Source organism: Aulostomus chinensis, chromosome 17, assembly GCF_037954235.1.
Source record: "Aulostomus chinensis isolate RoL2024-O1b breed Wild chromosome 17, RoL_Achi_v1.0, whole genome shotgun sequence".
Taxonomy (NCBI): domain Eukaryota; kingdom Metazoa; phylum Chordata; class Actinopteri; order Syngnathiformes; family Aulostomidae; genus Aulostomus; species Aulostomus chinensis.
The window spans coordinates 24,482,348-24,553,438 of record NC_141336.1 but is presented as its reverse complement, the minus strand read 5'-3'; the positions used below and the strand labels follow the sequence as shown (position 1 = coordinate 24,553,438).

Below are 71,091 nucleotides of genomic sequence, written 5' to 3'. Positions count from 1 at the left end.
TAAATATCTGACGGGGATGGAACAAAGTCTCCTTGACATTGTTCCGTTTATTTTGCTACGGATTGTGCCTTTTCAGAGAGTGAGAGTGGGTACAGGAATACCCTGCCCTGGGTCAGCTGCCCTGAGATGAGTGTCTGGTATATGATGGAATCAAATGATTCGTTTCCATGATGCAATCAACAATGTGAGGCGATATTTGAGGGAGGAGAGGCCATAGGTGTGGCCTTCCTGGGGTTGTTGCTATGCCCAGGAGGACTTTGAGTGACAGGCTAATGCAACAGGCAGCTATAATCCATCACAAAATGTCAACGTCAAGCTTGAACCAGGAGAAAAGCCAGCAAAGTCACCCATTCATCATGGAGGAGACATTAACGTCTGGACAAATACACGTGTACATACCGTGAACTCCTGCAGCTAACACAAAAGTCAGAACGACTCAACTCTCCAATGAATGTACAAAAGATGGTGACACTCATGGCGGTGCTGAGATCTCCCATCATGCTAGTGCTAAAGGGAACTCAAGACGCATCCTGTAGCCATAATTTCATGGTAACTCATCAAATACGTTGAGGCATTTCACACAGACAAACTGCACCATAGTCACAACCATGAAAGTGCTGATTTTTAGCCCCGCTAGGCTAAAATCCATACAATTCAGTGCCATGCTGCCCAAAAATTACAGATACTTGGAACTACAAATCACATTATTTATGAGGATTGCATCCGGTTATGTGTTAGCAGTAGGAATCCCCCATGCAGGCGTGATGGTTAGTACCTCGGACAGCTCCCTCATCCCCGGTGGTCCCACATCAGTTTCTTGGCCTGTGCTCGTGACACCCCGGTGCCTGGTGTTGCTCTTGATTTACGTGTTCAGTTCTGCATGTATGTAGTGACGCAGAAGCCTTCTGCCTCCCGCCGCGCTTCCGGAAAATAAAATGCTAGTTAGACGGTGGAAAATTTGCTCCGAGAGGCAGGAATATTTAGAGGTTCCATGATCTACAGATGTCAGTGTCGTACAATCCTCTACGTGTCACACAGTCACCCTGAAGACACTTTTTCAGAGAGTTAGATGAGGAGATAGACACGGCTCCAGGTTTATCTGTGCATTGAACTTCAAGCCACTTCTGGGAGCTGGTTAGCTTCGCAGGAGGACTGGAACCAGCTGCCCTTCACGGAGGAGAAAGAGCAACAGTCAAATCCATTTAAGGTAGCATGTAGAAAAGTAAAGCTTTGGATCTACACCACTGAATATTGTAGGTGGTTGATTTTAAGACTTTTAGAATGTTGCATTATGGTTTTACACCCACATCTTTCCTTCGTTGCAGTGCTGCACCAAAAGATGTTCTCACTTAACCACGAAACCACCGGGTACCGCCAGCGTGTCCTCACATTCAGTCTAATTCATTATCAGTGAAGCTGTTCCAGAAAATCCACACTGGTCCTCGTCTCTCTCTGGGGCCTTTGAAGCAACATGTATATGTCTGTATAACTTAATCCAGCTGTCCAACATCGTTGAGGAAAACGTGGGAATTCTCTCCCAGGGTGGATTTTTGCTGTCGGCGTGACCCAGATTTGACTGTTCATGTTCAGTTTTGCAGTGAGATCTAATCTCTTGTTTACATGCTGCTACAAATCTCATTTTTGTTTTGTTCATGTGTAAATCCAGCAAACAGCATTTGCATCTGAACGTGCGGTACAGCATCCTGGGTGCCATTTATAAGATATGCATTTATAATCATCATTTGACCAGGATCTTATGCAACGCTCATTAAAAGTGAGAGGAAGGAGCTGGATGGAGCTGAGGAAGTAATAGCAGAATGGGTCTGAATTGTCTTTCCACTTGCGTAAATGCAAATAATTGTGTCAGTTATGATGTCATGCACTGATGTGCATCATGTCGCTATGGTTACACCACTCTTCTAGTACAGACACCCTCACTAGAAGTCCTCAACTGGTCTGTGAGCTCACAATCTGAAAATCAAAAGCTGTACACTTGAAAATAAAAAAGCACAGATATGATTGTGGTGTGTTTGTCACACTGGGGTTTATCATTTTTCTTAAAAGTTCCTATGAGCATTGTGACATTTTTGCTGCGTCTTTTCATCATTCATGAACCTTTCAAGCGGGTGACAAAATTTCCTCCTCACACCAAAAGTGTCAGTTCCTGCTTGTCTATATTCAGCTCCGGCCTATATTTAGGCTCGCTTGATGAGTCCACAATAGCCTGCTACTTTACTTAGTCGCACTGATGACCACAGCTTTGTGAGGAGTAGTGTTATAAAACAGGCAGCCAGTGTGTCCTCCTCCCATCTGTTCCCTCTCCTCTGTCTCTATTTCTCTGTGTTCCATGACGCAAAGCCTGAGTGGGAGTGGACAAACCTTCTGCTCCCTGAGAGGACTGAGTGGGCCGCAGCCATCCGCTGTGTACGCACCAGAGATGGAGGTTTATGGAGAAGAGAGAAGAGAGGGAGGAGGGCTTGGATGGAGCTGTGGGGAGACATTTGAACAAGAGTAGGGACGAAGCCCCACAGAGAGCGTGAAGACAGTAATTAATGGGGATGAACTGGAGAGGTTGGAGAGCGTGACACAAATTGTAGGACAGGTTTATTGAAGGGAGGGAAATGAAAGAGAGGGGAAAAATGCAGGGAGAAAAAAGAAGGGACGAGGAGGAAGACATGGGGTGGAGAAAGACTCCGAATGGGGAGATAACAATAGAAGAGCCGAGGAAAGAGGAAGGTGCAGACAAAAAGGAAAAAGAAAACTGTCAAAAATTTTAAAAAAAAATTAGCAGGAATTTGAATGGAATGTTGTGAGGCAACTGTGAAAAATACTTGTATCAGCCGATGGGTTCCAGTACTGAGATCAACAGTTGATCAGTTGTTTAACATTAGCAATAAAAATTAAGCTCAAACTCTTGAATATTTCAAACCAACATTGTTGGTTCTCAATGCAGAGAGCCAGCCACGTATGCTTAGCTTGAGGCTAATGGACTGTGACAGCTAACAACAGCAAAACTGTCCAAAATCGCCGGCTGTCAAACTCCGGGATGCATCTTTGGTTATAACCTGTATCTTTCTTCTTCTGTTGTAATGCTCAGTAATCCACAAACACTTTGATCTGAACGAAAAGCAAACACTCCTCATTAGACTCTCTCTCACAGGAGCACCTAGCGTGTCCGGCTGGCGCATTCAGTTGAGCATGTACCCACCAGGCTCTGCTGCCTGTCTGTGAGTCGAAGGCTAAACAAGGATTTCATCGTAAATTGTAAATGGACTCAATTGATACAGCGCTTTTCTACCTTAGCGGCACTCAAAGCTTTACAGTGTCGTCTCATTCACTCACACACTGATGGTGGAGGCTGCCATGCAAGGCGCCAACCTACTCATCAGGAGCAACTATGGGGTCAGTATCTTGCTCAAGGACACTTGGACATGGTCACCAGGTTCGAGGATCGAACCAGCGACCCTTCAGGTGCTAGACGGCCGCTCTACCCCTGAGCCATAGTGAGTGAGACATAATTAGGAGATCATTTCAGGAGTGAGCCTGAATGAAACTTGCCATTTATGATGTGATTGTGAAAGTGAGGCAGAACAGAAAAACAGAAAGTTGTAAGAACAACCCAGAAATGCTTAAATGCACAGTTAAGCTGAGGGTAACTCCACAAAAAAAGAGTCTTCACATGACACATTTCAAATAAACTATTCAATATGGAAATTAATTAACTGGCTTTTAAACATATTTGTGTGCCCACAAAACATCAACAGTGAGGGAATTAATGTCCTCCTACAGCACATATTAGAACAATAACATCTGACTCCCACCTACAGAGACCGGCTACTGAACCCCGGCGAGCCAGCTAATTAGAACAGGAAATATGTAGCACAGAGGTATCATGCTGTAAACACTATAAATAAAACACCACTGTCATGTGCTTTTTTGACCTCGGAGAGTCTTGTGACATTGATCATTCGATCACGGCGTCACACCGTCCATGCAGTCATGAGGTGGTGCTGAAGGCATCGGGGTAAACCTGAAATCTCATTAGCGTAAGTGTGTAATAGTCACAAAATGGGGCCGTTGAAAATCCACCTCAACAGGTTACGGTTTCATCTGCTGGAGAATTTTGAATTTATATTTAAATGTGTTCATTAAAGAATCCAGGGATGTGAATCCAGGGCTCCGTAACGACTTTTTGTCTATTTTCTGATCTCCCTCTCCTGCTGCCTTCTGCTGCTTATCTTAAGTATCTAGTTGCCCCCACACGACCCATCAGTGGCTTTTTTGCAATTTGGCTAAATCTAGCTCTGAGGTAACAAGTGACACCTTCTGTTTCCATGCTTCCGGTCGCTAGGCAACCTCAGCATTTATTCCAGTGCCAAGAGAGGGAAGGGAGGAAGTAGCGCTCCAAGCACCCCTGCCTCCATTCATCTTGGCCACACCAGTCAAGCTTCATCCCTCAGTGATACGCAGTGTTTCCATACCAAGGTAGTGACGAGGTGCGCCGCAGCATGCTGCGTTTCCTGCTGCTTTCATTAAATCAGCTCTCTTTCCTGCCATGGAGTCGTCTGGTAGGGCATCTAGGTGGAAGGCATCAAAACACTCTGCTGCCCTCTGTTGGCCACTACTGCAAATTATCAATAGCTGAGACCTTGGCCCAGTTTGAAATATGTAAGTTCAAGAAGTATTTGATGAAATAAAGGTGACAAATTCATCAGAAATCTTACAAAACCTGGAGTCAAATCTAAATATGCACTTTGATAAAGAGATTCTGAACTTGGAGCTTTTGAAATGAATCCATTATACAAATAACACAAGGTATCAAAAATGTTACGCTGCTAGTAAAATAACATTTTGTCCTATCAGGTTTTCTGTGGGTTATGTGATTGTTTATTGTTGATGACAATTTATTTAAAATTAAAAAAAAAAATTCATCCGTGCAAAGCTGCAAGGGCCGAACTCCAATCAGAATTTATTCAAATTTGATTTAAAAAGTCACCCTGTCACACATTCAGTGGGGCTCAGTCTTATCACGCTCATCAAACTTGCTTCCACGGCATTTTGAAGTTAAAGGTCTGTGTTATTTTTTTGTTGTTGTTGTTGCGGAGTTGGTGGAGACCAAAAACAGAGCTTCAAGGGAAGTGATCGTTGGATTGACGTCCAGACTATTTTGTTGTCCCCATCTGTGAAACATGAATGTCTGACGAGTTGAAACAAAAGCCTCATTTGTGGTGATTCTAAATCAGTTATTGCTGAATTTATCCGTTCCAATACAGGCTTTCTATCACTCAGTCTACCTGGACTTTACCAGGAATCAAAAAGTCAACTGTGCACTCCAGGTTATCATGACCTGTTGTGGACACACACACACGCACACACACGCACGCACGCACGCACGCACACGCACACGCACACGCACACGCACACGCACACACACACACACACTGTGATGACGCTATCAGACAGCTATTGCACATTAATTTCACTTTTGAAACCAACTGGAGGACATAAATCAAGGTTGTGTTCCCAGAAAGAGATGTTGTGTTTTCCATTCAGAGTTTCACCACATGTTTTTTTCCACGCAAATGTTCATGACTGGAATAATACTCAAATAGAAACATGCTGCAGAGGAAAATGTGCTCTTAAAGGCCAGCATGGTGAGGCTAACATGGAAAAGGTTGCACACGTGTGTTTTAAAATTCCAAACCCTGGAGCGATATTTCAGGGAAGATGTCACTGTAAATAAACACGTAGATTAAAATGGAGCTGCTCAGATCGCTGTGGTTGGTTTGTGCTAAAACTGGACTGAAATGTTTCTACACTTAAGTCATGTGGTCCGGATCAACATGGCTCAAGACTGACTTTTGGTAGCAATCTTTATCAACTGTGTTTAACCTGCAACTCTGATGACTTCACTTTTCCTCCACAACTAAAAATATCTTGTCTGTAAATACTGAATGGACCTTCCTGCTAACCCTTTGTGGTGCAGCATAAAGGCATGTTTCATCCCATCACGTGCCCAATTATGTGTCATTTTTCCTTTTCATCTTGTATGATATCAGCCGTCATGCGATGCCACATGATTGGTTTTGATATTTTGAGGTATGTTACAACCCCAAGCCCCTCGCATCAAACTATGGTTACTTCACCAGTTCCCCAATTGTTAGTCTTATGATCTTAAAATTACAAGTTTTAACCTTAAAATTATAAGTCTTAATCTTCTGGAGCCTACAGACTCATCCGTGGGCCCAGGAAAACAATAAAAGAATTAAAGCCCCAACCAAATATTTTGGGTGTCCAAGCGCTCCAAACGGAGGGTTGGCCTGGTGCTGTGCTCACAGAAATCTATGTAGACTCAATGTGCTTTGTGGTGTTTCTATCAAACGTGGTGCAGTTCTGGTCCAGGAGCCGGTGAAGGATTCAGTGGTGTGTCTGCTATCGTGCTGTTAGCTGCTGTCTAGAATCTAGAAAATAAGATGGATGAGGTGCTTCATCACCGATGACTCAGACATGGTAACTGTGTCAGTGGCACTGGTAGAGGTCTTACTAAACCGTAGAGTCCCAGATCTTCCCCATGGGCCTGAGCGTTGCTGAGACAGTCATGATTTATTTCTTATCTTTTTAGGTGAACTTGACCTCCAACGCCTTGAGGGCCCTTGGACACCAAGCATACAATAGAATATGCCAACGTACAGTGGAGTGACTCAGCACGTCGGGTATATTAACCTTTTCTCCGTCCACTATGCAGTTGCTTCTTGAAATGTCAACTCTTTTTTCGAATCACTATCTTGGGGCCATTTACAGCCACTTTCAGATTAATTTACAGGAACTATTTTCTGTACAACGGCCTATGCATGAAATGCCCTGTGCTGCTGTTCACTAAGAGCACTCAAAAGTGCTTCCTCAACAGATTTCAGCGACAATTCAACTTAAAAAAGCAGTCCAACAAGGTCGAGTGTAAGCCCAAGATATTTCATACATTTAATCTTTGCAAATTCAATTGAGGTAAAAACCAGCATTTTTTCACTCTACTGACAAATTCCTCCGACAAAACTAAACAGGAAATGACGACTAGCCCCAGCAGTTGTTGTTCCTCGAGTTAATGTGAGTGTTGGCATGTTAGCTGCCTTCAAATGGGGTTCACAAGACATGTACACAAGTTCGCATGTCAACGTTCCATCCGAAGGAAGCAATGTTCACAATGACAACGCTAATAGGCTGCTGCTATTACTAGCAGGTATAATGTCAACCAAGTTCTTGGCACAAACTCAGCTTAGCTCAGCTGGGAGCATTCATAGCAGGTGTGTATTTTGCTGCATTATTTTCATAGTGTACCTAATAAATTGCCACAAGAGGGTAAATCCTGAGTGGAGCGACTGTACTTTTAATACGCCAAGTCTTTCATTCAGTTGTAAGAGAAAAGAAATGTCTAAATTTGACAGCCATTCTTTATTCAAGGATGTGTTGCCAGTGGCCAAGTGCACTGTTGTGTAAACAAGACCTGCGAAGCAATGGGGAGGGGAACCAGAGACTGAGACCAGGATTGCATAAGGAAGCCTGTGCTTTGTGGTTCTTTTTTCAATCAGCGAACAGAAAATAGCAGCCTGGAAGACTAAAAGTAGCCTCTCCATCACAGATGGCCCCCTACGCTTTCCGCCATTGGGTCAGTGGGTGAGGGAAGAGTGGAGGGGAGTGGAGGGGAATAGAGGAAGCTGTGGCCATGCGCCGCCATCCAGGGGAGTGTGTGGGCGACACGGGCAGCAGGAATGAGAAAGGCAAGGACTCGCAAGGCCAAGTGGGCTGAGTTTTGCCGTATACATGGCTAAAAACGGACATTGATGACGCTCAGAGTTCAGCCGGTTGATTTGTCATCTGCTATTTCAGCAATGTTAAACAACTGACGAGGGCGAGGGAGAATGTTGACATCACCAGTGCATGCTCACATCACTTGCCCCCACATTCTTCTGATTGTGCAATCGCCAGGGTGGAGAAATCTAACACAGTTTCCTGTGCTAATGATTGTGCCATATTTGGTCGCCCGTGGCTCGAGCGGGCGATGACTGTTCACAGCATCACCTTCGAGTGCGTCGACCCCCTAATCATTTTGGGTTTGTTATGAATGTGCACCTGGCCTCCCTGAATCAAACTGAAAGGGCAACCATGAACTCTGGTGGGCTTGACACCACATCTCTGTAATTTCATTTTCATTTCATTGTGTGATATGCAGCCGGGGTATTTTTCCCCTTGTAATGTTCTCTTTTAACATCTTTTTAATGTCATTTTAAATGTTTTTGCTATTCTCTCTATTCTGTAAACCACTTTGAGCAGCAGCTTCTGTATGAAAGATAGAATTCCAATGGGAATATTATCGCAACATCTGCTTTGAACTTCCTGAGACGCTAAATGGCTCAGCCCTGCTTCTCTGTGGCCGCTCCAGAGCTTTGTATAATCAAATGTTACTGATGTAATTTTGCCTTTTTATGTGACAGAAGGGTGAGCACACACCTCTCACACCTCTCACTCCCCTCCACTCTACAAACACCTCCTATGAGAACACGCAGAACCTGCTCAACCCTCGCCGCACATGATTCCTGCAGTAACAGTGAGCTGCCAGCAGAGAGCAAACCCTCTACATGTGTTTGCTGTGTTGAAGCTTAATGTAAATCCGCTGTGAACAAAGTACTGCATCAAACCTGGATATGAGGATCTTCTCATGGGATTATGATCAGGGGCCATGATTTCAGATGGAATTTTTGTAATTCCGGAGCAGTTATGGACGACACTGTAATGGTTAACAGCATTTGCTTCAGACAAGATGATTTTGTGTCGAAGGTCAAAGGTCAAATGAGCAGTGGACATGCACTAGCGTGACTCACTTTTACCCATGCAGAAGGATGTGTGACCATGTAGGCAACGGATCTTTACTCTGCTGTAATCCAGTTATTCCTTGCTTCTAAAGGAATGCCAATGCTGCCCTCATGTGGCTAAAAATGTTAAAATCCAGAAAATGAGTCAAGTGAATGAGCCTTAAAAGGTAGGTGAACAAACACACTGTTGGAAATACGATCAAGTGACTAATTTGTGAAGCAAAATGACTACATTTTTCACATGGAATCGTGTAAAAGGCCACATACTCTTCTCGCTTATTAAAGCGATACTGCACCCAAAAAATGTATTTTGTCTTTAGTACTCACAAATAAGTGCTTGAGCTCCTGAAGAGCTTTTTTCCCCCCTTCCTCACTACTTTGCTGTTACTTTAGAGGTCAGAAAGAGCCAGGCATGTTCATCTCACTAAAAGCTAAAAGAGTGAAGGAGGGGGAAAAAAAACAAAACATCCTTGTGATTTTTAAAAACTTATTTGTATGACTCCAAAGGCAACCCCCCCCCCCCCCCACACACACACACACACACTCACAAAAAACCCACTTGGATGCAGCATCACTTTAAAGATTCAAATGGATAAACAAATATTTCTTGTTCCAAATGTTTAACTGCTGGACACGAGCCGTCTCATACTTCTCTCTCGAGTCCACGCTCAATGTTTGTGACCTGGTGACTTCAAATTTTCTCAATATACTCGTGCCTGTTGAACTCTGGACTCTGTCAGCTGTCCAAACACTGGTGATGTCACGCACACCGCGCTCACTGGACTGCCTCTCTCTGATTTTCACGGAGAAAAATGTTTTATTTCGCTAATGATTGTGTATTCTAGTGTCAAACTCTGCACAAACCCCATTCTACACACTGAAGCTCAAACGTTCAACATTCTTCTCTTCATGACCAGAAACCTGGTTTATCTTCATCAAAGCGGGGTGATTACTCACGCAGACTCAGGGTTCTTGTTGACTCGTTGGCTATATTCAGCAGTAAATTGGATTTGTATTGAGCTTGACCTGGCATGAAGCCACAGGTTCCCTGGAAAGGTTACCAGGTCGTTGACCGGAGGTGTTTAGTGAAAAAGCCTCTCACACACTAACAAGTGAGCCAGAGGCATTTAGAGGCATGGCAAGCTGTTCAATGTCAACCACAGAAAACACGCAGTGGGAGAAGCCGGTTAAAGGAATCCAACTCCGTTCATGCAGCGGCAGAGGTGCAAAAAACTTTTCAAACGTCAACAAATAATCAAGACTCCTGCGCCCAAATGATGTTGGAGTGTGGATGTGGCGTTTGCTGCTTCCTGATAATGGAGACCGATGATAGTTTTTAATTATATGAGTCAAAAATGAAACTTGAGACAACGTCATCTGCAGCTTCAGTGCAGGATGTGTGTGCAACGTATACACACGCATGCATCGACATCTCAGGGTGGATGGTGGTTGCAGAGAATGACATCACTGAAACTGGATGCCTCACTTACACCAATTATAGCAGACATGCTCTCCTACTCCACGTCTCTGCCTCAATCTCTGCCACGAAAGCTCTGGTTGGACCTCACAAATGGAAACAATAGTTTGGAGACATTTTCTGTCTTTGAGGCAGCACCTGCAGGTATTTGAGAGTATCAGTGTTAATGTTCCAATGATGTAATATTACACAGCCAAGTTTAGGGAAGAGGAGAGCAACTGTTACAAAAAAGACAGTTTTAAAATCCAGTGTACTTTGGTGTACTAAAATTCTGTGAGTCATGGGTACATATACACACACATACACACACACACACACACACACACATATATATATATATATATATATATATATATGCTCTTCAAGGTGAACATGACCCCACAGCATCAATTCCATTATCGCCGTATCAGTGAAACAGGACATTAATTTGGAAAAGCTCACTCAAGTGTGATGTGGAAAAGTTTTTTTTAGCCAACACATCTTGTGTCCAGCAGTCAGCCTTCCAAAAGAAGAATGTTGACTTATTTATAGATAGAAACTTGTCTGGGTGGACGCTTTAATATTTGGCTAGTAAATAAGTCATTTATTACACGTTTCCCTGCCAACTGACTTGCTTTTTTCACTCTAAAGTCATCTGGTGCAGCAGGCAAGTTGAAGGACGTGGTTGTAGTACTGCTTGTACTTTATTGTTCTAAAGTCAGACACACTATTACAGAACACTGACGTGTCTCAATATTTAAACTCAGTAAAAAAAAAAAAAAATCACAATGGCTAAATTCTATTAACTGCCCCATGAAGTCATCAGACTGCTCGGTACCAGAGTACTGGAGCTGCCCCAGCTTCATGGATCGCAGCCGACTTTGATATGATTGACTCCACATGTATCATGTCTGCAGTGAAAAGTATCCACATCACCTCAGTGACCCTTCAGTTACTGCTAACACTGGTTCCACAGCTGAGAAGGAGTCAACATGTCAGTTACTGTTAAGGTTTGAGTGGTGACAAGAAAGAAGAAACAAAGTATTTACATGTCATAACAATGTTCTTATACCACCGTTATTTCATCGCCCCATCAGTTACTAATTACTTTGAAGAAAAAAGTCTTTGCAAAGAAAACATGGAAAAACCCTGATGACGGTGTGCTCCCACATTTGAGGCCTGAAAACCTCAAGCAAACACAAGCAGAGAAGCAAAACTGGAACAACTATCAGGACCTTTCCAGGTCAGTGGTTCCAGGATCAAACAATCAAGCACGAGAACACACAAATAGCAAATATGTGTACTTTTACTTTTGATTTGACTCAATATGAAATCCTTCTCTACTTTTACTTGAATGGAGATTTTCAACTTTACAAAAAGTACGATCATCTTGGTATTTCTACTTTTACCAAAGTAAAGAAACTGTGTACTTCAACATATAGTATAGGTTTATTCAGTTAACAGTGTATGAGTATAACAGCAAAACAGCAGGGATACATGATACAAAAAAAACTGTGATAAGTACAGTATAAGTACTTGGGTTTATAGATACATTTTTTTTTTTAGTTATGTGCAGAATTTGCTTAGAAATAATTCTTTGCAGGGATTTTTGGAAGCCAAACATTGTCCTCATTGTCGATTCAATCGTAGATGGATTCATTATCTCCAGAGTTCTGAGGTAGATTCTTTCTAGATCAGGTTAAAACCAAAAACAGGAGTATAAATAAATTACTATCCCGATATGAAAAATGGAGAAGTAAACAGAATAGAAAACGTCCTCCTCCTCCACGGACCGGCGTGACGTCACGGAGCAGCGTAGCCAATCAGGGAGCGAGACGCTCAGGGCTGGTGGAGCTCTCCCTACGCTCGCGTAGCTAGTGTACATTTGGATGTGTGAGTGTGTGCGTGAGTGTGTGTGTGTGTGTGAGAGAGAGAGAGGGAGAGAGTGTGTGAATGCGAACTAGTTGATATATATATTTTTTTAAATTTAACCTGACATCTTTTTCAATTAAAGTGCGGCGAGTTAGCCGGAGGACTAGCTAAACTAGCTCTCCCATTAATGAACCCGGAGATAACTAGCTCGTCTCGCGCAGTCTTTTGACAAAACAAGTCGCATCTACGCAGTTTAAACACATTCGATTTTTTTTGTTTTCATCTTGTTTTTTCTTCTCCCCCCCGACATGAACTAAACTCCGAGGGTCTCAAGCTGCTCATTTAGGTGGTTGTCAATTTATATTCCGTGGTAGTCCCGCGTGCCTTCCTTTAAACAAGAAAAAAAAAAAAACGAGCATGTTTAGCTAACTAATGAAGTTGTAACCGTCACAAACGAGCCAGCATATTAAAGTGTGTGGAGGATAAGAAGCCATAAGCTACCCTCGTAAAAATGCTGAAGACTCTGACGAAGAAGCTAAGAAGACACTCGCTGAATGAGATACACCCTTTCCAGCTGAAGGTAAGTTTAGCTAAGTAGCTAACTACTTTTCTTTTCTTTTTATGCTTGTAACTTTCTGTTGATGTCATGTATTCGGAGTAATTGTCGTGCACAGTTGCAGCACAGAGGGGCTTGTATGTGGACTGCGTGTTTGTACAGTCAAGAAAGCAGCTGAGCTGGTCGTGTGTGTGTGTGTGTGTGTGTGTGTGTGTGTGTGTGTGTGTGTGTTGCTCTCAGGTAGTCTGTGCTTCCAGTCACTGCTGTGCTCTCTAAGGTATTTAACTCCTCGCCATGGCTCGCAGGTCTTTGCAACACGTTAAACGAGAAGAAACCAACCAAACAACAACAGGAAACATGCGGCTCGTCAACGTGTATGAGACACACAGCCGTTTGTCTTTTTTTTTTTTTTATGAAACCAGTAGATGTTTTGGTTGGGGCGTGAGAGAGAGAGAGAGAGAGAGAGAGAGAGAGAGAATATACTGGCCAGAATGTGTGGGGTAAGAGGATATTGTACAGCACCTTTCATACAATACTGCAGAAAAGATGCTTAACAAAGGGAGAAAAAAAACATCTGTGAACATCAGTTAAAAAAGATTATTATAAAGTGAATAACACCCAAATGCATACCATAAGACAGAAATTTAGATGGAATGATGGTAGAAAAGTAAATGACTTACGGCATAACTTTGCAGAGTGTTTATAAAAGTGCGGCAGCCGAAAGCATGTGCAAATCTACTTAAAGGGATAGAGAAACAAGGTTTAAGCTTTATCGTGAAAATATCATGCAAGCTGCTGAAATTGTTGTGCCACAGTTTTGTGCTTTAATTAACAAAAACTCTGCCACCAAACTTCATCCTGCTGTTGTTGGAAACCTCCAATCCAGCAGCAGATGATCCCCAGGTTCTGCAGGGTCATGGAGCGAACTGGGAAGTTAGCAACGTAGCTTGGCCCTTGTCCAGCTACAGCTTTCTCTTTGAGCAGGAGGACCTTCAGCTTTATTTGAAAAGTTACAGGAAGCCAGTGAAGAGCAGCTACGACTGGATTTATGTCGCCTCCCTCTTGGTTCTGGTTAACAACCGGGCTGCAGAGTTTTGGAGTGAGCCTTTTCATTGGGAGACTAGTATAAAGTGCACCCCAGCCATAACAGCTGCAGGTGGATTTGTGCTTGCTGGGTATTGGAAGCATATTTGGATGTATGCAAAGACTATAATAAAAACACAATTCAGATAAAACATCATTGTTGCGAGCTAGAATTGTTGCAACATCTATGGTTGTTACCCTACAATTTTCCACAACAGAATCCATGGAGGTTCTCTTCTATTGTTACTGCCTGCTCAGTTTGCATAATGCCTCTTTTTGGTGAGTAGAAGGGTGAATTGTATCCTGCATGGGTCACTAACTTGCTCCATCCACAACACTATTGTGCATCAACCAACTGTATACTCGCATGGCAGCCATTTTGTGCCAAAGTGCTCCTGTTCAAAGGCCCGGTGAAGGACACAGGGAGAGAGTGTGCCATCTCTATTGTGTGCTGTTGTTTGTGTTTGTTGCTGGGCTCGGAAGAGGCATTCTTCTGGACCACTCAAGTGTTACTGCCCCATGAACTTCTTAGCAATGTGGCAACTTTTAACTTCTCTGCCCATGCTTTGGCAAGGTCAATGTTACTCTTATGACCAGGAATGCTGACCAAAACTGAGTCATGATAAAGAGACGTTATACCCTTAAGGACCAGTAAGAGGGCTTTTGATGCATGTGTTGAAGTTTTTCATGAGAAAAAGGTTGATGGCAACTGCAACATAAGAAAAAAACCAAAAAAACTTTACATGCCTGCTGGAGGTGGTTTTTACCTTTTTGTAAAACTGCAAATGCACTAAACAGTAGATGGGAAACCTTTTTTTTTTTTCAAGTGCGCTCTCTGGTAGCGAATATTTAACTCACATGACTCACCAGCTGTTACTGCTGCTATCATTTTTTCCCAAATACTCCAAAACTTTGTCATCATTTCTGGGCAGCGTGCAACATGTTCAATATTAGCTAGCACTCAGGAACAGTTCTTGGTCGTCGAACTGAGGGTAATTCTCTCCCATCTTCAGCTACTATTTCTGCTCTGGAACAGCCAGTCCGTGCAGCAACTTGTTAGAGACATCTTCTGATAACATGATACATTTACCAGTTGATTTAACACAGCAGCTGCACCCCCCCCCCCCCTTAAATCCAAAGTTTTTTCAAAAGTCACTTAACAGTTAACTGGAAACACAAACTAGTCTGTCACGTTTTGCGATGAGGTTGCAGATTAATGCCCTCCTCTTAAGCCAGTAAGAGAAGCTGCGGTGGTCAGGGAAGTTTGGCTAAGTTACCTCTTGGCTGTTGAATATTGTGTTTGCTTCAATCTCCAGCAGCTGTGGGCTGACCCTGTAACTCCCCCAGGTCCAAATAACACCAATGTTTATCCGTGTTTTCTTCCTCCTCCCCCAGCTTCATTTAGCTTCTTCATGTTTACACTTCTTCATGAGGATTCATGCGCTCTTGCTTTTGTCCTGTGCTAAATAAATATCCTGCATTTGTCAAAATTTGGGTCTCCTGACTTCCTACAACACGAAATGTTTAGCAAGCAGCACCTGCTCCCTCTCCACTCTTCTTTGTCTTCCAACCAGTGCAATCCTGCTACCAAATTTAAGCTGCTATTTCAGTGTAAAATCTTAAAGTGTTTGGTTTTTTTCTGCTCTGGGCTACTGGTATGTTGCATGTATAATTATGAATATCATTATTGTCTGCCAGTAGATCATTTTCGAGGGCATTGTACCTAAAAGTATGGAGGAACTGCAAGAGATGAATAAAGAAAGAAAGCAGTGCAGCAGAGGCAGAAATTACTGTCGGTTGATCGTATGGATGAACCTCACAAAAGATTTGACTTCCTCTCATGCAGCTCAGCAGCAGATGTCCATGGACCCTTAGCATTAAACAATAGCAATATGGATCGACAATACAATACACTCCAACAATACCAAAAAGTAAAGTGTTAAACAAAACACCAGTAGTTGAAGTTGAATTAAGACAAACTGCCATGAAAGCAGATAAAAAGATATGCAAATTTTTGTTGGATCAGCAGTTTGATGCTGGCAAGGCAGGCGTTGTGAAGTCTTACTGATAAAGTGGTTTAATTTAACTTTTCTCCGAATAATGACTATCGGCTATTATACTCACTGAAGTTAAAAAGGCCATCAATACATTTCATAACTCTCGCCATAAATCGGTGGTCTGCAGTCCTAAGAAAACCATACAGAAACCATCAGTTTCTCCCTGAGATTTGTGAATCCGCAGTGGACCTAAAGCTCAGTTGTACTTGCCATGACAAGTAAATATGTGTTCAAACTGGCTGTGTGTCATTTTCAAGTGACTCATTAATGAAAATGAAATACAGGGCTAAATGCAGCGCTGGCACTGACATAAACAGAGTAGTTAATTAATTTGTTCGGCCTTTTTTTCCTGATTTATTTCTGCAACTTCTGGCTGTCGTCTCCTAATAGCCTGTAAACTGGTTTAAAGCGTCGTCTCGCTTGTCATCAGTAACCTCGATGAGCTTGATTTGAACTCCAACGGTCACCGGGCTGAATGGCCATTACAGGATAGAGACTTAAGGTCTCTTAGGCCCTGTTACAGTACTATTCCCAGGAGCTTACACTAATCAAGACTAATTGGGCTACACTATGGGCAGGATTCACTGAAGGGTGAGGGGAAAGACAATCAACTGTCTCTGACCCTGTGTTGTGTGTTGTCATGAGAAGGGGAATAGAGTGTGACACTGTCCATGCCAGCGTGGAAGGACAGAGCAAAGCTGATATCTGTGTGAACTGTGTGTGCGTGTGTCGGTGTGTGTACGTACGCTGTGTGACATTGCCATTGATCCAGCTTAGCAAGCTGCTCAGCGATGCAGGGGACTGACAAGGATTTCATTCAACTGTTCTTGACACACAAACACACAACCCTTTGTCTATCATTGCATGTGTGCACAAAAGCGTTTTTTAGACTTTATTCATAGTCTCACTTTCACTTTGCTCATGTGTCCCAGCTCTCTGGATAAAAGTCTGACATTGCTATCCTTAACAGATACTGTTGAAGGTTGTAATCATATAAACAACAAATCATAGAAGTTGATATGCTATTTTTTTGGGAGGGGGAAATACCGCTTTAGTATAGTACACTTGGTGGTCATGTGAAAGTGTTACAGATAGACTGAAAGAGCTCCAAAGCCAGCTTGGTTTGTTGTTGCAGGTCCACACTGCTCACGCCTCAGACATGATTTGAATATTTGAAATGCAAAGAAAGAGTGAGGCCAAATTTAAATTTGGACAGATGAACAGAATCTTAGTGTGTTTTTCAAATTATATATAATCATTTATATTTTATACTTATAATAATAGATCCTTAAAGCCATTACATAAATGGCTGTCTAGTAAACAAATGATAAAGCACCAGTAGAGGGTCAGCTGGATGTTGAGGTGAAAGTCTCTCTTATTTTAGGCTCAACACACATCCTTCACTGCAGCTTGTGTTGTGTGGATGCAACGAGTCGCCGATGGCTGTGCAGCTTCATGCTGGGATGTTCATCACCGTGTTTTTTCCGGGGCAATGGCACAAAGTCAAGGCAATGTCATTGCACGACACTTTCTGAGATAATTGGAATGAATGTTAACATATTACTGTGTAAAACACCTTTATTTATAGATAGAGTATAATGATGTTGTGGGTCGGAGAGTGTCTGCTTAACCAAAAGCAGGCTGATGTCTGAGTTTTGTGTGGAAGTGTGCATGTTACTGAACCCGAACATATACTAAGAAACAGCCTAATGGACTACACTGCTTTTCTTGTACGTCTGTACGTCGTACAGCCAATCATATCCTATAAATGCTCTTTAAATTGTCTCTTGTGCAGCAGAACTTGTTTTTGACTCTAATGAAACAGACACCATTGCTATTTTTTAATACTCTGGTGTTGGTATTACCATATGACAGCCCAACCCTAGATGAGGCATGAGATAGGCAGTTATATTGCTGTGTTATCAGCAGAGATGTGGGTGTTACAAGGGTGTGTTGTGATGAAGTGCCTGAGCTTGAAGGTCCAGCCCTCACCTATGGTCACAAGCTTTGGGTAATGATCAAATCTAATTTATTTCATAGATCACATTTAGAAATGACCAGGGTTGACCAACGGGCTGTGCAATGAAATAAAAGAGGTAGAGATATCAACAGAAAATGATCCCTGGATTAAGGGAAGTTACTACATGAAACCTGAAGGACACTCATAGACCTGAGAGAACGTGTGGATCTGAAGAATGGCCTTAAAGGAGTCTACAGAGGGAGAACACTTAATTGAAAATGGTAAACTATTCCAAAGCTTCTTGGCAGCTACTACTGCTAATCTTGTTCTAGGGGGGAACCAGGAGCAGCTGGTTTGGGGATCTGAGAGATCCGGGATTGGGAAGAGGGCAGAGGAGCTCACAGATGCACTGGAGCACCAGACCCTGTAAAGTGTTCAAAACAAATTAAGCTTTAAACTCTAGAGCAAATGCTTTATTACACTGAAGACCTGAACTATACATTTTTTAATGAAAGCCTGTCTATGTCCATACCACATTAAACTGTGAAAACAGTTTATTGCTGCAGTTTTGCCCCCAAAGGAGTCGGGAGGTGACACGAGACCACTTAAGTCTCGTTTTGGTGTAACTGAAACAGTTTCGCATCCAAAATCTCACTTCCTGGAGGAAGTCAAGGACTGATCCAGCTGTGCTGTGACTGGTACTGTATTACGGGTTCTAATGGGAGGTAAAGCTCACTGTCATCTGCAGAACAATAGCAGGATATTAAGTATTTCTGCAAGACAAAAAGTAAAGGCAGCATGTGTAAGGTGAGTCTTATGGGTCTATGAGATCAAATCAGAAGCATCTGAATTTGTTTCCCTTCATAGATTGGCTGCATATTGCATCCAATATTTCAGAACTCTGGAGGGAGGTCAGGGCAGAGCTGCTGCTCCTTTGTGTTCAAAAACATGTAGGGCGAGGTGGTTCAGGTATGTGATCTTGACGCTAGGTGATGAAGTGTGTTTGCAGGAGTGAAGGATTGCATGAAGGCCACAGGGACAAAGGAGGAGTGACCCCCCCCCCTTTGTCTTCATCAATATGCAGCAGGCTGGTACACAGGAAGCTCAGGAAAAAAATTAAATTTGAAACAGAAACTTGGAATTTTAAGGACACAACAGAGAACAGAGGTCACTGAACTGGTATATAAACACTTGCTGCTAATCAGGAGAGTGAGAACAGATGAGTAGGGAACAGGCTGATTGGCTGAGAGAGACAGGGGGTGGGGCTCATCAAGAGGCCGATACAGAACAGGTGTGATAGGGAGTGAGTAGGCAGGGCTTCGGGATATCAGGTGCAGGCTATTCTGCCTTTGCAGCACATTAAGACAATATTCAGTATATTGCTCAGTCTGTGCGTACATCTGAAATATGACGTATACTGTGGCCGTGGTGGAAATACATTTTTTGCTGCCTTACCTCATCTAGCTTCTGACCGTCCTCAGTAACATGCTGAAGGAGACAAATAGGCCAAATTGTGACTGTCACCTTTCACTTTACACGGTTTCTCTTTGACAAAATCTCAGACTTGCAGGTTTAAAGAAGCACAGAATTGAAGTTGCTCTCTCTGTAGCATTAAATGTCTAAATATCAGTAAGTGATCACCCTGCTGAAATCTGTGAGTCTGAGTACATATTGAAATGTCTCTGACGACAGTCTTTAGAGAACAATTCAGACATGATATGGACCTTCAATGTGACTTGTTCTCAGTATCCTGCAGCACTACTTTTGAATAGGATTTGAGCTGTTTCATGGACGCTGCCCACAAAAATTAATAAATTGTAATACACGGGAGTGCAGCTCAAAGCCTCAGCAGGCCACTTGCCAAACTATATTTCCTTTTCAGAGTTATTCCTCTGTGCCATTTTCCTGTGTAGTTAATGAAGTCACACTATTTAACTTGAGACTCCATCACAGGGGAGCCAATTCTGGTGGTGCTCATTGATGATCCATCCCACAACTCACGCTCCAAAACAGAAATAAAACCCAATGTCTGCAGTGGCACTCGTGCAGCTGGCTTTATGGAATTGTTCATTTTTAGAAAGTTCACTACTATGTGTGTACAATTGGCATTGACAGTGAAAATGTTAAAATGAGTTACACTTACATGATTTGATTTTAATTGCACAACAGTTTGTTAAATTATACATTAGAGTTCACACTTGAATGAATATCTGTCTGCCCATCGTGGGCTTTGAGGCTTTGGCTCCTGTTTTCCTCTTTTTGAAGAGCTTCAGAGGGAGGTGTGTGTGTGTGTGTGTGTGTGTGTGTGTGTGTGTGTGTGTGTAAGCAAGCATATAACACACAAGCACAGATGGCAGCTGCTCCACGAGGCCTCAAAGTGGTAATTACTGAGTGTGAGGCGCATTACTTAACTCTGAGCATTGCAGTCTGCAGGATAGCTGTATTGTTGCTACCGCTGTAGAGGAGGGATTGATTTGAAAGAGACAATCTGGATGAAAAAGTAGCGTTGGATTAACTGAGACAGCATTATGTCTTAACTAGTCCTGCCCCAAATGACTTAAATGCATTGAATATAATGCAATATTCAGTTTTTGTTGTTGTTGTTGCAACTGAATTCTGTGTTTGATTAGGGGTCTGTTTTTGTTGGTAAGGTTTAGCTTATTTTGCTGTGGTGTTGATGACACGGTCGTGTTTCTGTTCATCTCCTTCCCAAAAACACGAGGAACGCCTTGAAGATGTGCTTCAAATGTATTATAAGTCCCTGCTTGCACCGAATCAGGGAGGTGAAGTCACAGGATTTCACTGGTCAACATGTTGGCATGTATGTATGTAACATGTATTTGGCAACGAAAAAAAAGAAATAATGCAGGCCTATTATATGAAAAAAAATTAAACATACCAAATCATCAAGGTCTCAGTTTATCAATCTCCTATGACGGAATGATGCGTAAGCAAAGATGAGGGGAATGTATCGAGAAATTGAGTAGGGGAGGCATAACAGTTTTAGAAACAGGAGAGGGACAAGCTGAGCTACTTAGCTACAACAAGCTAGCAGCAGAGTCCTGTCAGAATGAGGCTCACAGAATCAGCTCTGACAAAACCATCATATTAGAAAAAGCACTGATGCTGGAAATGATTTTTTTTTTTACTTATTTTATTTATTTCTTCACACTTCAACTTATCACGCCTGACGGTGCAGACCAATATATGAATGAAAGTTTTCCCCTTGCTAGTTTGACTGTTGGCGTGAGAGCCTGTCGAAAGTTGAACAATTTTCCCATCCTGAGATTTAATGATGAACTGATGAGAATTTGGTGGTCAAGGTCAATGGGGCCTAACAAAAACTACTTCTGACAATAGTTAATTCATTGATTTTGAGACCACGTTTCCCAAATATCTAATAGGATACCAGCTGGTGTAATTGATCCTAATGCGGAGGAAATAGATGCTGGGATATTACTGCTTACAGGCTCAATCCTTATTTCCAGATTTCTTATCACGGCAGTGGAGAGGGAGGGGAGAGTGACGACTCTGAGGGGGAGAACCAGGAGCTTGCACAGATTGACAGAGGTACGTTCCGTCTGCCACAGCAGCAATTTTCCACTAGATAGGTGACGATGTTGTTTGTCGTGATTCTCACAGGTTTGAATACGCTGTCTTGTAAGTTTGGTATTTTTAATACAAAAATTTGCAATCATCTGCGAAAATTTCTCTGTTTTCATCTTTGACTTTTTCCTGTTTATTGACTCCTGAAGAGAGAAGGAGAAATTGTGCCCTCACCCCCTTGGCCACCAGCCAGCAGCACAACCAGGGTCCCCTCTCTCCAGCTCGATTACGACGCCTGCGCCTCCTCCTAGATGCCAATCTGGATCGCCACTCCTCAGAGGAAGAGCTTGAGCGAATCAGCTGCGGGGACAACAGGAAGTGGGTGTCTGCACTTCCCCAATGCCATGGTGATCACCACAGCAGTGCGTCCAGTGACGACGAGGTGCGGGACCTCTGCGGTTACAGGTCGCCAGTCGCTTCGGCCAGGCAGCTGGTTGAGCCGGGCGCTTGCCTGGCCGCCTCCCCCAGTCCTGTGCTCTTCAGCTCCAGCCCGCCCCGTAGCCTGAAGCCACCCCCCATGCGCTTCCAGCTTCAAGTGGTGCAGCCAGTGGCTCGGCCCATCATATTGACCCACTTTGACCAGTCAGCACCTTACAGAAGGTATCGTCACAGCTATGGTGGTGAGCCTGGGCGGCCCAGTCTTGATTTAGAGAAAATGCAACAGGTGAGCGCTCCAAATTTTCCTCTGGCACCAACCACTCGTGCTCTCAACTTCTGCAAGTCAAGTTTTCATTTACTCTTCAACTAATTATGATTTATTCAACTGTCACACTAATCATTCCCCAAATTACTGTCAGACTGTTTTTCTGCCAGTTAAATTAAGTTTACCTTGGAGAAAACCTCCTTTCCTAATTATTACAAGGACCTCCGTGGTTATTTTGTCTTTGCTTTATGTCTTTTTATTTGCATTTGACAACACAATAGAGGACAAATATTCCTTTAAATACGAGTACTTTTAAAAATATGAATGAATGCAGAGGTTTGCATGTGATCCTCTACCTCCCAAGGTGGTGTGGTGATGTCTCTCTGTTGGCTGTTGGCCTGCAAGTATTAACAGTAACACTTCCACAGAAAAAGTAATGTGATCTGTAAAACGTGTCTTTCTCTAAAACTTTACCATATGATTTCAGCCACCCGGTGAAGAGATGGTTATGTTAGGGCTGAGGTCTATAAATACAAAGATGTCGGTCCAGTCTACCCAAGTACCGCACACGCACACGCGCACAGCCCCTCAGCTGTGCGTGCTCGCATATGCAAACGTCTTCCTTTTCCAGAGTGGAGGACGCTAGCCACCACGGTGGTCTGGCAGGACAAGGATGAAGGAGAGGGAGGCAGGGATGGCAGATGTCTGCCCTCGTTTCTCACAAAGGCTGGTGAGAGAGGGGAAACGATGGAGGGGTGGAGGCAGAAGGAGAGGATTAAATATACAACAGAAAAACGACAGCCACTAATGAGTCATGGAGAAGCTGGTCCACTAATCATTAAAATCCAATCGACTTGTTGGCCCACACTGCGGAAGGGAAAGGGTGTGTGTGTGTGTGTGTGTGTGTGTGTGTGTGTGTGTGTGTGTGTGTGTTTGCATAGAGAAACTGCAGGTTTCAGGGGGCCATATGTCCATGGGGTTTTTTAGAGGGAAAGAACAGATGATGAGAGACAGCGGGCAGCAATGAGCGGGGTGAAAATGGAAAAAAGCAGGAGTGTGTGTGTGTGTGTGTGGGTGTGTGTGTCTCATGCTGGGGTACGCGTCTATCATCCTGCCTGTCTTTTTGTGTCTGCATGTGTGCATCCTCCTGTCTGTCTGTGAGTTTGTTGCTGTATTGCTGTGTGTCTGTTAGTGTGAGAGTGTGTGCACACTCAGTCAAGTGGAATGGGAGGTGCTGCAGGGAATACAATAGGGGGCCTACAGAGGTAGCCAGCAGACACAGCTCCAGTCTCCCATTAACCCTTTAGCTGGACCCCTTCCAGTCTCAGTGTTTATCTTAACTTAAACACCTTCACCATCTTGTTCTGGGGTGTTAACCAAAAAAGGAATACTGAGAGGTGGGTCTTTAGACGAAGCTATTTGAAGGTGTCAGGACCAAGGGAATAATTTGCCATATGTGTGATAACTAATATGACTGAACGCCACTGCTTGCCAAACATTTTCACACCATTCTCCCAGATCAATTCATCACAGACTTCCACTGGTGAAACTGTCGCGAGTTAGAGCTCATAGGGAAAAGCTCTCTATGTTTAGACGTATCTCTTGTAGGTGGAAATGAGAGCAACTCGTGATGTGATGCATGCTGCCGTGATTCTTCTCTTGCAGTCATGATAATATCAATGGTATCACGATACAGCACTTCTGCCGTACTTTCTTGCTAGACAATTTATCCATGGTACGTCACAATATCTTTGTTACTATGGAAAAAATGATTCTGCACTGCATTGGTGTCAGTTTCAAGATTTTGACAACTCGGATGAAAACAAGTGCAAGTGTGACCTTGACAGCCATAAAGACAAAATAAATGACTTATCTAAATGTTCAGACAAAATATTTATGACCAGGTAAAGAAATACTGTCAATGTTTGGAATCAATGTATGGATATTTTATCACAAGAGAAAGTGTCCCAGTACACTGTCATGTCATTATTCCGTCCCACCCCCTTGCACCTACAGTGTGATCAGAATGAACAACTTGTCAACTATCACACGGACTCCTAGCCCTGCTGCTCATCCAGCGCCGCGCTGCTGTGCTCCATTGTGACCTGCATGAGCAGCAGCAACATTCATATATTTATTTATCTTGGCATTTTCCTCTAGACCAGGTGAAAAGCTCAGTAGTTTGTTCTTTTTAGTCTCTGATAATCCTGCATGTTAATCCGTGTCCAATTGCTTTGATGTAGCAGCGCTGCTGTTTGTTAACCTGATTATCCCTGAAAAGCAACACTTTTGCTGCGGATGTCTTGTTTTCATGTTTATTCTAGAAAATCTGAAAAATGCAGGATCCGCACATGCAAATGACATAAAAGGAAAAAATACTCTTAATCACTTAATGGACATAATGTAGTTTAAAATTGGGCTGGGAATGAACCCTACAAGTATCAGAACTGACTGAGAACATCTCCTTCGTCCTCGGGTCAAGTATTTCAAATGCTACTTTTTACATGGAATAATTTAAAATGATTTATTTTATTTGCAATAAATGTTTTACATATAAATATATATATATACACACACACATATGTATACACATATATGTATATGTCTCTGTGTGGATATATATGTGTATGTACTGTACTTTTTTAAGGAGTTTGCTTTTTATGTCAAAACAGTGATTTGCAACTCAACCCCTGTGTGTGTGTGTGTGTGTGTGTGTGTGTGTGTGTGTGTGTGTGTGTGTGTGTGTGTGTGTTTGTGTGTGTCATCTAAGTTGACATGATCAGGGCAGAAGGATAGCAAATACACCCGATATCCTGTAAAATGAGAATACTGAGCAACACAAATGGCTCTTATATGGTTCAGCTTGACGTCTGGGGTGGTCGTATCTCTCCACCCTTGTCGGTTCATATAGAGATCCTTTTTTTTTTTCCAAGCTGCTTGCATCCAAACGGGCTGTAGAGGAACTGATGGAAGATAAGGAGGTTTGGCAGGAGGTGATCATGAGGGCAAGTGCGCACCATCTCCCTCACTCATCTCAACAGCAGGAGTCTTATGTTTCCATTCTTTCCTGTGCTCCCTTCCCCCTAAGAAGCTACCTCCCAGACAATTCCATGATTGTGTGGTCCCTCCACCCCCGCTGCTTTTGAGAATAGAGGATCTGCGTGGACATCGAGGGGAGTGGGAGACAGGATATTGCATAAGCTTCATTGACTGACTGTTTAGTTTGGTGACTCAGCTGGATTTACCTCACTTCCTCAATCATCGTGACTTCGCTGCCAGTGTTCACGTCTCGTCACCACACATGTTCCTCTTTTAATAATGGTTCAGTTTCCATTGCACAAATTCAAGTGGACCAAGCTGGAAATGTGCTCACAGAAATCTGTTCTAATTGGTCAGAAATGTTGCCACTAGAAAATGTCAACTGTTTGACCCAGCAGTCAGCCTTCTCCCTGTCATTCTGCCTTTGGTTTTATTGACATCTGAACAAATGTATCTTATAATCCCCTGTGTTTTAGTTCATTATATGCATTCGGGTCATATTGTGCTTTCACTGTAATCGAACCACACTTGGGTTCACTTGGTAATGGGCAAAACCACGTGGGAGTGGTGGTCTTGGACTGGTTGTTTTGGTCCGCACCAGAGTACGATTGCTGCTTTCACAAGCACCTAAACGAACCGCACCAGGGTTCCAATAAAACCGACTAAACACTGGGTTGTGAAAGCGCTTGGCCTCCCCAGTAAAATAGGTTTCACATGGTTTTTGCACAGACATTTCTGGGCTTCAGCTGCTTGGTGCAAAGGAAGGACCTGGGTGCTCTTCTGTAGGAGTCACTGTGCATTCTTCTTCTCCACAGAAAATGCTGCTGAAGAAGAACTGCGGAGGAAAAACACGGACCATGAAGATTCGAGTGAGTGTGCTTTTACTAAGCATAGTTTCCTGCAGATGATGTAGCATTTTTGTGAATATTTACAAAATGATACATACACTTTGGGTACATCAACAAAAACATGTAGTATGTCTTCACGCACCCACTAACGGGTGTCTTGGGATTGCAAAGAAGCATTTTCCCTCCTTCATCACTTTGTGACTCCGGAATGCAGAAAGAGTCAGCCACGTATTTTCAACTTGAAGCTAATGAGTAAAAGAAACAAGACGCTTATTTGTGAGTAATAGAAGGGCACAAGTCACTGCTTTGGGTGAAGTACATCCACCTGTGACCGATGGCCGCCATCACGTAAAGTAGTTGACACAAGTTGCTATTAATTTGCGTGAAAACTCGTTGTCCCCTTAACGCTGAACCATTAGAGTCGGCCCAGTTCAGGGTGTCCATTACTGCAGTGATAAGGTTGCACGCTTGGACGGGCTTCATGAACAGCCCAGCCGGTCTTTCCACCAGTACCTTGATGTCTGTCCAACTGCATACTGGGACAGCATCTGGCAGTAGTGTTGATTCCCATCATGCCCTGCTAGCAGCAGAGCCTGAAAAGTCTGCAGATCTGATAGGACTGTCAAGATTCCTTCCGCAGCCAGCACCGAGTTAAACCGTGTGCGTATTGAGGTGATACCTAATGAAGGAGGGGTTTGGGTCGGGAGCTCACTCAATAACCTTTAATAGCGCACTTCTCCCATTAGTGGTCATTTACCCGCTTAGATAGCTTTGTAAACACAGTGGAATTTTCTCAAGATTATGATCTCGCTGTGAAGTGGTCTAATAATCATCCACCAACTCAGCTGTGTAACTGCACATGGGTTTAGTAGATCGTAGTGGGGAGGGGAGGCGACTGGAACCAGCTCGGGCGTCTTGGCAGCGAGTGGGGCACTCCAGAAGGATGCACAGTGTGGTGAGAAAAGTGACGTTATTCTCACCTCGTGTGGGATAGTGTCAATGGAAGCTCACCACACACTTGTTTGTGTACACACCAACTGTATAGAGAAGTATGTACGAGCTGGACAAATCCATAAAAATCCTCTTTGAAAGTGTGTTGAGGAAGAACAAGCGATGAGAGATGGAGCTGAGGAGGAGGAAGAGGAGTTGGAGTGTTTTGCAGTTCCCTCGTGGTGTATTTCAAGAGATGAAGTCATTTCCCATTTATAGCCTGGCCGGCTGCTATCTGTTTAGCTCCACTGAGACTCTGAGATATTGCTCATTATCCTCTGTTTTCACTGGTGTAGTTGGTAGTGTTGTTGTCCCCGTCAGTGACGTCTGAGGGCCCTGGGTACGTTCCAGTTCATAGATTTTCTTGAAGTGAGTACACAGGCAGTCTTTGGATTGATGAGCCAGACTTGTGTTGACTCTTTGTACCACATCGTCCCATCTCTTCCTCTGTTACATCTCTTTTCTGCTGCTTTCTCTCCCTCTTTTATCTGTCAGCCCTCAGTTTCCTGGCTCCGATCCAGAAGAGACACTGGATCTGGATGGGGCCCCGGCTTCAAGGCTGGATTCAAGCATTCATGCATGGGAGTTGTTACGGGGTTGAAGAGGTCGATGGTGGTGGTGGTGTATGTGTGTGTTTTAAGGCAGGGGGGTCACAGTTTTGGCTGCTGCTGCAGGGGCCTTCTCTCTGGAGAGGTGGGAGGCCAAGGGGGGAGAGGGGTGATGAGAGCTTCCCAGGCTGTAGCAGGCTAGAGTGATGGCGTCCGGTGTCAGATTGATGAGGGAGAAACCAAGATGGAGGAGGCCGATGTGATATGAAGACATGTTTGGCTCAAGTGTTATGACAAAAGACCTGAAAGGAAGAGTCAACTTTATTGACTGTTAGCAGCCTGTTAGCTTAGCACTTAGCTGGAAGAAGGTTTTTTACACTCACATCTTGTTACAGAAAGAACAGAGAAAATAAAAAAGATGAATTTAGTGTTTTGTCACTGTTGGACAGCCATGTTTGCCACTTTCCCATGATTCCAGTGGGAGACACTCATCAGACTGCCATGCCACGTGTCAGTATCATATCATAAGCAGATATGCAAGAACTGATTTGGCTGATTGCTGATATTTACTGCATAAATACGTGTTTATATGATATTTCCATTTCCTAAATACTGAAATGCATACTGCTAACATTAAGTTTGTGTTTCCAAAGCATTTTGATAAGAAGGGACAGACGTTGGTACTTTTAAAAAATGACCGATATCTGCCGATACAGATGACGTGCGGTGCATCGCTATCACGAGTTCTTAAAATGACAACAATCATCACAGTAGTAAGGAGACGTGCAAAGCTGCTGATTTTCTAAATTCCTCCTGCTGCTTCGGCTGTTAATTGTTTCAGAAACAGAGGGACTTGTAGTTTGTTTGACCTGTCTGGGCTGTAAATGTCTTCACAGGATCGCTAGCATGGCTGCAGTCCTCCTGCTCTGTGACTCCTTCCCACAGTTGGACTGACTCGCAGCAGCCATATGGAGAACATTTTAACATCCATCAGGATTACAGTAACGTGTTCTCAGGCTATGAAGTGTTTGCTTTTTGCCTGTTTATACTAACATTAGCAGATGAGATGGCTGTAAGTGGAACAGGGACTTGTTTCCATGTTACTGGCTCAGTCAGTGAGGAATCCCTGCAGATGAAGGCTGAAGTCATAGCAACACCTTGAGCCTCACATGCTCGTTTCACCAGGTAGTTTTCCAGTTGCAGAGCAGTCCGCTGCATCTGTGTCAGGGAGGTGCTTGTAAAGAGACAATACACTCCAGTTTTCTCTTGGGCTCAAGGGACGAGTTCCTAATTACACATCTTTCTCTTAATCTCTTCAATCCACCTTCTCACAAATCTCCCCCTCAGCAGACTGGAGAAAGTGCTGCCTCACTGCCAAATCCAACAAAGTCATTTCCTGTCGTTTCCTGTAGGGAGGAAAATGACCAGGGCTAATTTTAGACAGACGGCTTGTAGAGCCACAAAAAGTGAGGCTCTGCTCAGAGGGGGGATGTGAGTGGAAAAGCGTTTATGTCACATAACCTGCAGAATGAATGGAGGCAGAAAAAAAGAAAGAAATATGCTGGTCTGGTTTTCTCACGGTCTCATGACAGGGAGACTTGTATGGATTCATCAGTGTGCATTGACATGGCACATAAAAGCTTGATGGATGGACTGGAGGTAACCCTTGCCCTTTGTTACCTGCCATTTCCATCCAATCAGGCTCCAGATCTGGATTAACGCACCTCCATCACTCACCCTTACCCCTGTCTCTCCCTCTGTCCTCAGACGCTAACTGGCGGTCGGCCTCCACCGAGGTACACCTATGATCCCTCCATTTTCGCCTTCCGGTCCTTGAGTACGGTGCCGCCATCTGAGGACCCCCCCTGCTCATAAGGAAAATCATTTACTGCCAGACAAGCCCCGCCCCTCCCTCTCTCAACCCCTCATGGCTGCTTTCTCGTGGCTTCTGCAGCTAGACCAACAAGTGACTGTTAGGACACGGACGGCTAGAGAAGAGTCTTGTTTGATGGTCGGACTATTGCACACTCAGGTAATCCCACCCTGTAACGCTGTCACTTTGATCATTGTTCTCCAAGTGGAATCAGAACAGGAACACGAGGAGACTGAAATGACCTACACTTCTAAGGAAACTTCAGGTATCGCGTATGTATAGCTGTCCTGTGGTTGGTGAGACGAGGATCCAGAAACGACCTGAATTTAGCTTTGGATGGGATCAGATTCAAGGGAAGTAATGCATGTAAGACAATCAAAGGTTTCTTCCTTCGATGTGATTACTGGATATCTTGTAAGGTTCTTGGTAATTTCATATTCTAAACCTGGCGAGGCGCGGTCACCTTCGTACCGTCGAGATGACATTTGTCTGCCTGGAAAACTACTTGTGTTATTTGGATATGCAGGTCATGATGAGCTATAATAAAATGTATGACTGTAGTTGAATAGTCGACCTTTGATGATGTACGTTTCTTATTGAATTTGTCACTTTTAGTCAAGGTCAAACTTACGTACGTGTGTCCTCTTGCATGAATTCCACTGTTTTGCAGAAGGAGACCTACTAAGGAAGTATGGGTATAGTTCGCTGCACATTTGGCAAGTGTAATCGGTGCTGTGTTATGCATAGCCTACTTGTAGTGTGCCATTGTTTCTCAGATGTTTCCTCACTAGGTAGAAGAGGACCACTGGTATATCCAAGACACCCCAGTGTTTTCTAAAGATCTCTTAATGCCTTGAAATGACATTCCTGTTGTGTTGACTGAGGTAGTTCTCAGCTCTGGAGACGAGCTGATTCATCCGTAACAAACTACGTCACCACTGTAACTTAGATTTCGCCGAAGTGAATGTAACATTGTGACATGTTTTCGTCCCTTGTTGCACAAAAGGAATCAATAAATGCCCTGTGGCCTCTTGTGTTGGGGGTGATTTTTATTTCCTATCAATATTAACTTGTGGCACCTTGATGAACTCAACATTAGCGTCAATAACAGGAGAGAGGAGTGTGGAAGACTGACAATGGGACAACCTGTGGGAGATGTGAAGGCGTGAGACACCAACATGCTACATGTCACTTCACTCTGTGTCACTTCCTATGTGACAGAGACTCAACCGTGAGTGGCACATCAGTCATTCTTCATATGTATCAAATCTCAATGTGCAATGTTTCCCATTAGCTCCATGTAGCACATTAGCATCTCTCAGCTCACTCTTGAACCAACTTGCTGACTAAACACTTCTGGTGAACCCACTGTCCTCCAGACAGATGATGGCGGCGAGCAGACGAGCTATAAGTACTCATTCGTTACGTAAGCGGACATACATATTGGAGTTAAGAACTATTGCCAGTTTTGTTTTTCACAAGTAATTTGGAATGATTCCGGGACGCGGAATGCGCTTGTATGACAGAAGTTGTTCTTTTATGCAGTGAGTCCAAATGCACATCCTAATGTCAGGTCTAATGAAGACCGACCCAAGATCAGCTTTACTGCATCAGTCAGGTCAACCAATGATTCTGTGACTTGATAAACGGAGGCACTGATCAGTTTGGCGTCTACAGTGCTGATGCCTCAAGGTAGCAACAAAAATGAGATACCGGTCATGGTGTCAATGCCTGGATCTGCGCCATCATTCTCCTCTGATGTCCCATCTCTAGTCTGTAGGTTTGCATGTGATCAAAGCTGTCAGAGCTTGTCACCCAACCCGTAGCCCCGCCCCTCAACCAACAGACGCTGCCCTAATTGTTTAATTTAGACATAACCTAAAATCATGCTTCAGCCTTGCTGGTCTGGGTCTCCAGCCTTCTGCCTAAGTGCTCCCAATAACCCTTAAGAAGCTAGCTTACGCATACGAAGTGGAGCTGTTAACACCAGAACTGAGACACCGTTCCCCCGTGTCACTGGGAGCGTCTCTGAGGGGTGGAGTGACGTAGGACTTGAGTTTGAGGCCAGGAAGAGTGTTTTTCATCAGCGATTAGAAGGTCACACCACAGAACATCGCAGCAAAGATCTGCAGCCAAGACCACAAGCCTCTTTGTGCCCTGAGAAACGTGTGAGTGTGAGAGAGAGTGTGAGCTTGAAAGAAAACCAGGCTGGGTGGGAAGAAGGCCTGCTTGTGAAGAGCAAACATTAATGAGGTGTCCTGGGCTGTATGTGAAGAGTGTTTAACACTAAAATCAACTCCCAGTTTACAGTACAGACAATTTTATTAAACATTTAAACAATAAAATACAGTTAGAGAAATTAACAGAAGCAGAAAGTTTGGCCGTAAACCAGTTCGGAGTGGAAATCCTGCTCTGGGCAAACACTCACTCATAAAGACAATCTCATTAAAAAGAGAACTTCGAGAAGGGTTGGGCCAGTGTGTGTGTGTGTGTGTGTGTGTTGCTCTAGACACTAACACACACTCCGCTTACTGTAGCTTGAGTCATTATCAGCTTGCGTTTCATCCAGTAAGCCATCCAAGTGTCCAGATGGTCAGAAAAGCTGCTTCAATGCTCTCCCTCATTCTCCCTCCCTTCTACACACTCTCCTCTGGGAGGAGGGGAAAAAAAGAAAAAGAAATAAAAAAATAAAAAAAAGGTTATGCCAACTGAAGCCAAACAAGGGGAGGGATCCAGATTGGGTGTCAGGTGGTTTGAAGTGAAAGAGGAGCAGCCAAAGACCAGGAAACTGACTTCAGATCAGTTCGCTCTCCTGCTCTGCTGCGCCTATTTTCTGCCTGGAGGATATGAACTAGTGAAAAGGACGAAACTCAAAAGTGCATCACATCTCTATTACCAGCAGGGGTGGAGAGTGTCTGCAGCCCGCCCGCCTGAGGGAGGCCATTCCCCAAAGCCTGCCAATTTAAAGTGAATTGGAATGCTTTGTTCAGAGCCCTCTGAGAATAGCATAAAAAGATGGAGGGGCAGAGGATAAATGTCTCCCTCCAGGCCCTCCGTTCTCCTCTGGGCCGGGGCTGGATGGCTGATGGCGCCCAGACTGGAGGGCTTTGTCAGCTCTTGTGTTTCCCTCAGTAGCCGTACTTGTCATTTAAGTGTGTGCGTCCATCTCCAGTCTGACCTACAAGTGAAGAAAAGCATCAATTATTAGGAGGCCAAAATAAAACTGGAATATGGTACAATCCGTTCTCAGCCTGAAGCTCTGTTTGGCAGCCTTTTCAAAGTTGATTTTATTCAAGCTTATCTTATCAAGTGACTCTCATCTGCATTCCTCCGTGAACAATGAAAATGTCGCTGCAATTTGGGCTGCGAAATGGACCATGAAAGCCTGCTTACATCCTCGCCGCAGCCTTAAAAATCTATTTCCCCCCTCAGTCTTGTTCTCAGCTGCAAGGCCGTCACTGTCGGGACATATTAGAAGCTCCTGAGTTGAGAGCTTGTATATTTCACCACAGATTTCCGTCATGTTGGATTCCAAACATGCTCCGTGTTTACAGACAGGAGGATTAAGGTTACACCGGCTGGGTGATACACTCGATCAGCTGATCAATAAGTCAGTGTTGGAGAGGTTTACCTGCAGGAGGCAGCCAGACACAATAATCAGGGTCGTCCTCTGGATACTTCCCTGATGGCAGCACAGGCGGCTGTGGACACACACACACACACACACACACACACACACACACACACACACACACACACACACACACACACACACAAGGAAATTCATCGTGCGTCACACTCATGAGTGATGCAGCTGGATGTTTGTTCCGGTGTGTGAGAGCCTACCCTGCTGGCTTTCTTTTTCGCCGCCTTCCTGGTGCTGGGCTCCACGCCCCCCTTGGCTCCGGACTCTGGAGAGACAGTCAGTACAGTTACACGCACAGTTCAGCGGAACTGCGGTTACAGCTCAAGTCGGCCATTTAATTGGAACACTGTTGTCTCAGAATTCATAAATGGGGAAGAAAAGATTTATTCACAGTAGTGCGTCCCCCCTCTGCGAAGCTAGGTGGTGGTTTGTCCCATAATGGGTGGCAGCTGTCCGTTTTTTTGTCATAAAACACGTTAACCAGCAGAGTGTCTTTAAAATGGCAGACTTAGATTCTAAGGATATGACACAACAGCAGAAGCAAGTTTGTTTTCTTGACCAGAGCTACGGTGTTTTTAGTCTCAGCTGCTGTGACAACGATGATGATGATGATACCCCTGCACCTGGACCTGTGGCGGTCCGTTTTCCAGGTGTGCTGAACACCAGGCTGACTAGGGTCTGACTGAAGCACACACACACCACAGTAACAGCATAACTGTGATGTTGGAGTCTGAATTGAGGAATTTGACTTGTCAGACAAACATATTATCACATATTTTAAAAGTCCAGTTTTAGTCAGACTGACACAATTCCATAACACACTGAGTGAGCTTGGAGCAGCTCACCAGCACCACTCACTCACCAGTGCTGGGGAGAAAAGTCCAGGACTCACCTGGACTGGAGGGGCCCGGGGCCTCTGAGCTGCCCTGTACAGGACCCTGCTGGCTCCTCCTGCCCTTGTGGCTTTGTTCTGGTACCAAAAGACATGACCTCATCAACAGGTTTTGACATGGAGATGCACACACATGTATTACTGCCACCTAGTGGCATCACAAGATAAATACTATTAATGCAAACAAAGAGGAGATAAATTACTCTAAAGTACCGTCATCCTTCACCCCAAAACATGTATTTTGTCTTTCAAGTATTCAAAAATAGATGTTTTTCCCTCCTCCATCACTTCTTTGTGACTCCAGAATGCAGAAAGAGCCAGCCATGTTTGTTTAGGGTGGAGCTAATTCTGACTGATGGCCAACAACAGCAGAACCATCGCAAAAATGTCTGCTTACAAACTTCATCCACACTAAATTCCCATCCGGTGTAATCCACGCCTCTTAATCCAGCCGGATGCTCCGTAATCCACAACACTTTGATCTGAGCTAAAAACAAACATGCTGTCACACTTTAGCTGCAGCACAGACAGGAACGAGCGCCAGACCCCCACGGTTAAACAGTCAGTTTCTATCTAAAAACAATCCAATCAAATCTGATTACAGAAGATGTGGATTACACCAGACGATACGACGAGTTTGTAAAGGTACATTTTTGTGACAGATTTGCTGTTGTAAACCGTAAGTCTCTGTTAGCTTCGAGCTAAACACACATGGCTGCATCTTTCTGCCTCCCGGAGTCACAAAGATGCAGGAGGTAAATCATCTTTGTGAGCTAAAAACTCTGAAGACTTGGATCACCTTTTGGCTCCTGAGATGTCGCTGCTGTGTCTCTCTGCTCTTCTGGGGTCTCGTGGGATTTGGAGGCGCTGGACTCTTCAGAGTCCACATTAGACTCAGTCTTACTTTCCTCCCTGACATCATCATTATGTTCAGTGTTCTCAGCCTCCTCCTGCTCTTCCTCCTCCTCCTCTTCTTCTCCAGGTGGAAGCTCTCTCAAGTTGAAGAGCTCGGCGGGCAAGTTAGGCCGCTTTGGAGGCAACGTCTACAGGAGAAAAGGAGAGAGTCAGCTACTGTGTTTTGAGGGGAAAAAGTTTCAGGTAGTTAGACTGAGATACAGGAGCTGAGAGAGAACACCAACCCCGATGGTTCCAGTCTTCAGTTTGAATTTGCTGCCCCCCTTCATGGCTCCAAACAGAGGTAAGGTCTTCTTTGGCTTCTCTGACTCGGAGCTGCAGGATCATCAGGATATGATCTGCGTTAGGATTCCACAGTACCAAGTGTCATTTGTTCCTACGACATGTTGGATAGGTCAAGAACGTGCTGATATTTCTGGACGAGCGTCACCTTGGCCTCAGCGACGGCATCTGTGCCGGTCGCGTCAGTTCCACCAGCTTGCGGAGCCGCTGGGCATCTTTGCGTAAGTCAGCGACGTGAACGTGAAGTTTCCTGCGCGCAACGGAGTCCATCGCTGCCTCGCTCCGCACTGCCGTCATGAAGGCATCCAGAGGGTCCTCAGAGGAAGACCCCGACTCCCCCTTTGCCCCTGCGCTGAGCTTCTTCTGCGCCTCTGCCAGCTCCCTCTCCACCGCTGACAGTTTGGCCACCTACAGAACAAATGACCTCTGACACACACACATCTCCAGCACATTCAAGCCTTTATCAAAGAGGACTGTCCCCAACTTTTGTTGTTTCGTATTTGGGCTTTTTTTTTCACACTCTGGCATGACAGCCCCATGACAGCTGGGTCAAGCTAGGACACTGGATGTTCTTGCCTCTTTTTAATGTATTTTTCCCTCTCACTCGATCAATTCAAAGAAATCCTGCTGCTTACCAGAGATTCGTGCGTCTCGGGTCGCTGCTCAATCTTTCCCGCCTTTTTCATGCGCTCTTGCCTTTTCTTCTCAACAGTGCCGGTCCGGTCCAGGAAGGTATCATCGTCACTGTCATAGTAGTCCTCATCCTCCCAGTTCTTCTTCTTGCGTTTGCGAGAAACTGCACATAAGATGTGTGACAACAGAGAGAACTCTCACTAGAACGTTTCTGTAACCCTTCCAGCCTTCATCATCATCCTGAGTCTCCACCTGCTTCCTGGCGCAGGAGCCCTCTGGCTTCCAGCATCCGACAGGCCTCCAGGCAGCACTGGACCGCCGCTTCTTTCTTCTTCCCTGTGTGGGTTACCTCAGCAACCAGCTGTCTGCCCATGGCATCGTCCACTGGCAGCCTGTCAGAGACGCAGACATGAACTCGGCGGCTCCTCCACAAGCCCGGAAGCACATTCCTGATACTTACTTTATTCTGCAGAGCCAGCTGCCGTGACTTTTGTCTTCATACTCAAACTCCAGCTCCTCACCTGCAATGAAAGCAACGATGAAGACCAGCACAGAGGACTGACCACACCTCCTCCAGAGGCCCAGCAGGACGTCCTCTCACCTTCTCTGTCATAGAACCCCTGCAAGGCCTTCTTGGGGTCTTTCAGGTAGGCGGCTTCCTGGTCCTCGTGGAACTCTGTTGAAAAAGGGTTTTCCTCGCTCTCGTCCTCTGGAAGCGCCTCCTCAGCTGGAGAGGAGGTAGGAGGAGGAAGATGAGAAACATCAAAACAGATGAAATCGTCCATCACTGCAGTCTGCAACCACCATATTCCAGCTCACCCATTCCCCAGGAGCAGCCGGAATCTTCACTCAAGCGTTTGTTCCTGCCCGTGTTGCTTTTGCCTTCCTCCTTCTCCTCCTCCTCCTCATCATCATCAGAGCCATCTCCCATCATCCTCTTCTCCAGCTCAGCCCTCTGTTTCCTGGCTTGCTCCCTCAACTCCGTCACGGTGAGCTCGGACTCCTCTTCTTCATCAAAGTCTGGCCCCTGAGGAAGAGGAGAGGAGAGTTTGAGTTTCACCTGCTTTCATGATTTCTGCAGAAACACTGAAAGAGACTTATTAGTTTGAAAGATGGAGGAGAAGGATGCTGACCAAATGTAGAATATTAATCACCTTAAACATAACAAGATTCACACACATCATAACCCAAACACACACTGAGCGTTTGGTTGGTCTTTAACTTTTAACCAGGTCAGGGTTGGTTTTGGTTCTGGTTTCATAGGTGGAATAAACTCTGGAACCATTCCGCCTTTCAGGCTCAAACGTGTTCACACTTGATTCGGCATCATTTCTTCTACTGCTGGTGTGAATGTGGCCAAAAGAGAACAATAACTCATGCGTAGCAGCGTGACTCCCGCCCGGAGGGAGGAGAGCTGTACTGAGCTGGGAAGTGGTAGCTGATGTGCATAGTGTGGTAAAATGACACAGAAATCATAAGTAATAATTTAAAAAGTCATGGCGCAATTATTTGTTTGTCTATGAATACAACGTCAGTACGATTTACCTGTAGGATAAAAAGCCTCGTGCTCCCTCCAAACTTTAAGACGTGTCCGACCCGGAGCCTGATGTAGGTCTTTGGCGGGATCTTGTTCTTGTTCACCACTGTGCCGTGTGTACTACCAAGGTCTTGGACATAGAAGCCTCGGTCCTCCCCTACAGACTCCAGCTCACCGGGCTGTTCCCGGTACTGAATTACCGCGTGGTACCGGGAGATGGACGGATGCTCCAGAGAGACGTCACACACCGGCAGACGTCCAACCACGAAATAACTCGAGTGTGTGAGAGGCAACTTGTCCACTATGGTTCCGTTTTTCAGGATTTCAAGGGCATATGTGGTCTCTGGAGGCTTACCGCCCCAGGACGGCTCTGTGTACGGGAGAGGTGGGAATTTACCAGTTAGGGGACCCTTGACAGGAGGCACCCTCGGCTTAGTTTTGACAGGAGCGGCGTCCATACCACCATTTCTATTCTCTTCTTGTCCCCTTTCAGAAGTTTTATGATCCTCTGCGGGACACGGAGGTACATCGAGGGTAGTGTCATCAACGACTCTGTTGCTCACGCTCCTTGTGTCAGTTGCTGGTTTGGACGGAGCAGAAACGTTAGAAACGCGTTTGCTAACGAGAGAAGGCGCCGCGAAAATAGCCGGTTTTTTGAAAGGGTCCGCCGACTCTGGTCCACTTTTGAGTGGGTCTTTAGTTTCGTCGTCACCTCCATTCTTCGTGGACGAGCTCTCGTCTGTTTCCATCGCAGAATTCATTTCTTTTTCGTCGTTGTTTTGCCCGCTCGCGTCTGACGGCAGGGGGGCGGCCATGTTTATTATGGCACGTCTGTGAATTGTGTCCGGGTTTTGTAAGCGTCTATAAAGCTCACTTAAATGAAAAATCTAAATCCAGGAATGCTTCAGTAAAATATCAGCAAAACATATACATAAACATACTGCATTGTTTGCTTATAAAATAAAATAAGAATATCGCTGTCAAATATATTTGGTTCCTTGCGGAACTAACGTTTTTTCTTTACTTGGTCACCGGAATTTTGTGCAGTAAGGACCGGAAGGCTAAGTTGTCTTCAATACTTCCGTCCATGTTACAAAGCCGCAGTCTCTGTGTAATCATGTGAGTCTCGGTTTTTCTCTTTTCACACAACTAAACACGCTTGCTAGGATCGTAACTGGTGACGTTTAGCATGTAGCTCAGCCGCTCCGCCGTAGCAAGAAGCTACGTGGTTGCAGATGGGTTGCTGTGGTGTTCTTAGCTGCCACTCAGCATATAGATATGCTCGTTAAACAATTATTTTCAAAACTTTAGCACCTTAATTGAATATGTCAAATAATTCGACTCATGTCAAGCTCAACAAATTGTCCTCTAGAGCCACAGAGTGTTTTAGCTCATTCTAAATGTTGCTTAGGATATTTCATATGCTCCATCATTTCTCTTTATTGTTCATTTCGATTCACATCCTCAAGGGCTCATTATTGCTTCACATCAGTTCCACTTATTTTCTATTTCCTTGGCATTTGAATATCAGCTGGAAAACCTTACATCTTAATCTAAGGAAACGAAGACAGGGACGAATGTTGGACTGTCTGACTACTTGTTCTCCCTGCTCAGACTTGATGGACGCTTGACTCCGGCTGATGTCTTTGAGCCTTCGTCATGATGCGTTACTGGGGCGAGATCCCTGGACCAGCTGGAGCTCCTCCCAGTCGCAGCTCTTTTGACTTGCTCCAGCGAGAGTTCCGCTCTGTGGAGATGCAGGATCCTCCCCTGCACCAGCCGTCTGCCCAGCGTCCGCGTCCCACCACCATGCTGGACATCCCCTCAGAGCCATGCAGCCTCACCATTCACACTGTGCAGCTGTGCCAGCACGCACGTCGCCTTCGTGGCCTCTTGGCAGCGGCTCAGGGTCAGAGTTTGTCATCCTCTGAGGGCAGCAGCAGGCCTGAGGATGTGGATCCCAACCTGCCTCTGCGTCCTCCCACCCCTCCTGTCATGCCAGATGACCTGCTACCAGTGGACAGCAAAGCCCCTTGGCAGCCCTTCCAGCTCCGCCACAGTGACCCCGAAAGTGACTTCTATAAGTAAGCTCATCTTAAATTGTCCCACTGAAGCATCTAAATTGTAATCTCAGAGTTCAGATTTGACCACTTTTACTGATTTGTTGCATGTCAAACGCTTCAAAGATCTTCACTGATTTAGCCACAGGTTATTGATGATCTCCTGTCCTCTGTTGTCAGGGGTCGAGGGGAGCCGGTCACCGAGCTGAGCTGGCCCTCCTGCAGACAGCTGCTCTACCAGTCAGTGGCCACGGTCTTGGCCCACGTTGGCTTCGAGTCAGCTCAGGAGAGTGTGCTAGAGACTCTAACTGACCTGGTCCACGAGCACTACCTGCGTCTGACCCGCCTGCTGAGGGTGGCGGTGGACCGGGAGGCGCGGCTAGGGGCCAGCCCCTTCCCTGATGTGATGGAGCAAGTGTTCCATGAGGTGGGCATCGGCAGCGTGCTGGCGCTGCAGCGCTTCTGGCAAGTGCGCATCAAAGACTATCACAACTACATGCTACAGGTGAGATGAGGGGTGTGGCCAAACACGTCACGCTATATGACATCATATTCCTTGAGACCAGGCACTTGTCTTAGGTTATACAGATTCCTTGATGGCAGTAGTACATTTAAAAAACATTTTTTTACATGAAGTACTTAAATATGTTCCTGAATAATTGTATTAGCCATAAACTGGTTCTCCTGCTATTGATAAACAGTTGGGGAGTTGTTTAGTTGTTAAGATGTTCCATTAAAATTTGTTTAAAGAAAACTTTGTGAAAACGTGCTGGTATGAACATGAAAAGCCAGGAAAAAAGTGTAGATAAAAAAAAAAATTAAGCTACAAAAATTAATTATATGTGCATTTTCGTTTGAGCATGAAGGGTTTATCTGTACAGACGCTCTCTGGAGGACGCTGGATATGAGTCATAATACGGTGGAGTACAATGACAGAGGAGGAGAAGAAAAAATTCCGTATTAATCTCACATTCTATCTTGAATCCCCAGAAGAGTCAGAGCCTCGAAGGAGGCAGAGTCGTCCAGCACGGTCATTAACATCCCTGTGACAATGATTGGTACAAAGTACGAACATTTGCCATCTTTAAATAATGGTAGAACATTTGTTATGAAGTAAATAGCTTTTTAATCATCATTAGTGGTGTTTCACCGCATAAAATCGGAGTCGCCTTTGGTGCCTGTCGCTTTACAAGCAGCCAGAAGCTCATCCAGGCAGGAAGTAGAGAAGTAGTCACATGGTCCATGCAGCCCCGTGTGACCATGACTGAGTGCAGGATCTTCATCCAGTATCTGAGAGCTGTTCGTCTCCTCCAGGTCAGTAAGGATCTGTCGGAGGAATACGAGAGGCTGGTGAATCCAGAAAAGGCTTTGGAGGACTCCAAGCCCCCCAAGATCAAGGAGGAGCCCATGAGTGACATCTCCTTCCCAGTCAGCGAAGAGCCCGAGGCTGACCTGGCCTCCGGGGACCAGGCTTTGCCCATGGGGGTCCTCGGGGCCCACGGTGAGAGGCTGGCTTCAGGCCTGGATAGTGACCACTCTCCTCACACCTCAGGTGAGCCCAGCGATGCTCTTCAAGTGTATTTATGAACATTTCTGGCTTTTGCATGAAGTCTCAGTGTTGGAGGCTCTGTTATCAGACCCACTGGAGCTGCTCCGACTCCAGGGTGCAGCCTGGGATCGCCGTCGGCAGACATCGGTGGTTAAACTGGAGTTCCCAGTGGAAGCTCAGCACCAACCTCCTGTGAAGGCTTCTGTTTTAGAGGGGAGAAGAAGAATAGATTTCCTGTTTCAGAATTACCTGAGCTAAATTTCTTTGTCCATCTCACTAGGTGGGGGAGTGGCCAACAACTCTCCTCTGTGGCCACAAGTCAAAATGGAGCCGCACGATGGAGAGGAAAGCCAGACTGCCGGACACCACCACCATCACCACCACCACCACAGCGTCCTGGGCGGAGACGTGTTTGAGGAGGGAGGGCCCATGTCTACCATGAGCGAGTCAGGCGGCGCTATGGCGCCCTCCCCCACTGGCGTGCCATCAGACGGCAGCTACGCCTCGCACTCGCCCGACTCCCTGATGAGCTCGTCGCCCATCTTCAACCAGAGACCCAAGAAACGAGCCAAGAAGATGTGAAGCTGATGAGAAAAGATGAACTGTTCAGGAAAGAGAGGCTCTTTTGTAGCTTTTCATAATTGTTTGTATCGTTTCTGCTCAACAGCTGGAGATGTTTCCTCTAAACCCAGAGTTCCTTTTCAAATGAATAAACGTGTTTCGAATTTTGTTTTCTTCATTTGAGTTATTAAATGTTTTCAGAAGGTAAGAGTCGTATAATTAGCCTAATGAATTAAAGAACAGGAAAACGGAGAGGTCCTACAGCAAATGATTTAGTCAAACAGCTTAATAATTCAGCAGAATGGTTTGTTTTCTCAAGCGATGAAGCTTTTCTTTTTTTTTTCTCCTCATTTACAGCCGCTGCTCCGGCAATAAGAGGAGCGCTTCCTCGTGAGCATGCTGTCACATATTATGATACATTTTCATTCCTTCATTCTTCCTCCACTCTTCTTTTTACACGGAGCGAAACGGTCCTCACGCACACCCGTCAACCTGAAGCTCCTCGGCTAAATTAGCATCTGTTTCAGTAATAAGGTAAAGCTGAAAGCAGCACCAGAGGCAATTATGTCTTGGTTGTATGCATCGTGAAGCCGACATCAATCCCATCTTAATGGCAAATTAATTACGGCTGGCGTAACTGCCTGCTGAAGGAGCAGACCTGTTAGGATACACTGGTGCGGGTGGGCTTCTTTCCTTCTAACCAGTTCACCAGTGCGCAGGTGTCTTCTCTGTACTGGAAGCACTGGTGGAGAACTGATGGATCACATCTTGTCTGGGTCACCTGGTTCTGATTATTTCTGTCCTGGCAAGTGGACGCTCACATCTGCAACAGGAAGCCTTTCCATGCTGCACATGCAGAGTTGAGTCAACGTGCTGCAGGTGCGCGATCTGATCCCCGGTTCCCCCCCAAACACACAAAATAACAACACGTGACCTCCAAAGCCCAGAGGGACACCTGAACAACACGTCAGTGAATGAAATGATTCTGAATGTAATTTTGTTGGAAGTAAAAGTTTTAGTTTGTTTTTTTGTTGCCAGTTGTCTTATTTTTTTATTGCTACCAACAATTTATATCCAGATATTAATGATCCTAAACATAATTTTTGTTTTTGTTTTTTTCATTTCCTGTCTTTGAATTTATCAGGGGTGATTTTTTTTTAGTCCTTTATATCAATGAATTGTTCAAAATATAGCTGTGTTGGAAAGCTAAAACGCATTAAACTCTTAATTTCTATTTTGGGGTTGTAGCATTTTTCATATATTTTTGTTTTTCAGTTTCCAATGATACTCCTCCCACCAATTTCACTTTTTTCAAAAAAAGTTGTGTTGGGGCATGAGGGCTTTAGCACGACGTAAAAAGATCAATAAATTAAAAAAACGTTCAAGAAAACGCGTAGGGAGACACTGATGGTTCCGTCCAGAACGTCATGAGCATTAATATCCTTCATAATAATCTGGCTGAGATCTTGATGATGGCTCGCACACGACAAGCAGCTTGAGAAGATACTTCACACTTACTTCATTTTTCTGGTTTTGTAAACTGTACGAATGCAAGTACCCACAATGCAACAGTGGCTTATTCTTCACCTAAAATAAACAGTTTGAGTTGGAAGTAGCAGTCGCTCAATTCTTCAGTTCTTCTTCAATTTCAGGAAACGACGACGATGATTAAATGCATGCCTGATGAACGCATTCTTCAGGTTACAAGACACAAATGTAGAATCGCTGCTCCTCCTCCTTCGACGGCACCTCGAGAAGTTTCCCGCCTCACCTGGAGGTGCGAGCGGGTCGTGAACAGATGTGCTGGTGTATTTCCACCAGACTGACACTATTAAAATCACTTCAGCCTGAGTCCACTCTGTCCTCGACATTAGACACGCTCTCATTACCTGTCAGGATGCACATTCACAGCGAGGAACGCTGAAAGCTTTATCGGTCACGTCCGTGTGAGCGGTGGGATTTCATACACAGCCTTATTATATTTGCGCCACGGCAATGTGACCCTCAGTTTGTCAACAGCTGCTGAGTTGCTTTGTGAAGGTGTAATTACAAAAATGTCAAGATGTTTTTTGAGCACGGGTCTCTGAGCGGGGCCAGAGCTAAAGAAAGGACCCTCCAAATGATTAATTACATACATACGTGCAGAACCATTAATTCAGCATGAAATTGAATCTCTTCAGGAGAGTTTGTGCGCAGAATTAGGAGCACACTGAATTTTGTCTCCGCCAGAGTGCCAAGTTTTCTCTTTCTGAAGAGGAACTGCAGGAATAAGACATTCATCCTTACCGTCATTATGGGATTTCCAGGAAAAATAAAAACATGCTGTAGTGCAGGAGATGTACAGGAAGTGAATAATGACTTATACAATAGAAGATGTTCTGTCAAGAGAAAGATGAATTGCCTGACAAATAGGATGTGACAGAAACCAAGGGTCACATGACACACACCCGTTATAGTCTCTCCCGAGATGAGACAACTGATAGCTCAGTCTCTCAGACTGAATCGGTCCAGGGATATTTTCTCCCGTGACCCAACTGAAAATGTCAAGGCTTCATCCATCTTTTGTTTGAGTAATGTTCAGGCCTGCTGTGTGTCTTTCTCGTGCCAGCTGACAAGACGATTTTTGTTATTTTGACCGAATCTTAGAGTTGCCAGGGGGCGACCAACCAGAAAGGCACCAAATATAATTAGTTACAAATGAAAAGTTCATCAAAATGTGTCAGTCACCAATTTAAAAAACAGCGCTGCAAGTCAACGTCACCACCTCACGAATGCACCATGAAAAGTCAGTGACCCAGAGAAAGCACATTTACTCCAGTATGCAGGAGGAGCCGGCCACGGGTATTTAGCTTGAAGCTCATGGTGACTGGTGGCGAACAGCAGTCCAGTGCATCGCTGTGTGTGATAGGGTGGTGATACCAGGGACAAGTGCAAGCACTCGCCTCAGACTAACCATGCATGGATTCTGGAGTCACAAAGACGTGATGGACAGTACGAAAACATCCTTGTTCCTCCAAGAGGCCTGTTGGTGATTGAAAGGCAAAAACCTGTTTGGTTGAAGTGCCACTTTCAACACCAGAACCAACCCCCCCACCAGGAAGTGTCTGATCCCCTCTCATAGTCTTACCAGTCAAGCCAATGGCAGCTGCAGTCCTGTCCATTTCCACACAGCCCTCTGTAAAATGGTTTATATTATTGCTTTCATCTTTATAGAATAACTCTGAAAATGGAGCCATTCTCCTGCTAAACCATTTAACTGGAAACAATATTGGTGGTTTGCAGTGACTCGTCTGTCTGTGTGGTGCAGTGTTATTACAGCGTCAGCTCCTCCTTCTGCCATCGGAGGGCAGTGTTGTGCCACAATCAAACTGCTCCAAGCCCGCAGCCCCTTCTTCCAGTGGATGATTTGACTCTCTCCCAGTCACCACAGAGACCGGACCACTCCCAAACCTTCTGAAGGAGCAGTAATTTCATGGCATTAGAGTCCTGGATATTACCTGATGAATACATTTCCTGAGCACATGGTCATAATTAGCTTGCTGCTGCTGTTCCATGCCCCTGGTCCTCGACTGTGGGTCTGGATTGATGTATCCAAGAACCCAAATCTGTAACGGCACCGGGAAAACTCTAATGGATTCCTCTCTCATCAAGATGAAGCCCAGCTCTGCAGAACTGTCATTTTTTCCACCTTTATTCCATCTCAACATGCGTTTCATTTTGCTAATAGTCACACCCAAAAATCAGTTTTCAACCCCTAATTGCTTGTCAGTCGTGGCGGTCAGCTGAGCGTCCAGCCCCCCCCCTTGCCTGTGCAGCATAAGGACTAGTGTAACTAATTGGGGACTGTGCTTGCTTGTAGCTGCACAAAAATAGCGCTGCAATTTTCTCTTTCCACTCTGCCACAATTGATATGGCTGTGGGTAATGTGTTCACATCATGCACTGAAAGCACTTTAGATGATGGTATTGATATCGTGAAGAAGCCTTCAATCCCTCGCCGCACTACAAGCTTTTAGCGTTCATATTCATTAAACTGGCTCAAATTTAATCGTGCTGTAGACTGCCATTGCACGAGGGTGAAAGTGCTCTCCTTCCTCTTTGATTCAAATTTCCTAGACATAAATTAGTACCCAGCACAACATATTTCAGGTTTAGTGTTATTGCTACTGAATGTTATAGCACGCTTGTGTCAGTTTGGCGTGCTGGAATGCTGCAGTAAGGAAGTTTTCAGTGCACTTTATCGCCAAACCTCAACTGTCCAGGAAGTGTCACAGAAAAAAGGGGGTTGCTTGGTCATTTCACCTTCTGCCTCACAACCCATTCTGAGTCTGACAGCCCGGCTCGGTGTGTGTCACAGCACAGTTGTGAGACACTTTGATGAGTCCTCAGTGTCAGCATGTTGATGCTGAGTATATGACACCATTCCATCCCATCTGCTATTCGCTGGCACATTCTCCAAAACTGTCAAAACACTTCGAGACTGTGCAAAGTACAAACAGCGATGGCTGACAGGAAAGATATGTGGCCCGGAAAGGAGGCGCTACCGTTCAATCATGATTTGTTGGTATTTCCTCCAAATCTGCTGAGTTTAGCTATGCAGGGAGAAGCCTGGCGGTGTGTGTAATTGTTTGAGCTGATGTTGAAATGAAGGTGACACAGTGACCAAACCTCTCCCTCAACTCCTTTAGAGCAGCATTCCAGGTAAACAGTTTACAGGTGTAGGTAAGGGTGAGGGCAACTTGAGGGTTTTTTTTCTGCCTGGATTCCATTTTCCTCACTTTCCTCACCCAAGTGACCAATGGAAATAAGCGGTTTTGAGAACACAGTACGGAGCGAGGGCAGCTCAGGGGCAATTTGTTGCCAAAATCTGGAAATGCGCACTCATATTTTTTTTTCTAAACTTTGACATAACACTAAAGTGGGGGGGGGGGGGGGGTGGTGGTGGCCACAGACCTCAACAAACATGTTCAGATCGAGCTGAAGGTATGGTTAGACATTCATTTCTCCTTTTATGTTGTCAGACAATTATATTATACAATCTGAGCAGCACAGTGGGAAAAAAAGCTCTTTTCAAGGTAGCCAGTTGCCCCATTGGCTTACATGCTAGCGTGCTCTGGTGTGCAGGCTGCCCTGCCCTTGCTCCACGCCCGAGTGCTCCCAGAAACGGTTATATCCATTACTAACTAAGTCTAAAGAAGTTAATGAAATAGGGTCCAAGTTAAAAAAAGTAATTAAAGTTCCCCTTTAATCAAAAGCGCAAAAAGTCATAAAAGAAAAATTCCTCAAGCTAATGACGAAGCGGCATGTTTCATGTGGATTTAGCTCTTTGTCCTCCTGCTGGTTTTTTATTTGTCTTTCACTTCAACTCGTCATCAATTATGCTGATATTCTATGTTGAGCTCTCAGCATCAATATTTCATGTGTCTGAAGCTGAACTCTTCCCCTGTCTGTCTTGACAGAAATAAGCCACAAAAGTTTTCTCTTGTTAACCTCGATGTCTCTTGTTTCCTTTCACGATTGAATCAAACTTCAGGATCTTACCTTGTTTCAGTGTTGCCTCATATTTCTGACTTTGAGACGGAGCGTTCCGGAAACAGATATAACAGATCACTGGAACGCTGAGAACCTCGGGTGATAGAATACATTTCTCACAGGCAGGCATTGTTTCTGAAATGAAAACCCACTGAATAAATATTGTGTTCTTTGTCTGTTTGTTGTTCTGTTGTCAAACTGTGACATAGTGAAGCAGAAGCTGACTGTGCTGAGAGGACATATGGTTGCTAAAGAGTGAGAGCTCAACATTTTGGGAACTATGCCGATTTACTCTCTTGCTGAGACTTTGATGAGAATAAAGGCAACAACTCAAATATCTGTACGGAGGGTAAGTTTGCCGCTAGAAGACAATTAGCTCACGCAACAGTCGCAGGAAGAATCGGCCCTCATCCTAGAATATAATAAACTTGGTCACAACCAGCTGACAGCTGATAATTAACATAATTGTAAAAGTTGGTTACAAGTGAAACTCAACAGCCACCATTGGTGTAGAGCTTTTAAACTACCCGGAATGATTTAAAGTAACTTATTTTTATTAATTTGACTTTGCAGCCGTGCTAGCTGACAGTGTGTCTACTTGACAAGCGAGGGAGAAACACGTTCAGCCATCAAAGCATCTTGTGGAGTTGGATACTGATTGAAGTTCTCAAGACACTTTCAAAAAATAAAATTGATTTTAACTGTAAAGTTACAGAGATCATTTTTCACAGCTTAATTCATGCCTGGATTATTGCAGCGTGTCTTATAGCTGCAAATCCTAAATCTGACTGAGATCCTGCAGTGTGAGAGCAAAAACTGCCAATATCCACTGAGTGAGATGAACAAGATGGCGAACATGGCATGTTAGCGTGTAGCCACTGCAAGCACTAGCCATGTTTGAGACAATAAAACTTTACTTCCTGTTCACTTCCAGCTCACGCTGCAAAATGCGTCTCTTGTTAATTCTAACTTCTTTGTCTCAGAGCAAAACAACCAGAAACACAGAAGTGCAGGCAGCTGATGCCTGGAGTCGGCCTCCGTGTGTCTTTGCATGTGACGTCACGCCTGATCACGTCAGTTTCTGTGCCGTTTAGGCTAAACACAAAAGCTGCAGTCCTGCATCTTGATTGGTGTGTGGGGTTTAAAGACATTGAAATCCCTCAAATCTGGCATGTCCACATTTTTAGAATCCTGCAGTTGGAGCCCCAAATTGTTCAAGTGCCAGCGCTGATAAATGTAATTGCAAAGGAAACATTTAAACACATTTCTTTAAAATACGAAGTTCAGGGTGAAAAGGTTAAAAAAAAAAAAGATTAGGAGAATGACATTTAATATCTCTTCGGTTAGCTCTTAAAAATAATGAAAAGACCAGAAGGACTTGAGCTTTACGTCGGTGCCATTTGGGTCCATTTTAATATGAAGTGCAAAAGGCCCCACAGACACTTTTCTTTTATTGTCTACAATCATCCTCGGTGTGCTGCTTCTTTGTCACACTACCTCTGCAACCTCAGAATAATCTGCTATCCTAATAACTCTGCCAGCGCCAGCTGATAGGAATAGTTGACGTATCGTGACTGAAGTTGTGGTATCACTCTAGATAATCCTCCTGTTCCGTCAGAACCATTGTGATTTGAGCTCAATTAACCATTGTTATCCCTTTGAATTCTACCCTACTGAGGAAATATGCTTCCAAGGAGCTCCAACTGTACACTCTTTAGTCTTAACGGTGGCCTTCAAATGCCTTTGCCACATAAAGGATTCAATTACTCCTTCTTTTAAATGTGCAAGCAGAGATAATGTTTTCCTACCAGTGACGGAGGAGAGAATGAAATTAACCTCTGCTAACTCCCCGTGCCCTCAACACTTGTATTATGATTTTCTATTAAAACCCTATCTTTCCCATAATGAATTCAGTCCCTCCACACAAGAGGAGTCTAATTTTTGTTTGTGTTCAGGTGAACCCTCGTATGAGAGACCTGGTGACAGTGCAGCACTGATTGCCATAAAAGACCTATTAAAATGTTCTGAGAGTAAAATAGAGGTTTTTACAGCAATCATGCGAGTCAATGACATGGCAATTACTGGCAAATTAAGGAAGAGTCAGCGGAGGCCACAGAGCTTGTTGTTTTTTTTTCATGGTGAAATCATTCATTAAATTAACGTTTTGAATTACTACACTGATCATCAGCGGGAGATACTGGTTGAATGTGAGCATGCTTGTCACGGATGAGACTCTGACCCTCTTTCCACCGGTTATTTATGCGTTTGTGACCTGATCAGATGGTACTTGATCACATACGCTCACACCTGGTATTGGTAAGTGTCTCCGGTGTGCGCAGTGAGATCCACTTGTAACGCGTTCGTACTGTTTCACTGTCAACCAGACGCCAGCTCTTCTTCTTCTCTCTGCAGAAGCACGTCTGTACAGTCGGCTTGTTGGTGTGGCAGTAAAACAGCTACAGGAAAAATACAAGCCGCTCACTGCCTGCTGTTTGAGAGGCGGAGAAGAAGCTGGAATACCGACGAAAGCGGAGGAGTTGAACGTTGGAGAATGGGGGGGCTTTGCTGCTACCTTTATTGTGGCTGTGCTCAGGACCACCTCCGTCGCCATGGAGAGCTTCACAGTTGAAGGCTGGGTGTCATAACGATTGCCTCCATAAGTATCAACCCCCTCCGTCCCACCGTAGTATCCAGTGGTTTCCACCACACTGATGGTGTATCTCATCTCCCAGAGTTGTTGTTTGCCGATTGGAGAAACATTTTTGTTCAGTTTGGTCAGAATGCATCCCGACCAACTCTGAAGGTGGTTTGGCAGATTGGATCGCAATCCATCCTCAGTGGGTCATTTACACGCAAGCTTTCATGGGATCAAACGCTATCTGAGTGTAACCTGAAATCAAAATGCACATTTTAAAGGCAAGAGTACACAAACAAAAGTCTGTTGATAGAAGCGTGACGACTGGTGAGGTGAACTGGTGTCGTTGCTGAGCAGAGCCGGTGACCAACATCTCAGTTGTGGGAGAATTAAAAGCGGCAAGTTGTGAGACATCCAGATTTCACTGCCGACTCGTCACCTGCCCTCACAGGTACGGCTGCATGTCATTAGTGTCGTGGTGGAGGTTTATTCCAGAATTGTGTTTGATTCTCCAAGAGGCTGAGATATGTAAGGAAAGAAGAAGGGGGCCAACGACCAACCCCTGAGGTACCCCATATGTCACGTCAGTAAATGATGAAATGTTATTGTTTTGCTTTGACGACAGGAGAAACGCTGTTCTGTCTTGGACTTCAACCAGGCGAGAGCCAGGCCAAATAAGCCTTTGAGAGTGTTGTGAACGGAGGAATCAGAAGCTGCTCTGAGAGGCAGTAAGAGAAGACGGATGTGAGTGAATCCTAACGTCATTCACCACCTTCCTAAATGCCCAAACAGGCTCTGAAAGTGGATGGAAAGTGTTCAAAAGGACTAATGTCAATTAAATGAACTGAAAGTTTCTGGGACCCAACACTTTCTTGAGTTGAGGCTTTTCAAAGCAGTCTTGAAGCTAGCGAGGACAATACGAGTCAGAAGTGATACGTTTAAATTATTTAGTATAAAATGTCTCAGAGAAGGCCAGAGATCCTTAAAAAGTTGCGCCTGCAGGGTGTCTCTGGAGGGATAGTTTTAAAATTTGAGAGAGTGCGAGCTGAGAAGGGCTGGGAACCAGCAGCTGAAAATTGTCCAACTGAGTTTACAGAAATAGATGTACGTGAAGAGGTAATTCTGAGTCTAATCTCATCTATTTCATTACAGAGAAATATCTCAGTATTCATGAGCTGTAAAGGGTGAAAGATGTTGGCTTTGTGTACACCTACTTAAACCTCCATCAAGCAATATGTTTCTCAGTTTGGTGTAAACGAGCAAAGACAGGGCCTTGACCTCATTATTCAACACTCTCAGGGCCGCGCAGAGTGTGAGCCGGATCTCAGCCGTCTTCCAGCCGCCTTAATAATGCTCCCCAGCCTGGTTCCTAAATCTGATGGAGTGCCTGAAATGGAGGAGTGAGACAGTCGCGGAGGCATATGGACGCTCTTATTAACCTGTCTGACTCGTCAGTCATTATAATTATGATTTATCTTTGAACGGTGACGGATGGCTGAGTTCAGTGACCTAAAGGAAAAGGAAGAGGACGTGGCTTCTGCTTGAGGGGTTTTCTGGTGCCCGGGCAGCTAAATCACTCTGTCTGCACTGAGAGACAGAACAAAGCAGTTAGCTTTAACTAAGAGGAATGGCTGGGCTACACAGATTCTTACAAATGAAAGTCTCATTAATATTTCGTCTGGAGTTTCTCCGAGATCCTTGAGGAGCTGCATTTTCATTCCTTTTGTGATCAATTTCTGGTCACATCTGACGTCGCTCCTTTGGCCGCCAGGCATCAGGGGTTGTTTCCATGCATCTGCACCGACGAGAAGAGGAACTCGATAAACAAGATCAGATTGCACAGACAGACGTGGAATGAGCTGTTGCTATGGCAACCCCTCTACATCATTTCTTCGCTGAATCAAGATCCCTCATTCTAGATGCCAGCAATGCAGAAGATCTAGCAAGAAAATCTAGCAAGGTTTAGGGAGTGGGCAGACAGAAACGACACCAGTCATTGTGGGCAATCGAGGGTGTGTGAACGTGTCTCACAGTCTCGATGGCCTCAGCGGTGAGTTGTAACAATTGGAATGATTGAGGCAAAAAGAATCAGATGGAAGAAAAGATGCTCTACAAGTAAATGATACAGAAGGAATTCAGACACCTGCTCAGCTGCTTGTGTGTGGATTCCCAGCAGCACATGGGCACACACGTGCAGATATCCTCTTACCTGAGTCTCACATGTACTAGATTATATTCCTCATTTCCATGCGTGGCATAAGCTGCTGTAATTGAGGGGCCACATGCTCCTCCTTAGACTTCAGCTGTCATACACATCATTTTCAAAGCCATACAGACAATTTCTGCACTTATAATGAGCCTTGCTTCATTGTTGCCTTCTTTTCTTCCTCCCTCTCTTTTGGTTTAAAAGCCCCTCCCCTTCAGGTTATAGCAATGGCTCACTTCGAGGCAGTAACAGAGTAATATATTGTTATATAGTGCTAGAGTTATTGTGTTACCACCCATGTTGGATATGGTTATGTTTGTACACACAAGAAAAAGAAAAGGACAGTTCATAAATATGTTGAGCACTCAAAGTATTTTATACCACCATTTTTAGATGCATTTTGGTGAAAGTAATGAGAAAAGTAAAGTAGTGTAATTAGTAACTGATTACATTACACCGTTACTTGCCCAGCCGACAACGCTGGTGTGTGTCGTGTCTTTCAATCCTGCTTATGGATATCAAGCACTGAAGCTATCAGGAAGGACTCAGCATCTCCAAATGGAGCGGCGGCAGCGGTGGCGGTGGTGTCACCAGCAGTCGCTGCTGTCACGTTGTCACAGTGGCAATTTGATGTTGGTGATGGCAGAGGGATTTTTATTTTACGTGCGCGGCCCCTTTAATGGTACAGGAACATCGCTGTCTCAGTGCTTTCCTGGAAAAGGAAACAGCCTTGATTTATTGATGCTTGCGCAAGTTAAGTGAAGTCACATATTACTTAAATGAGGGGAAAATAGTGTTTACTTGTCAAAGGCTCGAAAAGAATATAAAAAAACATTTCAAACCAATAGGTGGCCTTATGGGCACCGCTGGATAATTAAAGTCAAATTTACATCGCAGCAGAGGAAGAGGAATGTAATATATGGTGCGTTCAGTATCACCCAGCGGAGGTGATGGGAAACATGAATCTCGTTCGCTGTCAACATCTGTCACTGGGATCCTGTTCAGACCAGACACGTGCACCTGCATGGCATTAAGGGTTGGAACAAGCTCCCGCCTGCTCGCTGTGGCTTAGATTGAATGGATGTGAGGCTGAGGCCAATTTTACACCAACAACCAACTGTGTAGCGCGGGCCATCAGTCAAGCCTCCTGCCTCACCTGCTCCTCCGCGTGCTCTCTCTGAGAGCGAAGCTTGTGTTTGGAATGCACAAGTGGTGAAGGAAAGAACTCAAAAATAAATGTTGATCCTAGAGCTGAAATGCTGGTTGGAGTGTAGAAGATAGACAGAAACACTCAGACAAGCGGTGGAGGATGAGAGCGGATCACAGGGAACACACAGGGGAGAGCTACCTGAGCTAACGGCTACTTACTCACTTACATCATCTGCTTTAAAAAAAAGAGGCAGGAGCTCTTTAGATGTCAGAGGGAAACATGAATGACATGAGGTTAGAAACAGTAAACTATCTTTGAAATAGTTTCACATTTTCCACATTTATTTTTATTCAAAATCGTACGATAAATCCTGGAGCCGTGTGTGAAACGACAAGCTTGGGCGACAGTCGTGGCTATTCTGGGCGCGGTCGATGATTACAATGATAACCAAAGCGAGCCTCCAGCTCAAGTCTACGTTTTCCATTTCAGATATTAGAAATGATTCACATCCTGTCTGAACGGCGAACAAACTCCTGTGACCGCAGGATGAGACGGACCTGTGTTTCACCCGTGTGAAACGAAGCTGCGCCATCTAATGTTGGTGGTTTTGTGTACTCATTGAGAGACTATTTAGGAAGGTTGGAATCGGACATTAGTCAGTTCACTCCCCTCTTATTGGTAACATCCATCCACTGCTATCACACTCATAAGGCTAAAGTTGCTGGTGAAAATTCAGAGTTATTGACAAACCATAAAATTTACTTTTGAATACTTTAAACATTTTTAACAGCAAGGCCTCCAGTACTATTTGACCAGGAGCATCTGTGCTGTGAGTCGAGCGCTGGGGTCACGGTCAACCATCTGATGAACCCTGAGATCACAATTCAACACACCGCCATTTTTGTTTTACACTTTTGGAAACACAGAATACCTGGCAGGGTGCTGTCAGGTGGTACTGTGACCGGTTGACACGGCAACAGCGTTTGTGTTTTCACTCTTCTACTGGAGTGCAATCACTCCTAGTTCAGAGGTAAAACAAAGGCGACATAACCCTGATGTTATCACGATGACATCATCTCATTGCCCTCCCACAGCCAGAAGACAGTCCCACAGCAAACATGTCCTCTGTCTACTTTTCACGGCGATCAAACTGACATTTACGTGTAGAACTTGCGAGAAGCTCTATTAAATGCGTGCGGTTTGGTTTCAATAACCTCTATAAATCACCAGACGTCCCCTTCAGGGTGTTTCAGGCTTTTATCTCCCTCCAAATCCATAGTGACAAGCAACAATAATTATGAAGTATAGCAGTGAGCCACAATTCACACCACAAATAAGAGAATAATTTGCTTCATCAATATTCAGCTCACGCTTTGTATTAAAAAGCCGATGGATGGAGAAGTAGATACAGACAAATTTAGTTTGATGATAAAACATTCGGAGAAAATAAAAAGTAAACAAGTCTGTTATTTTACATATGGATTGAACTTCTGATGACCAACGTTTCCGGTCGAGTGAGCCCGTTTCTTGCTATCGAGGACATTACAGATCTGTAGATCTCTACTTTCTGGATGATTTTAGTTATTTGATACAGATTTATGTAAATAAACACTCCAGCTCAGGCCATCAATCCCGACCAGTTAATGAATTCAAACTTAAAAAGATCAGTACACATTAAAATTTATACTGACATTTAACTTTTATCAGAATAAAAGGTGGGAAACGGATTTTAAACTCCAACGCTGCAAAGTGTACCAAATTGCAGCTTACTGTCCCCACCCTGACATTTTCTATAAAAATAATCATGTCTTGGCATTTGGAAATGTGAATCATAAATCCTCTCTTGGATGTACAGTGGAAGAGTTTCCCAGCGAACGCTCGTCTGTCCTCAGACTGTCTGACATTGAGCGTCTGAGTGACCAGACTGAAGAGCTGATTCACAAAACAAGAATGATGATGGTCGTCTAAACCGCAATATTTGATTTCCTGCTACTTGTTAGAAAAAGAACTTCGTCAATAGTAGGATTCAGTCTAAAAAGAAACTCCATTTAATGCGCTCGAACCAGATTGAATCTAAACGCAACCACGAATTTATCTTATCCCTGTAAGGCTGTTTAAAGTGGATCGTTTTAGTCTGAACGAGCTGGCACCCTCCTTCTTGTGCTACTATGTAATTCCTCAAGATGTGACGGTAACTACAGGGCAACAGTGTTGACGGTAGCACAGGGCTGCCACCATTTTTATTGAGTTACCTCTCTGGAGCTTTTCATCCAGCTACGGCAGAGAAATCGGCTCACACTGGAGCTCTGGTGCAGTAGCAATCTGAGGGGGCAGCGGTCCAGACCAGGACCCTGCAGAAGTCACCACGAGTGGAATGTAAATCAACTTGTAAATGAAGGGTTTTCCCCTCAGCTCATGCTAAAGGCTTTCCCTTGTCTCTTACGATAGAGTGGACACGCCAACTTTCTGGTCAAATGCAGCGCACTACTGACTCAAAGTGGATACAAGCCAAGTGGAACCTGTGGAGTGTAAACACAGTTTGCCACTGGGCTCAAACCCAAAGGCCCAGGATGAGGTTTCCTCACTGCACAGCACCACCTGCTGGCCAGCGTCGCAGAGGCACGAGTCTACCACGGACAGCAGGTGAGGAGAGTGATGTCATTGGTGCAACAAGGGTTTTCATTTGGTTTGAGGATCTTTGCAGACGCACTGAAGCTCATGATGCTTGCTATCAGACAAGAACGGACTTTTCACACAACTTTGCTTGGCTTACGTATGCACCAGATCTCTGCAGTATCAGTTACAGCGCCGTGATCCCATCTCACACTGTAATGACCAACGCAGACTTGCAACAGTATCAGTCTGTTGCATGATGGGATAGAAATTGTTAACACCTTGCGTGCCATCCACATGCAGCGTTTGAGGAGTCGGGCCTGGACAAAGCGCGTCTTTCCCTCCTTTTCCTGAGAACTACACTGTATAATTGTTCTGACATCCTAAACGCAGTGGAGCCCTTCAGAGAGACACCGATCCTCCAGCCATCATTTCGTGGCTAATTTCTGTTTTACAAATGTTGAAAAGATGCTGAAATTAAATGGCTGAATTAAAATGCATACAGCAGAGTAGCTTCTCCTCCCTAAAGCTGTGTTGTTGCATCATTTAGCACCTAGCAAGCTGCACTGAGATTTGCTTTTCTAAACTGCAAAGAGAAGTACGTGCGGTGCAGCTAAATCAAGACTCTGACCTGGCCTGAACTCCCTCCACGTCATTTTTTTTAGGAGTGTGACATGCATTTAAAGTGTCAGACCAAACACCACAGCTTTTCCACTTTGTCCACCTTTCTCAGGAGGCTCTCCCTGCAGCTCATGCTTGAATCCGGTTTCTTTTCAGCGAGGGAGCAGTGTTACACGGTGCAGGAGAAGCCAAACTTGGCATGAAAGGCAGTTTGAGATGTGTCTTACAGGAAGAAGAGCCACACACTCAGCTCTCTTCACTGTCATCTACCAATGACAAAGGCACGACACACATCAGTTCCAAATCCATCTTTGGTGTTTTAAACAATTATTCACAGACTCTATACCTCCCTGGTTCCTTTCTTAGAGTTTGACTGTGAAATTTAGTTCTTGGGTAAAGTTTTTGCCTCAGTTTGTGACTTGGCGGCAGAGTTAACTTTGTATGACTTTCCTCTTAGCTTGCAGATATAGAAAATCCTTATTATAACAAGTGGCTGAAAACCTAAAGACCTTGGAGAAAGAATACTGTGAAGCTTTCTGTGTATATAAAAAAGATCAAATACAGTATTAACAGGCAAATGAAAATCTACAAAAATGACGAAAAAGACCGGCGTTGAGGATTTACCTATTTATCTGAAGGTAGAAAGCCAACATCAACATGAATACATAATTACTGCAAACTAAGTCATTCATGTATTCATTACATTTTAGAACAAGCCCCTCACATTTACATTGAAACAGTTGAGCAGTTCGTCACGTTTTTATGCTCCAACACTGAATCTGGTTTTGCGTTTCACAAAGTCATCGGTTGAAAGAAGAAGAATCAGGATCAGTGAAGGATTGCTGGTGCTGGAACACCATTTTTCAAACTTTTACATTTTCACACAACCTTCTTGCTGGGGGGCCACAGTGAGGACCATTGCTCCACCGGGCCGCTGCTCCTTTCCACCACCTGGGAAGTGTAACTGTGCTGCACTCATGCCGACCACGATGCCTGAAGCCGCGCCGCCTCTTGACATTAAATTCTCCCTTTTGCATTTCCTCTCGTCATTAGGTTTATTTCAGTAAACCAAACTGCTGCTCCGATTCGATTGGCTCAAACTCCAGAAGTGCAGTTCCAGGTGGGGTTACTGCAGCACAACACGGCTGCACTACCGAATAAGGTTAAATATTCACCCGCAGCGTATCTCCTCAGCTGATGTGGACCCTACGCACGACCACAAATCAAGACACACATCAGCCCGAAAAGACTTCTTCCCCATGAGCTTGACACGTGTAACCTGAAACATAATATAAACCAGTAATCCTGCATCTACAAGTCTGAACATCTGGTGTTGAGGAAACACAAACAGGTAAAAGAAGATTAAATACTTCATTGACATTCAGCAGGTGGACAAGCTGCCAGTGTCTCTGCCTCTTTTATTGCCTTTTATCATGTAATAATAGTCAGAGAGCGTTGTGTTTACAGTTTGTGTTGGCTGGCCCCCAGTGGGCCAACCTCAAAGAAACTATTTATCACCCACCTGAATGCAAATGTCAAGACAAGCAGCTCCAAACGAAACGTTTTAATGTAGAATACTCGCATGGCATCAAGAAAAAACACAAGCAGAAGCACAGTGGGTATTTGAACATACAAAATATATTGTTTGTAGAATAATACAGTCATATAGTGTGTGTGTGTGTGTGTGTGTGCGTGTGTGCGAGTGTGAGAGAGATATTGTACGCGCTGCACCTTTAAACATTTGTTAGAGTGTGTTCCACTGAGCTTAAACCAAGCTGGCACCGACCACGCTGAGGTCACAGCCCCCAAAGAGACGGCCTCTCACTTTCTTCAGGGACCCCAGTCGCAGCTGGTGCGCCTCCACCAGCGTTCACACACCGATGATTATCCACTCGGGGTTCATTGTGCTCCGCATCTCTCCGATGGCCCAGCACTCTGTCACAGTCGCAGCTGGTCACACATGGGTGATTCATGGCTTTTGCAGCGCTGATAAGTGTGCTACGGTGGAGGTGCTGACGAGGTGAAGGGTACTCGTGAGTTTCACTTTGGCTTGAAATAGAAAATAAGTAAACAGGGTTGAATCGTGTCCTGCTAGCTGGTAGTGGACATCTTGAGCAGGAGAACATATAGAAGTTGTACAGTTTTATTATGCTAAATAATTTACTTTAGGTTTGCTCAAGAGCATTTGACCAGTGATTACTTTCCTGTCTGGGTTGCCTTCTAGAACATAGATTCTCAACCTGAGCTTCATACTGGGCCAAAACCCATTACGAAAAAAAAAAGACATTTAATTGTCCGGATAAAAATGGAATATTTTCTGGTGAAAGATTAATGCTACTGCTGTTTTTTTTTTTTTATTTTGGGGAACTTTTTCATCTCACACTGAGCACAAGTTGGATATTTTACCACAGAAACTGTTGTAACTGGATCCTTCCCAGTGTTTCCAGTTTGATGAGAGTCAAGCCCGTAGACAAGCAGGATGTATGTCATAACGCCACCGAGTGGTTACAGGAAGTGAGCCCGAGGGAACAAACGTGTTTTTGAGATGTCTTGACGTGATGTACAGCGACCTTGTTGATGGCAAGTGTCTGTTCTCCAGCACCAACTTGGAAGCAGGAAGTAATATTTGCACCGCAGCTCTGCTCCTTCATGCAAAACCCAAATATGACGGTGTTTCACCTCCTTCTTGCTGTTTGCGATGTATCTAACGTGCTCATTGTTGCTCACATGAGAACCCGAGTATCAAAGTTTGCTTAGGCATAAGCAAGCACTTGGATAGCTTTCTACTTCCAGTCTCAGATCCTTGTTTAACGCCGCAGTTGTGAAGCAGTTTCCATGACCTTGTTTCCATGATAGCGGCTCCTGCTTTCTTTACAAAAGTGTGACTTTTTTTTCGCGGCTCCATATTAGACTGAGAAAATGTTTTTGCCCCTTTGTTTGATGGCTCCTCTAATTGTCTGTCATTTGCTCCCTGGCTGGAAAAAAAATTATGTAAAATGCGGGAGCTCGGTCATTAAAACCACAGACAGGGTGTGGCCTGTTCATAATCAGAGTTGCAGGCTCATTGTTGGAGTTAAAAATATATGCTTTTTGCACCACAGCAGTCTTGCTAGAATAAAAAAAAAAAACAACAACAAAAAAAAAAACACCTGGCTGTGAGAAAAAGAGCAGAAAAATAACAAGCTGCTGTTATGAAAGAGCAATCAAAGGAACACATGCCAATTTTTTCCCCCCTGATATTAAGAGAAAGTTGGAATATGAGCAAAACTACATCACAGGGTTTGAACATTTCCTCAGGTTGGCCTTTAAAGCTTTGACTTTAAAACCGTGGCAGAGGCTGTGACAGATTCCCTTTAACAAGCATGAACAATACTCAAGAAAGTCAAGTCATTTTCCCGACTGACTCGAGGGGAAGAATCCCGGCCGGTTGCGTTGTTGGCCGCCATCAGTTCAGAGGGAAATAACTGGCCTGTCTGTCAATGCATTATTATATGAAAATGATAAATAACCAGAGGGGTGTTCCACACATCCACAGGATTATTCTCAGGCCTTCATGTAAGATATGAAACTATACTAAAGTATTCTGAAATTATAATATAAAATCAAGCCTTCTAGACAGAAGTGCTTTCTGCAATTAATATTTACCTTGCAGGAAGTTGACAACACAAACCAGAGCACTTCCATAAACTCAGCAGTGGGCTGGAGGGATCGGAGGGAAACGACGACTTCTGCTCCAGTGGAGCTCACGCTTTTGAAAATGGAAACTAGCTCAGTGCTAAAATTGACGACTTTCTCTTGAATCATCTTCACGAATGATGACCACTTTGAGGATTTAATGATTGTTGAATGCAACTGTTGGAGGTACAAATCAAACGTTATCCTGTGAATGAACCACACCACCAACGCATGACTCAACCACTCCAGACTCCTTGTTCTTAAGACACAAACGCTTTGAAATCCAACGGTGTGATCTTTACTGATGTATTTTATGACGGATCAAAGCGTGTTTGTGTAAACCACAGACTTTATTTCAGGCATTTAACCACAAACCCACTCATAAAACCTGCTGACTCTGAGACGCGGGGCTCTTTCCTGCGCCGCTCTTGTTATTCTTTCATTCTTAACAACTCCACCGTAAAAACTTGCCATTTTGTCTTCAGTGACAAGCAGGAACACAAAACACACAGTTTACTTTTCAAACATCAAAATTACAGGGTGCATCGCCTTTGATCAACTGTAACTTCAAGTTACACAAATATGTGAGTGCCACACTTTATATTCTCCAACAAACTGACACGCTAAACTCGTGTGAAGTGGAAATGCTCTTCATTGATGTTCAGGACAAGTTTGAGAGGTAATAAAACAAGACAACAAAGGAAAACTACAAGAAATTCAGGAGGAAATTCATTTGAAAAAATAAACTTTCTAAAAATGACATTTTAGTGAGTTTAAACTTTTCCTCCATCTATACACCTTATGTGTTTCAAAGTGGACTGCTCATCAAAATGACTGACAAGTGCCGAGTGCTTGAACTTGCAACGCTACTTTTCCAGTCTCTGTGAAATCTTCAGCAGCAGCCCTGCAATACATCTGACTTATTTTCAGGTTTTTTTCAACAATTCACAGTTTCTCTAAGATGGAAATACAAGCACCTGGTGATAAATATAAAATCCTCTGAGCTGTAAGATTAAGATTCAGTCAGTGAAATGGAAGAATATCCCTTATTATACACCACAGCTGAAGCTCTGGTTCTCCACGGGCTAATCCTGGGGATCGGCTCCTCATTTGACTCATATGAAAGGCAAATGAGGTGTCATTAACAAGGCAACAAATTGTTGCATAAAGTCCACGGCACGGCACAAACACAAATACCTCCTCTCTGAGGGAAAATACCTCGACACTAAACCACCGCATGGATTATGGATATCAGTTTTTCCTCCACTGGATCGCTAATGCCAGCCTTCCTCTGGGAAATGCACACCTTTGTGTTCACGGTTGTTGATGAGTTCTGCACAACAGCTGCAAATGCGCCTTGCACATAAAAGAGTGTCGGAGTTAATACAGCGCTTCAAGCATGCAGGTTGAGGCTATAAGCCCTTAGAGAAGCGTGTGTTTTACTACGCCTATTTATCCTAATGGGTCCAACCCTCCCGGAGGCAGATTTAGAGCGCTTACCTGCACGAGCTGTGGGGAGAATATGTGCCATGACACCAATATGGAGGGGAATTCAGCATTTAAGGGTCCAACAGAAAGGCGGCGACACCAGGTCAGGTGGTGCAGCGCTGATGTTGTTCTGTGTACTTATGTGTGAAACAGCGATGGAGGCTTGAAAGGAGTGTGTCGACCGTCCCCGGGGTGTAACGAGCAGAGGCGCGTGTTCACCGGATGTGTGCAGGATAACCATTATCACACATGAGTAGATACGTCTACATTTATGAGCTAATGATGTTTATACGCTCCCTCCTCACCTTGAAGTTTACTTGATGTCACAACCTTGTAATCTGAACAATCTGGGCTCCACGTGGCACAGCTGAAGAATCTGAACGTCCCCTAAATCCACTTAGGGGATGTCAGTGAAAGGCACAGAGCACAATCATCTCGCACTAAGGCCGGCCTGCAATTGCTTCCAAAAAAAAAAAAAAAAAAAAAGGCACCAAAAGGACAAAAGAGGCAAAAAACGGTCAATACTAGAGTTCAGGCCTGATTTTGCCTTTATTGTTGACAGGGCTTAGGAGAGATTCAGAAGAAATATGGAGACAGAAGGGGATGGGGTTGACGGGGTCTTCAATAAAGGAAGGAGGATTGTGATTACGCGTCTCGGACCTCAAGGGTCCATTTGTATTGATTCTTTAGTTTTAATTTCACTTCTTGCGGTGGGTGAGATTTGAGGAGGGGACGCTCCTCTCAGCCGCAGCCTTGCTTTGATATTCAAGCCTGCATAAGTAATACAACACCACATTATAACACCATTACGTCGGATTTGGCTCATTTAAGCCACTAAATGTCATCTTGGCCGCTCTGACCAAATAGTTTCTAACACCATTACTATGTAAATTGATTTGCAACATTACAGGCTGGTCGACGGTTTCAGTTCATGACAGCTGTGTCTATTCTTCCATCCATCCCTCCATCTTCCCCCTCTTCTCCTGTTCAGGGTGGTGGGGGTGGAGCCTATCCCAGCAGCCTTCCCCCTGGACAGGTCACCAGTCCATGGCGGGGCCAACACATAGAGACAGACAACCATTGGCTCTCCCAGCCACGCCTACGGTCAATTTAGAGTCTGGATTAACCTGGTCCCTCTTGATGTCTTTGGACTGTGGAGGAAGCTGGAGTACCAGAGAGAACTGTGACTACCCTTTGTCATCAAATTTCATAATTCAACAACAACATTGGATCAGTAAATGTGTTTCCAGGCCCTGAACAAACTGAAAGGTAAGTCTGAGGGATGTGCAGCATGTCAGCGTCTTCTAATTAAGTTTAAAACTAGACTTTGCTTCAAAGAGTCCTGGATAAGATGAGCCTCTCTCTCACTGCCCCCCCAGTCTCTGAGTAGTTGTTGCCCAGGCTGCTTTGAAAGGACTCGCCTCCTCTCGTGTCAACAGTATCATCAGGCTGTTCCTGCTCTCAGTTGCCAGGTCACTGAAGTCTCTATGTCTCTAACTTTCTTTTATGGACTCTCTCAGTTTTGTGTTCCCAACAATGAGGAGGGAGCCAAAAGAAGAACACAGAGATTGAGTGATAATTGAGAAAGTGATTCAATGAATAATTCAGAGGTTTAGTTGGGAAAGCAGTTGAGGGCAGGCTGAGCGAAGCACTGGGAGGAGAGTGAGAGGAGGATGCGCTGCTGGTGGACGCCTGCCTGCCCCCAGTCTCTAATGAAAGGAAACCATTCACAGCAAACTGGGAACAAAACTTCAGTAGCACCACCGCCTCGCTGGCAGGAAGTAAAGCTAACGCCAGCAGCACGCACAAGTGGGGACTTCTGGTTTCTCCTTAAAGGATTTACAGCACGCTAGCTGAGCAGCGTCACTCCATCATCTAATGCTGGGATTGGTTTCTGATGTGGACTCGCTCTTCAGCAACGTCCACCTCAGAAAACGGCTGCAATGGAAGCCCGGTCAGATTGAGCCAATGTCTGGCTGAACTCTGTTGGTTACCTTACCCTTGCTCCTCTCCTGTTGCCTAGCAACCTGGCCACAGCTCGCCAAAACAGACCTCCAGCACAGTAAAATATCACAATTTTTTTAATATTTTCTGCTTCAGTTTGAGGTTTAAATGTTAAAACCTTATATCGAAAAAAAAAAAAAATCTCATCAATCATCAGAATATCTGAGGGAGCCCAGACCCCCAGGACCCCCAGGACAGCTCAGACCTCAGACCATCTGCTGGCACACGCATTGGAACGTTCCTCTGCTCAGGTAGACTGACGAATGTCATCGTAGCATTAAAAACATATTCTTATATTCTGTATTTGAACAGAGTGTAAGAATGCCGAGTCACACATTACCAGTTTTTTTGGTCCAAACTAAATCAGCTTAGCTTGGCTCTAAATCGCTGCCACCGCCGCCGCTCCCACAGGAGCAAAATGTATTCTGGGATATGTTGGACCGCGAAATATCCACCAGACTGATCCTCCAAACTCAGCAAAGGAGTTTCAAGATGGCACCATCTTGTCATAGAGGCTGTGACACACTGAGTCTTAAAACGCTTCCCTGACTTGGGACACAACTGTGGTAAAAGTAACCCTCAAGTGCCTGATTCAAATTTGGGTCCTTTTCCTCAGTGTGTTACCCGGGTGGGCTGTGACATCACAGGATATTACACAACACTTCCTGCATGCTAAAAGTTTGCCATTGTTCTGCACACATGTGCACTGGGGCTTTGAGGGGACGCCTGTCACCAGGTGTGCAGCACTAGACATTTGTTTCTAAATTCAACTCAGACTTCTGCAGGCAGGGAATTAAATGCAGAGTTTTGGTGGCAGACTCCAGCTCCTAATGGCTGCTGTCCTAATGATGGCGTGCCAAGAAAATAAGATTCATGTTTAATTCAGTCCAGCTGGACAACTCGCGGCAAAGTCTACAATTTGCTCATGCGTCCTTGGCCTGATTCCTGCTTGTCCTAAACCCTCGCTGCTGCCCTCACCCACACCACAAATCATGGAGAAGACAGCCTTGTGTAGCTGCTCTCTGAACACAACACCCAGCATACGGATGCGTTACCCACATCTATGTTCATGGTGATCAAAACACATTTTGCCCGCAGAAGAAAGAATTGATTTTTAAAGGACTTGTGTCTCTTATACCCCTCGACATGAAGAGAAAACACGGTAAGAGAAGGTCGTCGGAAAATTCACAACATTTTTTCACAGTTTCGTTGCACCTGCTGCCGTTTGAAGACATCTCTACATCACATACAGCCAGGAAACATACCCCGAGGCTGGAAAACATATTCACCTGCAACAGATTACAAATAAATAATCATAATCTGCTCAATAGTTTCTTCTTCCCTGGCATGAGAAGTGGCTGCTCTCTCAAAAACGTGTTAAAAACAGGCCGTGTCTTGTTGATGGCAGCTGTATTCTTTACTGCTGGGCATAAACCAATTATTAAAGAGTTAATGTAATGTTCATGTCTTAATGGTCTGGCTTAATGACGCAGGACCGTGTTCAGCTGAGAGGAAGGTTCACACTTGTTTCTCATCTTTTTTTTTCTGCATGTTTATCTGGACTAAAAGGCAGTTTAATTTATTTGCTGAACATGCCCTCTAGCTGTCCTTCATCAGAAAGAATAAAAAGCTTCTCATCATCCTGTTGTACCATTACAGCCATAGAAAGGGTGTATTTTGCCTCTTGGGGGACCCAAAGTAAACTCAAGACAGGGGGTTGACATCTCTAGGATATCAGTGCCTGCTGTAGTAAAATATGTTTTCTAATGTTGGTGAAGATTCTCAGGTTAAACTTCAAGAAGTTTGTGAGACTCCAGTTGCCTTCATTTACCACTTAGTTTTACTTAAGAAAAACCCTCAACACCCCAGTAGACATACCACTACATAGCAAAGTCAAAAACAATCATTCCCAAACTGGGGTGTGCGTACCCCAAGGGGTACAAAATCACTTGTGTTGTCTAATAATCCTCCATCAAAATGATCCTGATTCATCTCCCACCATCCACCTACAGGCCAATCAGAGGCTGCGAAGGGCCAAAGGTGGGGACGTGAGGATGCCCACCTGCTCCACGCATTCCCGGGAAACTGAAGAAGAGTCCAAATGATCTGCTCCAGCACCATGTCTGACAGAATAGCTTAAATGTGATGGCCACTGGTGGTGAAAGTGACATCTGCGGAGGTGGAGATGGGACATAGCAGGAGGTTGTTTCAAGGGCTTCAAAATAACTCCAAATCCCCCCCGGTTGACTCCTACAGATCCTGAGGGACTTTCAAGTAGAAAATGCCTGCTTGGGTCCAACAGTGGCTCTTTCTAGGCTGAGGGTCTTTGTTGTCAATCAGAAACTGTTGTCTCTATTCTGCCATGATGCGTGTGACAGCATCCTGCAACCCGTCATCTCAGCCCGGCTCAGGAGGCTCAGTGGATGTTTGAGAGCCAGGATCACTTACACAGGGAGCCCTGAAAATCACACCTCAGGTTGTCTTTCGATGAAACAGTCAAGCTGGCCTAAAACCTGAGTGTCGACCCCACCTACGCTGAGTGCTGGTCCTGTCCCGGTGCAGGATCAACCGCTTGAAGTAGTCCTTTGTCCCATTTGTCCATCAAAGCTGTAAATGGCATGTTAGCCACAGGCAAACCTCTGTAATGCTACTCTTAATTAACTGTAACTGTGCTAATGAGGCCGCTACTCCTGCTGCATTACCATATTGGCTTTTTCATTATGCAATGTGTTGTTTGACGATGGTAGTCTGTGCACGTCAAGCACGCTGTAAATGCTGCTCAACTGCCAGTGTGCGTTCCCTCCAGGGGATAAAGGCAAAGTGCCTTTGTATACATTTACCTTCTTACCTCTGTCTATTAAACCAGGGATGGTACAACTGAGTTCCTCAGACATTTTTCTCACAGCCTCCAACGCGGAGGCAGGAAAACTGTGCCACTTCTCCTTGCTCAATAGCAAAGTCTGGAATGCAAATTCTCAGTGCTTGTTTTTATTTCAGAGCATGGCAGAGAACGGAAACCCCACTCTTATTCTTACGGAGACAGAAGACGTCTGATTCCAACAATAACAGTTGATCTCAGAACATTTGTGTGTGGAAAAACAAATCTGCAAAAATAAGTTCTGTTATGAAATCTGTATACACAAACACAAAAATCACTGCAAAAATGAATCAAGTTTGTTTTGAGTCGTACTGCCACACCTTAAGTACCTAAAAGTATCACTTTGCCTCAGGAAGGCCGGATACTTGATTCTGGTGCACTTAAGAAGGTACTTAGTAAAAACAGATACTGTCAAAACTTGATTGTATTTTCCTGGTGCGTAGCCAGGATGCTGCATGCAGAGTTGAGGAAATGTGCTTGATGTGACTTTGCAGACTACGAACCTTCATGTGTGGAAAAATGTACAAGCAAACAGAGTAACATTTGGAGTTGTGACACTGTGTGGTGAGTGACTGCGGGAGGTTCTGGAGCTCTTGGAGGAGTTAACATCTATTATTGCAACAATCAATGTGCCAAGAAATAAAAGCACAGAGTGATGACATCAGTACAGTTACTGGAGGATGTGACACGTGCAAGACAGTCAAAAATTTAAGTCTGCATCAATGTGAAGGATATTTCTATGTTCCTTTGGAGAAAACGTCTGTACTTCATCAGCAGGAGCCTCTGAAACATTCATTTTACTTTGCTGTATCGCTAAAAGTGTTTCTGAGGCGTTTCAGTTGCTACGTGTCAACAACATAGATTTTGGCAACTGCAGTGAAAAAAATGGCGACATCAAACCGATGCAAATCAACGTTGATCTCTCTGATCACGATGTGTTTTTTTAATGACTGAGCTGTTGTTCCTAGCGAGGACATGAGCGGCTGGAGAGTTCTTCATTTTCTTATTAAGCTGAAGTATTAGTGCAGTTAAGGTCTGTTGGGTTAAGGCATAAAAAGTACTAAGTTAGTAAATCTTGATGTTTTGGTGTGAAGTTGTGCTCCAGTGCTGTTGTTAGCGTTGAGAAGCAGCGCCGAGTGACAGTAGAGACAAGTGAGATTCCCCTAGTAAATTATTAATTAGAAGATGAAAGTTAGACCTTCCTATTAGCATCGCCGCCTGTAGACACGGATCCATTCTGGTACTTCATCAAAGTTGTGCTCGGCGCGACCGTGGGGTGCCGGAGCGCGCAGGCATCAGCTAACAGCAGCTATGCTACGATAGAGCAAACAACATCAGTGAAGAAATACGAGGACGTTGCAACTCGGTCTCAGTACGTTTTAGATGAAACCTTTCTTAATTATGTTTTAAATTTGCAACGTTTTAAAGTGACAGAAGAAGGGACAAGCATTCTCAAGGTTATACCTCATATACACAAGCTAATACTAAATATACTTGGCTGGCTCTTTCTGCATTCGGGAGTCACAGAGATGCTTTGCAGCAGGGAAAAAACTATGACCCAAAGATGTCACATTTTCAAAAGGTACAAGTGGCACCTGTTTTATTTAACACCACCGGCTCAGGTCTGCAGTGTCAGGGAAAAGTGTCTCAGCCAGCACATTCAAGTGTCCTCGGTGAACAGTGGGGGCTGATCTTTGTGATTGCTCACATTCTCTCTATCGCCTTCATCTTCTAAATCCAAAGCATCTCTTAAATCTTATATACCTTCGGCAGCCGTTGAGCTGCTTCTATAGTATCTGCTGCTTCTATTCTGCTTGTGAGAGGCAAACTGTCTGCTGCTGATGGCGTCATGAGTCTGCAGAGGCAGCTTCAGGAAAATCATCAGTGCCTCCTACTCCGTATGTTTCTGTAGAATTACTGAGGGCAGGATTGTAAAACACTGCCAAGTGAATACTAGCGGGCTGAAAAACAGGAGGGCAGAAACATCCCAGAAAAGATGGAGCAGTTATTTAAAATTGCCGGCGCTGGCGATGGGGGAGTACAAGAAGCAAAAACTGTGTCGCAGTCACACGGGCTTTACAGGAGACATGCTAGTTAACCTCTAGGATGGCGTGCTGCGTGTTCTTGGTGAATATCGGTTAAAGAATAAAAAGGCAAAAAGAAAGCTTGCTTGTGTGCAGCTATGAGCTCGCACTCATCTATCACAGCAGCACAGATGGATTAAAAGGGGAAGAACACTGCAAATATTTGACCTTTATTCAGGCTTTTGCCGTGAGAGGCCAGCTGAAGTGCTCTGAGACGCTGCTCAACATCGGGCAAAACTGAGCAGAAATCATTCATAGTGCAAACGGTTGGGAAAGGAATTTAAACCAACGTGTATTTGAAAGTGAAACTACATGGCTGCACTGGTCTCCTCTCTAGCACCAAACATGTGATTCGCTACTTCTCATAGCAAGGGTGCTATCCAGCTAGCAGTGAGGAAAGCTCACATCCAATATATCTGTTCCATTGGCAAGAAATAAAAAAACATGTTCATCTGGAGGAAGACAGTAGCCTGAAACTAGAAACTTATGCTAGTCTTTTTTTTTAATAGTCCACAATGGTTAAAGTACAGCTGATCTGACTTCCCTGTTTCAATTAAAATTCTGACTACCAGAAATGTTTGCTGCTAAAAATGAACAACAAGCTGGTTCAACACCTTCAGTTACGAGGGATTTAACCGAGGCTACTGTGCAAGGTCGGTTACATCATCACCAGGAGACGGGACGGTTCAGGCGAGGTAACACGCGGCCTTGCCTGTTTGTAAAAGAGGTCAACTAAAGCGTCGTCTCCAAGCAACATTCCACAAACACAGCAAACATAAATCAACCTCAGGGGCACAACATTTTATTCAAGGCCTTAATATGAGAGAGCCCACAAGGTTCCTCAAAAAGCCCCTGTCACTTCTAATCACTGACGTATTGTGCATGCAGGGAGAAAATTTGTGTGATTTTATGCATAGTCAGTTCCGATGATCATCGTCCCCATTGTTGCCGTCTGTGGCGCCGAAATGACAGCATCATTATTGTGTCTTTGAGCGCAGTGGTGACATGGCCTCGTTCCCCGCGGCCTGATGAAGTAGGAGCTGTAAGAAAGGAGCAGCAGTGATTGCTCGCTCCCTCTCTCTCGCCCGCTCTCGGGGTTTTGGCACAGTTATCCCTGATGGTTCCCCCTCATGCATACGCTGCTCTCATCTGAGAAAAGCACCACCTACAGAATCTCAGACTTCTTTGGCAGGAAATCAAAGACAAACCCATGACAGTGCAGCAGCTGATTAACATGAGAGCAGCGCAGAAACATCCCTAAAAATGACAATTTACCAAAGATTGAAAAAGGATTGGCAAATAAAAACAAGCTGAGCAGCAACATGAAATTAGCCTGCTGGTGTGTGACTTGTTCTTTGTAGCTGATGGCAACTCCTGACAGATTGCTCATATGAAAATGTCAGTCAGATTAAACAGAAAACATGATTAGCTTATTATTTTCATTTGGAAAAGCAACAGGGTTGGGAGCATGTTGAATACACTTCGTGGCACTTTTCAAAGTGGTGCAGGTTTGGAAATGACAGATATTGAATTCGTTGGTGAGCCTGGAAGTAACTTTTTTTTTTTAATGATATACCCTAAACCTGATCTTTTCCTTTGCTTTTACCTCTTATGCTCTCTAGGAGTACACAGAAGTCACAGTTCAGTGTGTATCTTGGGTCCGAGGGGACAGTTCTTGGTGTTTTTTGTACATCTGCCAACATGAAGCCGCCCCCCCACACCCCCTTTTCATCAAACAGAGGCTTTCCGAACAAACTGCAGCTCGGGCAGTCTGAGATAACAAGTCTGTCAATAAAAAACATTTTAAAAAAGAAAGAAAAAAATCCAAATCAGAAAATCAAAGTTCATATCACATCAAAAGGATCTCATTGCTTGATGAAGACATTTACAACAGGACTTGAAAAATTATTTATCAGAACACTCGAGATGAAAGAGATGAAGAGACCCGACTTGTGCAAACGTCTTTTTTTTATGGTTTAACTGAGCGGATCCCGATCAGTTTAATAATTCAGCAGATTCCAACAAATTTTGTTTTCAAATGTTCCTTTTTTTACATGATTGCTCCTCCAAAAAAAAATAAAAAATTAAAAAAATTAAACCACAACATGAATTTCACGTGCAGAAACACACGTGACAAACATGAACTTTTCAAATGCAAAACATATTCTATCCATGGGAGGTTGTGGAAGGTTCTTTGAAACCCAGGAGAATACCGATGGAAGTCTCCGTATTTACCTGTGGAACCTGTGGGAACACATGGAAATCGGTCGGATTAAAAGTAAACTGTAACATCTGGTGGAGACCAGGAAACACACGCAGACACGTGACTCACAGACAGCAGAGCAGTAAAAACTCCTTTACCTTTAATCGCATGTAATCACATTTAATCCCGCCGACTGGTGCACGCGTCGCCGCTTACTTCTGTCACTTGGAGGGCTTGGGAACAAAATGTGTGCGTTTTTGTTTAGAAAATTATAATGTGGGATAGAAGAAGAACTTTTTAGCACACAGTGTCACAAGTGTGTGAGTTCTGAGCCTTTTCTAATACCAAGTCATCAAACTGTGTCACTCCGTCCCAGCCGTCAGCGCCCTGCTCCATCTGTATGACACGTAGTCGGTGTACAGCTAATCATGCCAGCATGCTGCACTCACAACGCGCGTCCATTGTTCAAGTGTGTACTTGAATGCCAGCCACGATAATGGCTGAAACACCCTAAATACCTATTTGACGCGTCA

The 71,091-nt window shown here is 44.4% G+C and overlaps 3 protein-coding genes across 3 annotated transcripts; 2 read left to right on the top strand and 1 right to left on the bottom strand.

Moving 5' to 3' along the window:
- Positions 1-12,190: 12,190 nt before the first annotated feature.
- On the top strand, positions 12,191-30,447 carry LOC147246873 (uncharacterized). The gene is made up of 5 exons (XM_086181687.1): positions 12,191-12,772; positions 21,337-21,418; positions 21,604-22,118; positions 25,952-26,005; positions 29,290-30,447. The coding sequence occupies exons 1-5, from the start codon at positions 12,704-12,706 to the stop codon at positions 29,395-29,397; spliced, it is 828 nt and encodes a 275-aa protein (XP_086037813.1). The 5' UTR covers positions 12,191-12,703; the 3' UTR covers positions 29,398-30,447.
- Positions 30,448-31,698: 1,251 nt separating this feature from the next.
- On the bottom strand, positions 31,699-38,144 carry slc4a1ap (solute carrier family 4 member 1 adaptor protein). The gene is made up of 13 exons (XM_086181685.1): positions 37,309-38,144; positions 36,583-36,790; positions 36,365-36,490; positions 36,224-36,284; positions 36,016-36,155; positions 35,766-35,926; positions 35,279-35,538; positions 35,073-35,163; positions 34,733-34,976; positions 33,934-34,011; positions 33,242-33,306; positions 33,027-33,096; positions 31,699-32,573 (listed from the first exon to the last, which is right to left on the bottom strand). Exons 1-13 carry the CDS (start codon positions 38,113-38,115, stop codon positions 32,524-32,526), a joined length of 2,361 nt encoding a protein of 786 aa, XP_086037811.1. The 5' UTR covers positions 38,116-38,144; the 3' UTR covers positions 31,699-32,523.
- A 187-nt stretch (positions 38,145-38,331) lies between these two features.
- supt7l (SPT7 like, STAGA complex subunit gamma) lies at positions 38,332-41,639 on the top strand. The gene is made up of 5 exons (XM_086181686.1): positions 38,332-38,419; positions 38,915-39,384; positions 39,541-39,865; positions 40,675-40,912; positions 41,190-41,639. The coding sequence occupies exons 2-5, from the start codon at positions 38,960-38,962 to the stop codon at positions 41,489-41,491; spliced, it is 1,290 nt and encodes a 429-aa protein (XP_086037812.1). The 5' UTR covers positions 38,332-38,419; positions 38,915-38,959; the 3' UTR covers positions 41,492-41,639.
- Positions 41,640-71,091: the final 29,452 nt, after the last annotated feature.

What these genes read in the sequence shown, in the direction of transcription:
- LOC147246873 (XM_086181687.1), top strand. Translation starts at nt 12,704, where the DNA reads ATGCTGAAGACTCTGACGAAGAAGCTAAGAAGACACTCGCTGAATGAG. An exon ending in TACACCCTTTCCAGCTGAAG is followed by an intron (nt 12,773 to 21,336) that starts GTAAGTTTAGCT and finishes CCTTATTTCCAG; the next exon opens with ATTTCTTATCACGGCAGTGG. An exon ending in ATTTAGAGAAAATGCAACAG is followed by an intron (nt 22,119 to 25,951) that starts GTGAGCGCTCCA and finishes TCTTCTCCACAG; the next exon opens with AAAATGCTGCTGAAGAAGAA.
- slc4a1ap (XM_086181685.1), bottom strand. Translation starts at nt 38,115, where the DNA reads ATGGCCGCCCCCCTGCCGTCAGACGCGAGCGGGCAAAACAACGACGAA. An exon ending in GACATCTCAGGAGCCAAAAG is followed by an intron (nt 34,012 to 34,732) that starts GTGATCCAAGTC and finishes TTTTGGTACCAG; the next exon opens with AACAAAGCCACAAGGGCAGG. An exon ending in CCCGGGCCCCTCCAGTCCAG is followed by an intron (nt 33,307 to 33,933) that starts GTGAGTCCTGGA and finishes CTGTCTCTCCAG; the next exon opens with AGTCCGGAGCCAAGGGGGGC.
- supt7l (XM_086181686.1), top strand. Translation starts at nt 38,960, where the DNA reads ATGATGCGTTACTGGGGCGAGATCCCTGGACCAGCTGGAGCTCCTCCC. An exon ending in ATCACAACTACATGCTACAG is followed by an intron (nt 39,866 to 40,674) that starts GTGAGATGAGGG and finishes CGTCTCCTCCAG; the next exon opens with GTCAGTAAGGATCTGTCGGA. An exon ending in CCACTCTCCTCACACCTCAG is followed by an intron (nt 40,913 to 41,189) that starts GTGAGCCCAGCG and finishes CCATCTCACTAG; the next exon opens with GTGGGGGAGTGGCCAACAAC.